Genomic DNA, 71,252 nt, shown 5'->3' with positions numbered 1-71,252 from the left:
CCGCCGGGTTGGCCCGGCCAATTTTTAGAAAAACGTCATTTTTCCCATTCAATTTGAATTTTGCCCCAAATTAGTGCGCACAATTTTCATTCATCTTTAGTAAAAATCTAGTGATAAGAAATATATTTGAAGATGGTAATCTCGTGATAGTGATGTTTTGAATGTCAATGTCAAGGTTCGAAATTCAATTTATGAAAACAAGTTAAATGGCATTAGTGAACTTTACAAATAATAAAAAATGTCTACATTGTCACTAGCACAAACTTGGCTCGGTGGTTTAGCCATCTCTTTTTACTTTTTTTTTATCCCAACCACCAGGGTCAAGCCTATGCGGGTGTATGTTTTAGTAAATATTAACTATTAAGTATATTTTTTGTATATCTATTTCGTAATAATAAATTTTATTTTAAAAAGATCGCAACATATTCGAAATAAAGTTACGCATTAAAAATAACACACTTAAGGAACATTTAGTGTTTTTTGCCATAAAAAGATCGCAACATCTTATTTCAATAATTCGTTTTTTTGCAACACTTAGTGTTTTTTTCATATTTGACCAACGATTGGTCGTGTGACAAGACTCCAAAATATTAATATTTTATATAGAACTTAATTTTTTTTCTGCGTACTATCATGTAGGCTCAATACATCAAGGATACGTAGACGTTTGGATCGTCGTTTTAGGGGTTGAAAAGGTACCCGAAGTAAGTTTTGTTTGAAAACTTTAGGTTTAAAGTGTTTTATTTTTGTAAGGTTATTTTAGTCAACTTTATATGTCGAGAAAATTAGTCAGCTTTATTTCGAAAATTGAAACCACAAAAGTAAAATTGACATTCATAGCTACATTACCTCGGGATTTTTACATTGAAATCTATTGTGTATCATCATATTATAAGTAAAGAAAATTGAAAATTTCATGCCAATTTGGTGGAAAATTGAAATTGAATGGGATAACAGGTGTTTTTTTTAAAATCGGCTCGGCCAAACCGCCTTGCGGCTATTTGTTTGCATAGACCTCGAAAAAATACCAAAAAAAAAAAATCACGTAAAACGGACATGCGAACGCAAAGTTATGACCATCTAAAGTTTGACCACTTTACAAAGAAGATTAGCATGGTCTCTGCGCAAGGATGACACGCACAAATTGAGAAATGGTCCAAATTTTTCCCTTCCTCCCAAAACCGCGATTTTCCTGGATTTTGCTTTTTCACTGGTCCTAAATTTGCTATCTCTAATCTGAGGTCAGTTTCCATTTTCTTGGGTTTTGTTTGTATGTTAAAAAGCTTCTTGCTTTATAAATACTCCTATTGATTAGATTGTAGTGAAATTTCCGTTTCCCTGAAGTGCATTACAAAGATTGTATTGAACTTATTCTTTTGTCTTGGAAGAATTAGGTCAAATGGCATTAGGTTAAACTCCTGTTTATAGTTTCCCTTGCTTACCTAAGTTTAGGCAGAACACGCACAATGGGAAACAGGAAATGAATATATTAAGCAAGCTACTTTGCATATGCTTTGGACTCCTCAATTTACATTGAACAACCTATGTAAAATGGATATGCATGTGGTTATGAATTTTGATTTGATTCTTTAAAATACAGCAGAGATCTACAAGAACTTGAATCTCCACCTCCCACCTACACGAGTATCAAGGTTATGCCACAAATAATTTTGTTTATGTGTTTATGCAAAAGCAAAAAAGTTGTAGCTAAAATGCAATTTCCAGAAGGAGACAAATGGGAAAGAAAGGTTATGCCACTTTTCACTTTTCAATTTGCAAACCAAGTAAAATAAGAAGGTCGGCCCATTATGGTTAGTACAGGCGATGGGACGAAGAAAGAAAGCCAAAAAAGGAGTCCAGGCCCGTGCCAGTGGAATAACGCAACCGCTATTTCTCCCACATCGTCTACAGAAAGAAGCATCGTCGTGTTCACATTGCGGAACAGTACCACAGATCCTCGTCCTTTCGGGGACATTCGATAAAATTGGAGCGATACATAGAAGATTAGCATGGCCCCTGCGCAAGGATGACATGCACAAATCGAGAAATGGTGCGTGAAATTTCCGTTTCCCCCGTTTCCCTGCGCAAGGATGACACACCACAAATTTTTTTTTTTTTTCACAAATTTTTTTTTCAAACAAAAACGCAATCCATGCAACAAGTTTCCTCATTTTCCTGGTTTTGCTTTTTCACTCGTCCTATTCGGTTGAAATCTCTAACCCAAGGTCAGTTTCCATTTTCTTGGGTTTTGTTTGTGTATTGTTAAAAAGCTTCTTGCTTTAGAAATATTGATTAGATTGTAGTGAAATTTCCGTTTCCCTGAAGCGTGCATTACAAAGATTGGATTGAGCTTATTTTTTGGTGTGCAAATTTTTGTCTTGGAAGATTTAGGTCAAGTGGTATCAGGTTTCTGAAATCTAATTTCCATCATTCCAGGCTTAAAGTCGTATACTTTAAATGATCAAGCAACTCTTAAATAAGTTGGTAATTCTGTTGTATAGAAGATTCTTGTGTTGCTCGAATTCACTTCACAGCAAAGAAAGAAAATGTGATATAGAAAAATTGATCAACTTATCATGAATAAAAATCTTAATTTATGCTGGAATTCGTGAAGAACATTTATTAAATTCAAGTGAGTTTTAAGAGAAAGACGCTCCTGTTCCTTGTGAAAGTGCAATGGAATTGCATCAATAGGCAATCAGATCCCATGCCTACATACTTTTAACTATAGACAAACTATTCACTTCCCAGAAAATAAAACGAAAAATGAGTTTGCAGCAGCTCCTCAGAGATAGATTAATTCTCTATAAATTTATTATGTACATACATACGTATCACTACTCAAATTCAGAGGTTCACAAAGTTACATTCTTAATCACTTGAAGATAACCCTCATACCAGAAATATTCAAGTAAAACAACACGTCCATCTCCAAGAGATTACACATCGTCCAAGATCATACAAGCTACATTTCAAACTACCACTAAAACCAACTCTTGTAATCCACGTTATCACTAGTCCTGTTCCAAATCTGTGTCTGAAATAGTCCACGATCATTCATCTGGCTAAAAACACGCAGGCGGATATGTGAGATATGCAAGCTAGAAAATACAATAAAACATATTTGTTACACGCTACGGCAAATGAAGGGAGCATGTTTTGCCCAATCAATAATATCCCAAAACCGAACTTTTTTAGGCCGTGCAGCAGATTTAGTAGTATCCACGGTTTCGTTCTTTTTCAGCATCTCCCACAAAATATGGACATCTTCATATTCGCATTTCCTCACATCACGGTGTAGCTCTACAAGCCCTAGAAAAGTTTCAAGCCTAATCAGTATTGTTGTTATTCAGTACATTTACATCACATATAGGATAATAGCATGCTGAATATATTCCCTAGAAAGAATCGATAAAAGCAACATTGGAAATAGTACTAATAGTTGGAAATTTTTTTTAAGAAAAAGTGTACTCTATAGAGTAGTTTAAACTTTTAAATGAAATGGTCGAACATATTATGATGTTAGACCACGCAAAGGTTCGATCTGGAATCAAATCTCTCTATTATGTGTTTTATTTAAAAAATTGTTTGACTCATAAAAAAGAATTAAAGAGATATATCAATAATGTTTAGAACAATAACAAAGTATGCTATGTGCCACCAGTCCACGTGCTGTTTGCTAATTCCTTCACCAATACAAAAAAAAAAATATATCCCACGAGCTTCATCATCAAATGTTAATCTGGTTGCCTAAAGATAAGCAGTTACCATTTTGTTCAAATAAAAAGTCACTGTATTGGGTATTAATTTATTAATGACGTGACACAAACATCATTGTTTACAGTGTCTTTGTCCGTATTTTTCGTCTGTTTTTGGACAATCTAAACTGTTTAATTAAGAGATTATTCAAAAACAAGAACACAAGTGGTGATGAACCGACCCCTTCCGTCAAATGTCTTAATCTGCTGCTAATTAATAACGAAAAAGATTGAGAACTATAAGACAATCTTAACCCAATAATTAATTATTATATCACATGGCCTTCCAAAATCATAATGATAAATCTTACCAAGGTTCAAAATCCGCTCCCAAACAAAAGATACCGGGTGATTTATCTCACGTGTCTAAGTTTTGATTGATAAAGTTATCTAATATTTGAATTGGCAGGCATATGATGCGTGCAAACTGATCAACACACGTTGTCATTAAAAACTCGATGTGATGGTAAAACCTTGGTGAGAACATGCAATTTAAAGGGTTCCAAAAGTGAAATATTTTCGATTGCCAAAAACAGAGCCATAATAAAATCAAGATAAGAGAATCAACAGAAAACATGAAGCGCGAAGAAATGAATTGAAATGGCATAAATTGGGCTAGACTTCGGTTATTTCATTTCGTCGCATGATGTTTAATTAATTACTCCCTCTGTCCCAATTTATATAAGGGTTGACCTATTTGAAAAGTCAAACAACTCTTTCTTTTACTATAATTTCAAACACAGATTCTTCAAAAGATTTATAATAAAAGTTATATATTTGAAAGATACGTAAAAAAAAAAAAATGCTATGAGTCTGCCTAATTAATAATTTACAATATATGAAAAGAGTTTGAGAAAATCAAATAAAGAGTTATTTGACTCCCAAAATAGGTCAAATCCTCGTATAAATTGGGAGAGAGGGTACTAATTAATTATAACTCAATCCTAAACTAGTTTATATATGCTAAATCAATCTTTTATATCCATTGTGTTCCATTAATTATGCCCAGAGATGCATGACAGAAACAATAAAGTTTGTGAATGGAGAAAAATAGGAGAGTAATTAATAAGAACTGACCAGTTTTACGAAAACGAAGACGTGTAGAAACTCTAGTCCAAGCTTTGCGCATAGGATCCACCATCTTGTCTAATAGCTCCATAAGAATGAATCAAATATTTCCTTTTCCTTTAATAAGAATTTATGTCTAAAAGAAAAAAATAGAGATCGGAAAAATCAAAATACAAACAAAATACTGTCTCTTCTCTCTAATTTCTCAAGAAGAGGAAGAGATAGAAAGGATCATTTGCTGCAGAAAATAGAAATAATCTTTGGTAGTTAAAAGGTTTTTCTTTTTTTGTTCCGCATTTGCTGGTTAAAAGTATAAATAAAGGAGAATAGTACGACATTTGACACGTGGTGGAGCTGACCAGGTTCACAACCAATGATTGTAGTCCGCTGATTGCGACATTCACCAATGCGGTAATGGCAGGTTCTAGATATTTTATTGCCACGTGGACCACAGTCTAGATGATTGTTTTTTAGTTAGGATTGACCGGCCAACGGGTTGGTATGATTAGTTGTGGCCTTGTTAAACTCATTCTGTCTCCAAGCAGGTGGTTTAAATAACGATAAATGGGAACTTCAATGAAATAGAAATAGTAACATATTCAAATTATCGAGCCAGAATTTGAAGTTTAAAGATTGTAAATTTTCATTAAATTCATAATTTGTTGTATTTACAGGTTCACAATTAGATATTTATGCATATTTAGGACCCGTTTGGCCATAAGAATTTTTCATTTTTTTTTTTTTGGGAAAACATTTTCACTTTATTTGAAAAGCAACGTTTAGCCATTGAAATTTTAAATACAACTTGAATTTGAAATACACCAAAAAATCTGTTTTCATTTTCAGTACATTCAAACAATCGAATATTCTTTGCGAAAATTATAATCAAACACAACTCCAACTTCAAAATTCAAAAAATATTTGATTTTCGTGACCAAACGCCTACTTAATAACTTTTTAATATATATATATACAAAATGCAAGAAAAAGGTGCCGAATTCATTTGAACCCGTAGTAGCTCCATCCGGCTGTTCATAGACTCAAAGAAGTTATTACACCATACAAGTTTGTATTCTTTTAACCAATTGGAGTATTTGCTTTCTGGAGTCACTTACTTATAGACTTCTAATAAAATGAAATGAACCAAAAAGAGTAGATTATATACAGAGAAAATATAACACCAAGAAGCTAAATTTTGGGATTGAGGCACAACTGGTCAAGTTGTTTTTCTCTTTGTCTAACTTCACTTAATAATTTTTTCTCTCTGAATTTCGGAACTATCACTCGTAGGTTCGATATCTACATCTATAAATTGAAATGTCTGAATGATCAACTCTTATCAGTTGTTAGAAATAATAGGTCCTCAAATTGTTCATTTGACAATATTCGATCATGATACTTCCAAAAATTGAAATTCTTGATCGATGGAGGAACATCATCACCATTTATGTTCAATAAGATGATCGATAACAATATTGTACAAGATTTATTGGCGGAGGCTTCTGTAGACAATGTTTCATTTGCCAATACACAAATTAACGAATACGAATCAATGTAATTCTAAGAATCTATTTCTTATATAACTATAGTTTTCACATAATCATCACGGAGTAAGAAAAGCTCAAACTGAGCAGTGACCTGAAATTCAATATCATGCACTACGGCTTGAACTGTGACTTGATGGTGAATACGTACAATTAGAACATTTTATGATATAATATAAATGGTAAAAATTGGTGAGGTAGCTTTAATAAAGAATCCGAGGTTGTTGATCTCTCAGCTGAGTAATGTAACTTTCTTTTGATTCTATCCTTTGAAAGATTTTGAAACATCCAGAACAGGGCGTGCAAATTAATCAGCAGCTTTCTTCAAACTTGCAACGTATGTCAAATATATAGTCCACGCGTAGGAAAACGAGCTATTAATCAACGGCTGCCAAAGAGACATCACCAAATTCTTAGTTCAGAGTGATGGAAGGAATTGAAGTGAGCATTGTACTCAATTTAAAATTAGTGAAACGGAGCAAAAATGAGCTTTTCAGAAAGGCTAATAGTCTCAGGCCCTAGAACTTCTGGACTATCTCATCATAAATATTGCACAAAGCTCTAGTGAAGCAAAGACTAGTAATTTGAATACCTGCAAATGGACAGGGATTACTTTATATGTCAAGAAATCACACATTGGCCAGTACATAAGTCCCTTAACCATTGTCGGGAGCAAGTCTCGATTCAACCTTGCAGCGATTTCCTCCCCATTCTCACCTGAACATCACAACAAAAAAGTAAACAATTAGAAGACATTGAAAGAAATGATATGGCAAGTCAAAAAGCAAAGGAAACCATCAGGATCAGTTACGTCAGTGAATGATCGTACACCAAATAATGTTGAACTCCTCTAGACAACACCTTAGATCCTCGAGGAAGAAAAAACTACTCTGATAGCATCACATCTAACTGATACAATGTCCATTATCACTGTGTAGCAAGGAAAGTAAGATTCTAATAGAAATGGAAAAAGTTTCGCCACAGTCTATTCCTTTGATTCTTGTGTACTGGACTGCCTGAACCAACTATTCAACATTATTATTAATAGTCAATACTCGATAAAGGTGGCTATTTTGTGTTAATTTCTGATGGTTTAAGGCTAAAGTTCAACTATTTATTCTCTTTTATGGTATTGAGATTTATAGTTGCCTTAACATTGCCAGAATCTTTGAAAAAGGAAATGTTTACAAGTTTGAAGAACTTTCTGCCTTTTAGGTCCCTTCATGTATTCTTCAGACGCTCAACCACGAAGATTTTATGGACTTTATCATTCAATAAGTTCATTAAATATAATCTTTTCACCGGTAAATACGACATGTAGTTTAGATTTTTGGATCGTTCTCTTTATTTCAAAAAAAACTCGTTTCCATTATTCTACACAAAGCAAAATATTTTTGCCTTCCATTTTGAAAGTTCCTGTATGTTTTAACTCGTTCTTTAGCTATCTAGGGGAGAGCCACACCTCTGTCATTAATAGCTCACAGCAACATACAAAATCAAAGCCAAAATCCAATGAAATTTTGGAATATATCCAACACATTAAAACCTCAGGGCCGATAAACTTTTGGATAGAGTAATGTATCTTTTAATGGTTCTCCAGAAAGTTAAATCTAGTGCTGGAAAATCTTGTTCAGCAATGTTGAATAGACAACAATTGAATATCACTTAACCATTTAGTATTTATAACTCACTGGGAAGTACAGTAACATTTAACCTAACATCAATGGTTCTTTAACTTTCCTTCTTGTTATCGAATTAAGTACCTTTAGCCTGTTTTTTATACCTTCTGTCTGCTTGACAATCTACTCGGTTAACTTTGAAAATCACTTTATATCTTCAATTATCTTATTTCGCCTCAATAACTTTTTCATTATGTTGTTTCGGAGTTTCTTAATTTTCTAATACTCGTAAGTCCTTATTATAAACTACATATGCCTCATGTTGCTTTCTGCTATCTGGTTAGCCACTAAGAACAACTCACTATGTTATCCACAGTATCAGTGCATCATGTTCCATGCTTAGATTCAGGGGGGAGCTAATATGTTCACTAAGGGAATTCAAAATATAAAGAAATAAACATACCATGAAGCAAGGGGAACATCTACTGTATATACATAAAAATAGTTATGATCTTGTATATACAAAACAAGGCAATTTTCCTGTGAAGGGGGTTCAGATGAAACCCCTTGAGCCCTTAACTCCAGCCATGCTTAATTTAGTAGCCATAAGTGTTCTCTTGGGAAATTTCTAAATTCTCACAGTATTTGTGCACAAGGTTCCATGATTAATGTAGTAGCCATATATATATATATACACACACTCAGGGGACATTTCCAGAGAAGTAAATTAGCTTTTGTCAAATGCATATAGTGTGTTCATGATCAATATACTAATGAAGAAATATATAACATGATTGAGAAAAAGTAAAACCACTCCACTTTCAGAAAGGTAAGAATTAAAGCAGAAACCAAAACAAAAGAGAGAAAAGAATCAAATGCATACCTTGTAGAGCTGCATTGAAAGAGAAGAAAGCAGAATTAATGAGAGGCCCATAAGCAAACTGCCCTATCAACAATTTCTTCAAGGTAGAAACTACATCTCTCTTTGGTAGTACCCTCCCCATAAAGTTAAACCATAGATGCTGTGCTGTTCCTAAGATTATCAATCCAAAGCCAGCCATTCGCAGAGTCCTTACTATATCTATAGAATCCGAAGGCGTCATCGTAATTGTCTGACCAATACAAACCCCATCAATTATACCATCAAAAAAAAGATTCAAACTTTGCTCAAATTTTCAAACATTTGACCAAATCAGAGCACCAAAATAAAAAATAACAACTACAACTATGCCACAATTCTGAACTAGTTAAGACCAGTTGCAGTGCGATGCACTGTAGTATCACAGGGTAATTAACTGAACCCAACATTTTTTACCTTGAACATTAATATATACCTGACAATTACTAAAATTTCAACAAATGTTAGGTTCTAAACCTATAATTGCAAAAGTGCAAAGGCTTCAGTTGTGATGACATCAATATTACCTATCAAATTTAGATACTATATACATCGCTAATAGGGTTATATGGATCATCTATTGGTCTATATCAATTCCGCCTATTTAGACAAGGGGCGCAGCTAGAATGTTACTTACACATTCAGCCAAAGCCAATAGCTTTAGTCCAAACCTTGTATATGTATTAAGAAATTCATTAAAAATGTACAAAAATTAAAGTACCCTCCCCATAAGAAGTTAAACCATAGATGCTGTGCTGCTAATTATCAATCCACCCAGTAAGTAACGCCTAATGTCGTTATGTAAAATTTAGACCTATTTGGACCTCTTTCATTCTAAACAAGTGCGGGTCCAGAGACTAATATGTGGGTTCACATGAATGAGTAACTTTTGCCCTATATTGTTAAAATATTCACTAAATATCTATAAATATTTAATTGTGAACTCAATTATTAGTATATTAACTTGAGTTAGCACACGTGTAAATTTAGACCTATTTGGACCTCTTTCATTCATAAATTTCAAATCCTGAATTCACCATATTTCTAAACGGAGCAGTAAAATCACAGAACTAAGGAAAAATGAAAATACCTGAGAAGTAACATCAGCAGCAGCATATATAATAGCAGATGAAATAGATTTTGTGATGATCGGACGATACTCAAGAGCTCTCAAATACCACGCCAAGAACCCCATCTGTGTTTTCGCACTTCCAGAAGACGGAGACGATGTTCGAAGAAAAAATGGAAATGAAAGAAAATGATTTTTAGGGACTTTAGTCGCTGCTGCAACAGTGTTCATAGATCGAGCAGAGTAAGCTCTGCATTGTTGATAATGCGAAACAAATTGAGACCCACAAATTGGATTTGAAATTAAACGACGTTGTGAGTGTTGAATTATGCTACGTTTTGCTAATTTTGTTATAAGATGGATAGCCATATTTTCTTGATTCAGAAGTTTATGTTTCGGCTTTTTCTTTTCCTAGTCTTATGGAAAACGTTTGTCAACTTTCGGGGAACCAAAATTGGCGGGGATTTAAAGATGCTGGAAAAAAGGAGATATCTGTCTTGGACCCTTAAGTTTGAGAATATGTTCAAGATAGTCCTTTTTTAAGTATGAACTGAACAGTTTTGGTCCTTTAAGTTTGCTAAAAATTTATACTTTAAGTCTCCGTTAAATATTTAGCAATTTATTTTTGTTAGAATTAGCAGCAGCGAATCTTTTTTTTTAATCATAAACACCAAGAATGTCTCATCAAATCCTAAATATATGTAATACAAAGTTACACTAGAAATTAAAAAGATAGATAAAAAAAAATTAAAAAATGAGAAATTACACCTCAAAAGTTACACCAGACTCTGAAAATAAATCAAAAATAGCAGAAACAACAAAAATTACACTTCTCAATGTGAGTTACCACTAATTTTTTTTTCTTGAAATTTAATGGTTCATGTCAATCTAACAAACATAGTTAGATAAATATTTGACGGAGATTAAAAGTGTTAACTTTTGATAAACTTAAAGGACCAAAAGTGTTTACTATTTAGTACACAGTAAAGGGACTATTTGAACCTATCCTCAAACATAAGGGACCACTTTTGCCATTTTCTCTTACGTTTGACCCAAAAGATTGGATTGATTACAAATTGGTCCTTTTTTAAGTTGACTTTATATTCTTTTCGTTTTGCTTAATTCTCGTGTTTCATTTTCAATTATATCCCAAAAGATCTCATCTGATTATAGGAGTAATATTGAAAGGGAACATGCTTTGGCACTCACGTATTGGTAAATTGCCAGCCATTTTTGGCTACCATCTTAGCTGTAAATCCTAGTTCCTTCCACGTCAAATGATGAATACTCCTTCTGTTTCAATTTATGTGGTACCGTTTAAATTTTGAGAGTCAAATCTTTTAATTTTAATTGTATATCCGGATAAGAAATCTTTAAATTTTTTTACATAAAATTTACATATTTAAAAACTACATAAAAAGTACTATAAATCACAATAATTGACAATTCAAAATATTTAAAAGACACGAAAAACTTGTTTGAATTTCGAAATTCAAAAGGTGTACATAAATTGAGACGAAGGGAGTGATAATTTCCACTAACATACAACACAAATTCCAAGTTCATTGGCGAATTCTTGGGGAAGTGATATATAATTATGTACCAAATTTAAGGACATGTTGAGTCATGAGTGTCGGAATTCTAGAATTTGCTACCTTTTGATTCGCTCATGAGAAAAGAGAGTCTGCAAAATTAGCACCTTTGTGTAGCGGGCGAGATTATATTTGCAACACTTTTTTAATAAGGGGTATATCTGTCTTAAATCACAAAATTAAGGGATAAATTTGCCCATATTTTCCCAAGTATATAATTACGTGACCATTTGTGAAATGTGCATATTTATCCTTTTCATTAAGAGACCCCTATTTTTAAAATTAAAAATTATTTACAGCATTTTCAAATTAAAACTTGAAGTAAAAAAGGTACTTTCTACCCCAATTGAAATTTACTTCCTCCAACGGATCTATCTTCGGCAACGGCCATTTTCGCCAACTCTTTTCCTCACAAACTGTACGTTTCTTCTCTCGTTTTCTCTATCTATTCATTCGATCAACTAATGATCAACTAATAATAAACACCTGATTGTATTGATTTTTATCGAATCTTAATGATTTTCGTTGCAAGGTATATTTCAATTGGGCTAAATGGCCGCCGCCGAAATTAGATTTGTTGGAGGAAGTACATTTCAGGGTAAAAATTATCTTTTTTACTTTTTAATTTTAAAAATGGGATCAATGATTTTTAATTTAAAAACTAGGGGTCTATTAATGAAAAGAGTAAATATGCACCCTCTGTGTAGCAACGAGGGTAAAGTTGCATCACTTTTTTAACGAAGGGTATATCTATCCTATATCGCAAAGTTGACAGGTATATTTACCCCTTTTCCCTATATACTTTTTATATCAAAGTCTTACAATTTCATTTTGTTAAATGATGACAATAGCCTTTATTTTGTTAAATGATGACAATAGCCAAAGACATAAAATTTTGATGGACTTAAATCTATGGTTTCGAGTTGTGAAGTTTTTTTGAATTACTTGCTAGATTTACTACGTAAGAAGAATCACACAAAATAGAAAAGATAGAGAGCAAATAGCCATGGAGTCTTTCAAAGTCCTTGAGATTGCATGAAATAGCAATATTGTAGTTCAAGAATGCATCAATCACTTTTATATTGTTCGTTTTCAAGAAACAACTTTTCACACAAAAATACAAAAGGAGAAAAATTGGAATGGGCGTGAAAAAGGCAAGAAACTTTTACTCACCCCGACTTTTCCAAGAATACAACAGTTCCACTTTATCAAATTGCATGATGATGGACCTTCACCTATTTCCGGCTTAGCGCCAAAATTCGAAAGAAAAAAATGAAGAGACCCATAAAGTGAATAGTCCCATCAAATCAAATCAAAAGGAAAGAGAGTATAAAGAGTACAAAGGACATACATGTGCACTTAGGCTATCCTTAGTCCATTGTCGACGAAGACACTGAATTGGTGTTTTGCCAAACATTTGTTCCTCTTTTTGCTCTATTTGTAAATTTTCAGTGATAGAAATCGAGAATGTGCGCAAAGGGAAAACAAAGAGAAAGTCTAGTAGTTTGTTTTTATTTTATGGAGTTTTTTGTTGTTTACTAATTTTAGTGTACATGCTTTGCATGTATAGCCTAGCAATTATTATTGGAGAAGATGATGGACATGAAATTACAGATTAATTAATATGCTTAAGTTTTAATATTAATTAATTATATGTACTAATTAATTGTAAAGGTGTCCAATTAAAAAAGGATATGTGTCCATAATAATAAGAAATTTAGCTTATTTTTCGCCTTTCACATGCCTCCAAGGGAGTGATTGCGCTCTCCGTGCCACCTCAGGCCCGAAACGTGTATTTATTACACTTTAAAATAGTTCACGTGGATAATAGGACCCTATAAAGGTAAAGTATGTCCTTAGAACTTCATGTATAATTCAGGGGGTACTTATGCCTTTTCCCTTGTGCCAAAAGAAAAAAGTATAGCCCTATCTAAATTTATGGAGATTCTAGGAGCACTAAGATAAATTCAGCTTCATTTGCAAGTTCCATTTTACACCAAAAGTTAAAAAATCAACTCAAGTCAATATCACTAGTTTTCTTGGGTATAAGTGCAATGTCGGTTGCATTAAGGCTCTTCTCAAGTTTTTCTTAGCAGTAAAACACTTCCTTTGCTTTCATAATGTCATGTCTCAAAATTGGCTAGCATTTATCATTTTTCTATTTAGTTTACAATTTTATCCAAAATTGGTACAAGATTTTAATCTTTCGATCTATAATTTTTTTTGAAAACAAAGAGATCTCAATGTTAAAATGGATCCTCATAACTTATGTCAATGTCAATTTTAATAATTTAGCAAAAAGAAAAATAATCAGACCCGTCAAACTAGGGTAAATTTCTTATCGAGTAGGACCTAGGCCAGAAATCATTTTTTACCCCTAACTCGACTCCTTAAAAGTGAGTCTGGCTCGACCTCGTTGACAAGTTTACTCACAATGTACAAATATTAAAGGTACAAATAACTTGTATAACTCTGAGATGAAATTTAAGGATTCAAATGAATTTAGGAACGTTAGTGCACTCAGGTTCTCCATGTTTGAAGATGCTTCTGAAATGGACACATTACGGATGTTTTGAGATGCCGGGCAACGACATGATATGATGTGTGACATCAACTCATCACGGCTTACGCAGAGGCATGGTCTTAAAGAATATGCAAATGGGAAAGACCTTATTTTTTGTGGAAAGGATGTATCAACTTTGTACTTGTGAGATAACAAGAAAAAGGAGAAAATATGATATTATTAGTGGTAAATGTGTTGGAGTTGGTATTGAGTTCAAGAAGAAGTTTACGGAAATTTACAATGTGTTTCCTTCATAGTTGTTTCAATTTTCTTAAACTTTTGTTCATTATTCATTTTCTAAATTCTACAGTCAAATAGCTTTGGGGTTCGAGATGGAGCTTTCTAGGAGCGGATCAGAACTTTGGTTTCTTAAAATCACAAGAATTAGAGATAGATAGAAAAATTCAATTTTTGAGTAATAAGTTCAACATAGAAAAATACCTACCAAAAACGAAATAGAGAGACTAGTTAGAACTATTGCAGAAAAGTCAGTAGTAAGGGTAAAATATTAAATATAGCAGTTCACGATCCGCAAATGTGGAATTCATATGGAAATTTTGTCTTATATGCTTCCCATAATCCTTTTGTTGACTCTCCTAAGAATGTCTCTAGATATTTATACATTGTTTCCGCATCTGAATCATTATAATTTTTTATGGAACATATATTACATAGTGAAGACAAACAATTCAATACGTTAATAGATCTAGTCATAAATTTTAGAGAGAAATACCAAGAAAATAATAAAAATACCATCATAATATTAGGCGTAATAGAATCTTCACAAACTAAACAGAAGAAGATATTAGAAAAATTACATTTTAATGGTCGCTCAACACCTAGGAATTTACAGGTTAATCCATCGAGTTTATTAAGAAATTAAGAGAATAACCATATACTAAGAGTAACATATTCATAATAACAAGAAAGTACTTAAACATAGATTTATATAACATAGATTTACAATAAATAATGTACATAACTGGAGAGTAATACAGAAACATAGTTATAAAAACTTACATGACTTAAAGGCGGAGAGAGGTTTCCCTTTCGGGGAACCCCAAAACTACTTCTTACACTTGGAGGATTATTGAAAAACTAGTGCTATTTTACAGTAGAAGTTTATATTACAAAGGTTTGGATTGGGAAAAGGATTTGAGGCATTTGATGAAAGGGAAGGGGAATATGGATTTCTTGGTGTTTGGTGCTCGTATGTGTTCTTCACGATGTCTCTCGTCTTCACAAATGGCCTCTATTTATAGGAGCTTCCGGACTTCAACTTCGAATTTAAAATTATTAAAGAATCTTTCTGAATTCAGCCGGGTGCTCATTGGGCCCCATTGTCACGTGAAAATTTCAAAAGAGTCTTTATATTATTGTCCTTGTTGGTCCTGTAGCTGCTTTATTAAAGCTACTTTATAAAAGTTGTCTTCATTCGTCTTTGTTGCTTTCTTCAATCAAATCTGATTTTTCTTTCGCTTGGCTGTAGTGATTATATGTCTATTAGCTTTTTCTCTCTTTTATTTTTTATTTTTTATGTGTCTAGATTGTGTAGTGCAACAGAATCAAAACTCATCCCCGAGTCGACGTCGTTTGGATCTTGTGAATCTTGAAATGCACTATTCTGAAAATCTACCATATCTCTTTCAAAATCTTTGTCTGTGTCCTTTTGGATATTGTATTGAGGAATTTTGTCTGGATTTTGTCTAAGTGCTGGAGAAATATAATAATTTGGACCCAGTATCCCTCTTGCATAGTCTAAAGCTTCAGTAAAATCATTAAATCCTTTAAACAAAGGTTTCTCGATGTCTTTAATTGAATCTATAACTTCTGGCCAAGTTTGAAAAATGCCGTTTGTTTTGTCGTGTATTACAACATAAAATTTAAACTTTTTGTCTCGATTCTTGTCTGTAAAATATTGGCAAAGAGCATTTAAAGTTGCTATAAAATGTTCCGTGTCTTTTTTTATTGTATGATATTCATAGATTGTCTACTAAATATGTCTGTGATCTATCTATTACACTTTCTGGTAATTTTCTAAATGTCATGTTTGACGGTATATATATATATATATATAGGAAAGAAGCTATATTAATTTACATAATTAAAATAAGAAATGTATTTATATTATCTAAATAATAAGAAAATAATTTAATATGTAAAATTATAGTTGATTTAAGAATTCTAAATATTAAGAAAATAATGAAATAACAATTGTTTCCAATTTTAAATTCACACACACACACACACACAAAAAAAAAAAAAAAAAAGGATTCATAAACCAAAAAGGAACACAAAAGAAGGATTCAGGCACCAAAAGGAATTGGGAGTTTGTGAAGGAAAAAGAAGCGCAAAACTCCTTCAGGAATGTAAATTGTTTGATTTCTTAGAAAAGTTTTGCGTAAAATGCAGATGCCCTGCGCCTAAAAGAGAATTTTTTTATTAAGTCAAGTTAAAAGTTTCTAAAAAAGGACAAGTCTAAAGAAAGAACTCCCATAAGATTTTTACCTTCTAACGTCGGCAACATAGCTTGTCTCATCCAATTTTTCGATAAAAAATTTTCAACTGAAAGGAAAAATACAAGAAATTATCGAAAGAGGAGAACTAGTTGCCAATTGTTGATTTTTAGCTATTCTTACACGATTAGAGCAATTGATATAAAGAAATCATCTTACATTACGTCGTAGAGTTCTGAGAGTTGCAAACTGTGACATCTACAACAAACTGCGCGCAAACATGCATGCCAACACAAGTTCTTAAAGTCTTGGTGTGGAGCAATTACAATCTACACAATCTTAAGGTGTTCTTCTTCAATTTTGAGCCTGATAACAATCAATGAAAAGTAATTTTTAATTATGTAATTCATATATAATCTTACAATAAAGAAAGGCCAAAAGGAAGATTCAAGAAAACGAAGAAGTAGCAGAAACCACATGTTACAACACATGCCATACAAAATTTATGACGAAAACCAGAAATGAAAAAAAAAGTACACAGTAATCTGAATAGAATATATACATGCATATTAGGGAAAATAAGAATGGAACATAAATAAATATGCAAGTACCTTTTAGGTTTATTAGGAGTATTTATAGGAACTAAACTATAGAGAATTACTACGTATACTGAGCATATGATATTAGGATTTGTCACCCTGGTGAAATATAATTTTTGGTGCAAAAGATCTTCTTTCATATTTAACTAATGATAGGACACGGACTATGAAAGGAAAAAAAAAGGAGGAACTTTAGGCTTTATTAACCAAAATTTAGTTGGTTTTGAATTCCTAAATATTAAGAGAATAATTAAATGTCTATTTATAAATAAATATTAGGAAAAATTACTTATTTATTTATATATATAATGAGTAATATAGTAAATGACAATTTCATCTATTGTAGAATCTTTTAATGAAGGGCAGAAAGTTAAATCAACATTTCTAAGGTCCTTCGTGCTTTTAATATAATACTATTCTCTACGCACATGCCTCACACGTTATTTTCTGTCCCATGAGAAAAAAATGTTACATTAAGTTATTTATAATTAGATTTATTAATTATTATCAGTTCATACAAATAATATTTTAATACTTCTTTAAAATGATGTTCTTGGTATATATTATTATTCTTTTACCCATGTTGAAAACTATTTCACCACAAATATTATCCACGTTAGGGATTGTCTGACCATATTTTTTTATTTTTGTCATTACAAACATAGAAATATTGAAAACTTTACTGAACAATATTAAAATGTTTTCTAACTGATAGTAACATGGAGTTCAAAGATCTAACAATTTTGTGATACGTTCAAAGATAGCCTGTTACAAATAGAGTCATTCATAAAGTAAATTGGGAACAACCCGCTTTACAATGTATACATTGTTACCCAATATGAAATTTCTTTTATTAATTCAAATAATTATTTTTTGCCGGTAGGTGATACTTTGCTTTTTCATCCAAAAAAATTGTTCAAAAATGGACAAAGCCCTTCTCTCTGACTAAATGTCCTCTACAAGCAATGATCAACTTATTTTGATTAGAATTTGTCATTAATACATCCATCTAATTAATCTTCCACATGCAAGCATGAATTTAGAAAATTAAACAAACTGTAATTATATTTTTCTTTCGCACTGTATCTAGGACGTGTAATAAGTTTCACTGCCAGAAACTTATATGTATGGATTGATTCTTAATCTGCGAAATAATAAGCTATGAAAATCCTAAGGTAAAGCAAGACAACATGGTTAATTAGTTGGCTTAGAGACCTCTAAATAAAAATAATAAAGTTGAAAATAAAGAGTATAATAATGGGAAGAAATTATACCTCTCGAGAAGTTTGCTGAAATTTGTTATTCTCTTTCTGAAGCAAAGATCAAAGCTTAAAATTAATACTCCTTGAAATCAAAAGAAATTATTTTTTCTCTTGATATGATAAAGTAGGCAAGTACAAATGATAACTTACTTTTAATATAGTAGAAAAGTAAAAATGAACAGAGATAGTATTAGAAAACATTGATAGTAAAAGATTAAGACAATATGCATGAACAGAAATTAAAATGGTTCAATCCCTCAACCCCGATTTAGGTCAACCATTTTTATAAATTTAGCACTTTTTGCTATGTAGTATACAAATATTACAGCTCGTTGGATGATACCTTGCTTTTTATTTTGTAATTTAACCAATGCAATAGAGGAAGAATATAATATATAGAACGAAAATTTAGAACACTTTTCTTTTGGAAAGATACAATTCAAATAGAAAAAGAAAAAGAGATCAATTTATTCAAATTTAAAACGTGAATTAAATTCCTAGTTGAGTTGAGTTCCTAGGAGTAGTAGGACAATGTTCCTAATTAACCTATGCTGCCTAACATTAGCAATAATATGATAGTAGTTTTAACGCATGTTGAGTAGTATGTTCAATAACAATTAGGATTATGTATAAAAGTCATTCAATATTTAAAGGATATTTTGGTCAACCAACATTTATATTCATGCTTTTATTATATACTAGTCTCTATAAACGTGCAGTTGCGCGTTATTCCCAGCCAATCTCAATTATAGTAAAAAATACTAGATAATATTAATTGTAATTATAATTACTATGCCAACACAAGTTGCTTATTTTTAAAAATTAAACAAAAATATAATTAAGAACATATGGGAACCCCCTTCACACACGCTGTTAACCATGATCCAAACAGAAAATATATGTGTTAACTCCAATATATATATATATATATATATATATATATATATATATATATATATATATATATATATATATATATATATATATATATATATATATATATCCAGGGGTGTTGGTGCAAAAGTATATATATGATATTCTTCCATATGGTATTTAATCTGCCCTTACTGCTTTTTAATCAGGAAATAGAGGAGTAATTAACATTATAGTTCAAATTGAATCAGAAAGGAAATCCAAGTTTTACTTAAACGTATCCGATTTGTTACCGCAATAAGAAAAGGAGTAAAACACAAGCCATTTTTTAGTTGCTCAAATTCCTAATGTGGCTATATATTTTATATATTACAATTATATTTGGTCACCACCATACTACCTATATGATAACAACTAACTAAATTAAAAACTAAAACGTTTGTTTAATCAAAGGTAGAGATATGTATAATACTTCACCAATTAGGATATCACATGAGACCTCTTGATTAACAATCACCCTGCTAATCGATAAAATAAACTCTTTAAAGTAAAGAAATCATACAAAACTGAGCAAAGGCACGAGACGATAGTCCTCTTCTTAGATTAGAGATGACAAATAAGAGGAGCACTAAGCTCCTGCTATGCACTGGATGTAAGAATATTAATATAACCCAACAAATTTAGAGCCACTTCAATGGAAGAATAACAATCACTTACTCACACTATTACCCTCTTAGGCACCCGTAACTCCAACTGCTCGTCCACATAGTTGGTCGCTAGCTCGTGCCGAATGGATAATTAAACCTGAAAACTATTAACTTGCCTGAAGATTACCTATGGACAATGTCCTCATGGAGAAAGGGTGCTTCTTATATGATTTGAATTTGAATATCCCTAAGCTATATATATTTGAGTTTTTTTTTTCTCCAAATTATATTTAAGTTCAATTAGATCTTATAACGTAAGAGAAAACAGGTTATATCAATATTCGGAACCAAATTTTGCACTCTGAAAAAAACCTATCACTGTAACTTAAAACTTGTGCACATAGAGGAGAAATAATATAGTCGTAAAGCAAAATAAATAATCAAATCTTTGAGAATTATTAGTTCAAATCTTACCAAATGTATTGTAAAATTAGCATGGATCACGTATGAGATTGTCATATAGTAATGATAGAGCGGCGTTTGACTTCACCGAGTAATGAACTACTAATTTGTTTTATTATAGGATTTTAGTTTTCAATTGAATTCAAAGTCCTAAATTTTAGGGAAAAAGTAATATTACAATTTTATCTAATATGAAATAATTGTTTATATTTTAAATTTGTTAAAAAGACTAGCTCTAGGGATTTATTGATTACTTGATTAATTATCAATTCGAAAATCAAAGCATTTGAAATTTTTAGGTTTGCAAACGACAGAAAGAGTCCCTTTATAGAAGCATCGCAGCACCAGACATTTTGGACTTCGAGTCAAGTTACAATAGGTAGTTTCCCGGGTGGATTCAAATCATACTCCAAACATCAAAGAGTTACAATGTCATTACAAACTCAAGTAAGCAAGAATTATGCTAGTCCTACGTAATTGAGGTTCACTTGGTTATTCCCAAACAATTTCCAACTGGAAGTCAAATAAAATTGGTATACCCCATGTCTGCTTTAAATATAAAAAGTACATGAGGCATAATATCAATTACGTGACTTAGTGGAAGTAGGAATAGAAGAAAGTTAATTAATACAGTTTTTTGTTTGACCGGATTCGTTCAAATTAAACCTATTAAACCAAGTATTTCTTATGAAACTCAAAAACAAATTATAGTAGGAGACTGAGGACGAATTGTTTCCCAGCTTCGGAGTATTATCCAACATAGAGTGCGGCTTAATTTAATTTTTAGATATTTTGGTCAACGAACATTTATATTCATGCTTTTAAAATAATATAGATATAGATAGATAGATATAAATAGATATAGATATATAGATAGATAGATATGGTAATTCAAGAGCTTACTAATTGACATTTTCATCTCCAAATAACACTACTGTACGTTAGTATCAATCATCCTCACAACTATAAATGAACATATCAACCATCCTCATAACTATAAATCAACATAGCCAATAATCCTCTACCACTAGTTTCCAATATATATATATATATATATATATATATATATATATATATATATATATATTGAACTCGAGTAAATATAAAAAGGAGATATGTTTCCAATTGCATTGTATTTTATAACACTTCAATTACACAAAAATAGAGTCCGTGGCATTTTGCACCCTTAATGTGTGCTCTCTTTTGTAACGTGCACCCTATTGTATTTTTTTATGATTTAAACTCTAATCTTTTTATTCTCTTGCAAAACAATAAAACCACCCTTTTTTATAAATTTACCATGAGGGCTAAACAGAAATACAAATGATATATTATTTTTTTCTTAAATTTATAATAATGGCAAAAATTAATTGGTTGCACACGTCAGTAAGATATAAATCCCAACTACTAATTTCTTCAAACAAATGCTGAATCAACAAAATCCATATTCAAATTTCTTATTTAAACTTCAAACCCTAACAATGACTTCTTATATTTTTTTGAGCCATATTATAACGTCAGTTCAACTTTCAAACAATCATTATTCAATAATTTTGATTTCAACAAATTTCAGGCCAGATTTAAAAGAAGAAATTTAGGTTTGGGGTGATTTTTGTGAAGGATCGAAGATGGTTTGAGTGTTGTAACCTTTGGGTAATTTTTTGTCCAGGTAATATTGTGAATAAGTAAGAAAATTAAAGGGAAAAGGGAATGGGATGGTGCCCACTGCTCATAAAAAAGCGTATATACACCGCTTCTAATGTGACTAGGCTTTGGGTCCACATCAACACATAAGGTGCAAAGAAATACAGGAAAAAAAAGTTTAGGGGTGTAGTAGGACAGTTCAGGGGTACGATGCCTTTTTCCTTTGGCACAATGTAAATACTTCCAACACATCTTGATGTTGTTTATGAATACAAATTTACCATTTAAAAAAAAAAGAAAAAAAAAAGAATAGGAAAACGATTGTTTTTCTTGAAGCTTTAAATTTCAAGTGATAACATTGTAAGTGGACACATACTTAAATAGAACTTCAAACTTTAATTGATAACATTGTAAATTGAAAAATACAAACATGATTTTTTTAATTTCATACGCTTGAAAAAGAGAAACTTCAAAATCGAAATTTTAAGGACGATCTTCTACTCTTCCTTTGTTTCTTCGTTTCGATCTAGTCCAACCTCTGTCTTTTAAAGTCTTATTTGAGGTGAATTCATTGTATTTTCTCCATCTATGACTATGTTTCAAGTGCTTACGCAATTAACCCGTACTCGTTCAATTGTTTTCGGGCCCATGCTTAAATGTGTCTTTACAAAGTGTACATCGAACACTTTTTGCTGCTATTAATAGATCCATACAAATTTGTCATGGATCGATTTTGAGGAGGGTTATGAGCGGGGGGGAGGGGGATAGAAAATTCGAGAAATTGTAAGTAAACGAGGTGGGGAAAATGAAGAAAGGTGAGAAGTATTTATAGATAAATAAAGTTGAGAAGTATTTATAGATGAAAAAGGGCTAACGTGTTACACCTCGTAGTTTCGTCCGTTGAGATTCGTTAGGCGTTAGTTGTCCTAATTGTGAAAATGGGAGTCACCTTAGGATATATGAGATTACATGTTCCCATATTATGGTTATGGGGGTTTAAGCCCACAAAATGAGCTAGGGAAGGATTTAAGAACAAGCAAATAAAGGAATGGAGTTTGTGGGAACTTTGGTAAAACTTGGCAAAATTTTCGGACAGGATTTTGGTCCAGATTGGGGGAGGCATATATCCTAGAATATGAGGAGTTTTGGTGTGTTTCTTTTATCCAATTTAAAGTTCATCGAGTCTAGTTTCCAACGCAACAAACCATTCGTCAATGTGACATCGGAGGAAAAAGTTATGGGTGTTTCAAGACAGACTGTCTGAGCAGAAAATTTCTGCGGACCATTTAATGACCGGTTCGGAATTTTAACGCCAAAGAAAATTCTACGGTCCCCCGTCACCAGCACCAATGACAAAATGGTTCTGATGAACCATATTTGACTAGGCAGTTCTACGGACCATTTTGACGGTCCGTAGGAATTTTGACGGCCCGTCAAAATGGGCGCTAGAATTGCCTGATGGGATTTTAAGTTCCACTTTATATATTTCGCTCCACTGCATTTGGACATTTTATTTTTACCAAATTAGATCCAAAAGCTCTCCAAAAACCCTCTCTTCAACTCCATAAACTAATCCAAGCCAAAATCCAAGGGAGATTAAATATCAAGAGGCAAGAATCAAGAGACCCATATATGTTACAAGTCTTGCTAGGGTTAGTAGACTCGAAGAATTCTTTGGATATTGAAGCTAGGTTTTCATACAAGTTGATATCTTGCTCCAAAGCTCATTCTTATGAGATAAAAGGTTAGTTTTCATGCTTATTACATATTATCAAGAATGTTTAATTGTTGAATAACTTGGGTGGAAGGAGAAAGTAGAAGATGAATTATAAATGTAGTTTCTATGATGTTTTTGAGTAGTAAGCTAACTTGAGTTATGATTCTTAGTATAATATGGATATAATATTGTTACGGAAGGTAGTAGTAGTGATAGGAAGCATTGTACGGAAATGTGCTTAAATGGGTGTGAAGTTGTTGGTATAAGTTGAACACAAGGATGAAATTTGAAGGCTAAATCGAATGTGAATACTTGATTATGATATTGTGGATATTATTGTGGTTGTTGGGAGTTGTTTTGTGATATGGTGGAAGTTGACGAAATAGGGAAATGCTGCCCAATTTTCATTAGGTCATGAATTATTCTAGTTTGAATTTAGGAGTATCATTAAGGCTTAACCATGTTATGAATCCTTCTAAATGTAGACTATTCAAGCTTCAACGGGGAACGTTAAATAGTTAAGGAGACAAAAGAGTATGTAAGGCTAACCCTTCTTTCATTAAGGCATGGTTCCTTTCTCTCTCTCTCTCTCTCTCTCTCTCTCTCTCTCTATATATATATATATATATATATATATATATATATATATATATATATATATATATATATATATATATATATATATATATATATATATATATATATATATATATCCTTATAAATGATTTATAAATGACTACCTCGAAGAGTTTACCAAAGCTCATGATTCTCGATACTTTCACGATATTAGTACTTCCTTTATATGATAGTTGATCTAATATGAGGATAGATGTAAAACGATGATGGCAATGACGTTGATGATACTTATGGACTTTTACGTATATGTGTCTAAGTATGTATGACTATTATGTAACACCGAGCTTATATGACCGAGTATGATACCTATCGCGCGCGCGCACACCTGCACCGAGTACGGATAACACCGAGCCTTGGTAGGGCTGGTATGTACGACACCGAGCCTTGTCGTGGCAGTATGTGAAACCACCGAACCTTCATGGTCGGGTATGCTATGGATGCGAATATGTATATGAGTACGGATACGAATATGGATACGAATATGTATATGAATACGAATACGAATATGGATACGGATATGGATATTTGTATATGTATATATGTAAGTACACGAGCACGCATTAGAAATGGAAGGTCCCTATGAAAGACAAGTAAGTAATTACGATGATGGCTACTATCTCTTGATTCTCCCATCTTATGCTATTTCTTATGCTCCTATTATAATATTGATTATGCTTTACATACTCGGTCATTATTAAATGCGACGTCCTTTTGTTGTGAATGCCGCGTCATGCTCGCAGGTGGTCGGGATGAGGAACTTGATCCATAGATATCTTATTCGGGGACTACATAGAGAGCTCCATGTCATCAGACTCACAACTTTTATTATTATTTTGTGTACATACCATGGGCATGGCGGGGGTCTGTCCCGCCTATATGATGTGGCATACTACTTTCTTCTTAGAGGCTCGTAGTACGATTAGTTGTATATAATTAGATGTCCTTAGCCTTGTCGGCATATTTTGTATATCATTTTGATAGTCTAGTCGGCTTGTGTATATGGATATGGCATTGTTATTGATGATGATATAAATGTGTTGTTGCTGCGAGATTAGCACTATTGATGCATATAAATTATGAGTAAACCATGTGGCTCACCAAGATGTGAATATGAGAGCACGATAAAGAGAATTTTTAGCCGGGTAGGTTAGCACCGGGTGCCCGCATGGCCCTCCGGTTGGGTAGTGACATAACGTGTAATTTTATTTAGTGTTTGGTACTTAGCCGATTTATAAAGTTTTAATTTAGTGCTTAAAATAAGAAAAAAATAATTGAAACATTTGGCTTAGCTTATCTAAAGCTTTTTAAACCCATCCATACAGGCCCATAATAATATATATATATACACACACACAAAGGGATGCGTGGTTCTATACTACAACATGCTCTTTATTTTATTCAATTGGTTGTGCCTTGCGATTAAGTATTATAAATCTTTAAAAGGTTCAAATTAAAATACAGCTATTCATGATTTTCAAGTTTATTTTGATACATTTTCTTATACTTTAATAAGTAAACATAATGTAAAATGAAGACAAAGTTGCAACCCAGTAAGGTTTACAAGTTATAATATAGGGATTAATAACACAAGAATTGTGATGCACAAATTAGTACTGCATAGATTGTAACACATGTTTTTTTTTTTTTTTTTTTAGGAAATCCGTAGCCGTTACTTTTTGGGTGCGCTGTAAGTAAGCTCTTCTCCTAGTGCAATAGCACACATGAGATGTGAACGCATTAGACAAGCCCAGTGCGACAAGCTCAGACTGAGAATGTTTTTGGTGAGGAAAATCGATCTCAGGTCCTCATGAAAAATCACTCGCAGAACCAACTTAGCCACCCTTACAAGTGCATGATCATTTGTTGTTGGATGTTTGATTTGAAGTTTTAAAGAACGAGAGTATTATGTTACTTTAGTTGGTTTAATTCACGTATTGTTAATACCCGTCTTTTATTTCACATTTTTATCCTGTATAAAATAATACTACTTAATTTTTTCACACAACTTATGCATATATCATTTATGAGGATAAAAGAAATAGTAACCAAACGATGTATATAACGATGTTGAATTTTATACCTTGATTAATTCCTCCTACAAGCCAACCAAACAAACGTACAAATAATATCAATAATTTAATTAAATCAAGCTTTCTCAATATGTTTAAATAAAAAGGTTTGACTAGTTAGATCTTTTTCATAAATTTTTACGAACATTGTTGGACCAAAAAAATAAAATAAAATCACGAGCATAAAGAAATTACCTCCAAATCTCATATTAACTATAATAAAAGTAAAAAGAAAAAAAGTTGAAAAAGATAAAAAAGGGAAAGGAAAAAAAAACTTCCTCTATAAATAGTAACTACTACTGATATAGAGCAAGAACCGTTTCACTTTGTGCCTCGCGTAATCGTTAGAAAAATCCACTCGAAAATTTCCACAGTGAGTAAAATCAACCATATTTTCCAAACTCAAGAAAATTTGCTATTACTATTCTCCCTTTATTATCTTTCTAAAAAAATTCAAGTCGCACATTCATGAAAGCCCATTATTACATCAATTAAAAGATCTACCCACTTTTTTTGAAATGAATCAATTGCTATAACATACAATTATTATATATATAGCCATTTTCGAATTTCAACATCAATGGATCCTTCTATCATGAAACTCCTCGAAGAAGACGAGGTACCCTACTCTTTTTTCTTTCCTGTTTTTTCAATTTAGCCCTTTTCCTCTACTAGGTCACAGATATATATGTATGTTTGGATATATGTGTGTATGTATTGTTTGTGGATTTATGTGAATTTTGATGTGAATAGGATGAAACAATGCATTCGGGTGCGGATGTGGAGGCATTTACTGCTGCCCTAAATAGGGATATTGGTGGAGATAATTCACAATCTCAGCCTTCAGATTCCGATAGCGGTAACAATTAACATAATCCCTGTTTTGTAATGAAATTTTGTCAATTTTGTTGTTATGGATTGTACACTCTAGTCTAGGGCATATACTGACTGATTCAACTAAGTTTATTGCCAATTGTTGAAATTGAATTATAGATGCCATTGGATGTTTAGTTGTTCTTAAACGTTTTTATTGAGCCGAGGGTCTATTGGAAACAACCTCACAAAGGTAGGGTAAGGTGTGCGTACACTCTACCCTCCCTTCCCAGACCCCACTTGTGGAATTACACTAGGTATGTTGTTGTTTGATTTATAGTTGTTCTTGGGTGATCTGTTCCCCCAAAGGTTGTGGTATATTGGCATAACTAGCATGACAAAAATCAGTAGTGGGGAGACAGCCGGGACGGGTAATTGCAAACGGAAGTCTAGAAGTAGGGAAAGTCGGATTTTTATCAAGAATTTGGAGGGGAGCAAGTGGGGGTACTTTATGGCAATTCTGAAAGTTTTGTGGTGGAGAGGAGCTAAAATATCACAAAATTTTTGGGTGTGCACGGGGATGGTTTGGAACCACCAAAGATTCATACTTCGGAGTGATTAAATGGTAAACCAAGTAACGATCAGGGATAACAGAAAAGCACTGTAAAACAACGAAATCAGTTGTTCTGGATCCCTATTGCTAAGGAAGCTTTGGATGAAGATCTAAGTATTAGATGTCAACTATCTAAACCAATCACTTGAGGGTCATAGCAGATGATATATCATAAAGGGCTGGTTTATCACAAGTTTGGCTGCTATGGCTGTAAAAGTAAGTTTCAAATTCTATCTTTAGGTGCTAATCTGTTGGACAGAGATTAATCATGTGATTTCTTGTGTTAAGAGCGACAAGATATAGCTTGTTAATGGCACAAGTACAACGCTCTTTTTCTATTTCACTTTAATTTTCCTCAAATGGGGTGATGCAAATTAATATATTGAAGTTGTAAGAGGCAGTACACTAATAAGCGAGATCAATATTCATGCGGCATGTCAACTGACCCTGTCCCCAAAGCAAAAAGGAAGTGATTGGTTACCTTCTTTTGATATTGCTAATTTAGTATAAGTGATATTCCAAGAGAGTCTAATGTCTTGCAGACTTGCTAGTAGTATAAGGTACTCCTGGACAGTAAACAATTCTGCCAGTTACTCAAGTGGTTTACTCTTGGGCTTTTTATGCATTATTCAGTATAAATTTATTTTCCTTTAACTGTGTTGTTTTCTTGGAGTAGGCTAAAAACTTATTTAGTTCTGGGGAACATGTGATCAGAATTCTTCATATAATTGGATCCACAGTCATAATACATAGCTGTTGATGATGGTCTCTTATAACCATTCAAATAGATAGCATTTAATTGAGAAATGTAAATTCATTATTGGTTCACAGTTAATGAGAAGAAAGTTTTCCTATTCGGAAAAAGAGAAGAAAAGTTCAAAGAAAGGCCTCAAGGGTGGTCAGGTAAAAGGGCGGGAGACTTTTGTAGTTTTAGAGAAAAACAACCAGTTAAAGGGTTTTGTGGTTGGGGGGGGGGGGGGGGAGGAGACCAGCTGAATGCAGGACTTAAGAAAAGGTTGTCCGTCTATGTGATCTTTGTGCCTGTATGTGTGGTAAAGTATCATTCAAACATCTTGTTTGAATGTATCTTGACTGTTGTCAGTATCAAAAGTGATGGATGCGCAATTGAGGTGCGCTTAAGCCGTGGAGCTAGGTGCACCACAAGCTTTGCATCCAATGGGTTTCGAAGATAAAAATCCTTTATAGATTAGCCCATAAACTGACCTAGATAAATTCATGAACTCCAATTGATTATTCCTTCTAACTAAGGTCATGAGCCATGAATTTTCCTAATAAGACAATTCAATCAATCCTTTGTTTTGGACGTGCTGCCTTCCTTATGCGACTTTTAGTGTTGGACCAAGGGGATCAGGTGTGTCTCTGCTCAGAGTTCATGGGTTCTTTCTTGAAGAGGACGCCACTAAACATTAAATAGAGCTGTCAAAATGATAGATGACTAGTAACTAGTTAGAACATTCATCTGGTGAATATATTATTGATTAGGAATTTAGGACTAGGAATAGGAAATTAGAAATTTAGACAAAAAATAGGTCACTACATTTGAATTAGGAACTTTTGCATTTCTACATCAAATAAATTTTTTAAGTAGTTTTGGAATTTAGTAGACATGGTTTTTGTTTCATTTAAATGAATTATAGTTATTTCAATTTTCTTGTCCATATGATTATTGTTGTTTTTCTATTATTACATGTACATCTTTTCCATTCTTGCATTTTCTAATGCACGCTTTGATTTCACTTGTTGCTTGAAGCCATTAGACTTTGGCGTCTTCTATGCTTTTCACCTTTGAACACTGAATTGTAGTAATAGAGTTTTCCCCTACTCGAGAAAGCAGTATTTATGATGCTACTTTTAACAGAGGTCAAAGTTCTTCTTTTTTCTTTTAATGTGTGTCAAACCCCCTCACGCAGGAGTCAAACAATGGCTTTTCCTGCTTTGCTTTCTTGGTGACTCGAACCGTTAACCTCATTGTTGGTTTTGAGTCTTTTGACTAAGGCTGTCCTTTCCTTGCCTTAACAAAGAGAAAAGTTGCTCTTCCAGTTTTGGGAATTCATCCAAGTTTCATATATCAGTAGAATAAACATTTCAGAGTTTCATGCGAATATCTGAGCTGAAAGAGTGTTGATGTGAAGACAATTTTGTGATTGTGGTCAGAATTCTGTTTTAGAAAGCTACTGACCTTTATCACTTGCTTTCTGTCTCTTCTTTCATTAGTGTTCTCCTTCTCCTTCCTTGGGAAAAATCTCATCTTTTGCATACCTTTAACAAACAGTACCATTGTCTCAAGGAAGCAGTTATACCTCAAATCAGTTTGCCCCATGGCCAACTTCTAACCATGACGAAAATGCCAGTCGTCATAGCCTTCAAGATTCAGAGACCATGCAGCAAAAGGAGGAAAATTCTCAGAATCAGCAGCAAAAAAATGACTCCTCACAGGAGATCAATTCCCTTCCATTGCAGCATATATCCCAGGATAGTTATCAAACCACAGAGGTTGAACAAGACACACTTCATTCTTCTAAAGCAGTGAATATGCAGAATCCTGCAAAGAATACTCAAAATCCAGAATCTCAACATCTAAACTTACAGGGAGCAAATAATCAACCATCCGTGCAGTCCTTGACAACAGGAACTAGTGGTCTGCCACGTGTGGCGGCAGAGGCAAGTAATCAGTCAGAATCGGCAACTGGGCCGAGTAGCCAAGCAGCAATCAATGTAGCTAAACAGGGTAAACAAGTGCCTTTTGCCATGCTTTTCCCTCACATACAACCCCAACTTGATAAGGACAGGGCAATGCAACTCCAAACTCTTTACCTTAAACTGAAGGTAGTTTGTTATGGCTGACTTGTTTTTGCATCATTTTGCCTTCTGTTTATGGTAGTTTTGCTAACAACTGGAATATGTGTTCAGAAAAATGAAATTTCCAAGGAAGGTTTTGTAAGACACATGAGAAGTATAATTGGTGACCAGATGCTCAAGATGGCTGTATATAAATTTCAATCTCAGGTAGATGAAGCAGTACTTTTTCAGTTATTACATCAAAAATGAAATTCTTAATCTCTGTGTATTAACTCTATATCAAAGTTTAATTCAGGCATCTAAAACCTCACAGACTGCCCCCGGTCAATTCCCTCAGTCTCAGGCTTCACAGCAGCAACATCCGCAGATGCCAGCCGATGGTACCTCTGTTCTCTTAATCTCTTTGGTTTGTTCTAATCAGGTCCGAGCTTATTGCTGACCTTACTTCTCTTCTGCTGCTCCGATGCGAACATGGACAGATTCTAGCAATATGGCAATTGAGAGTAATGCTCAAAAGTTGCACGAAGTGGAAAACCAATCCGATACGCGTGGAGTCCCAGGAAGCCAGATGCCTTCTTCTAGTTTGACTGCTGTAAAACAAGAGAGGGATCGCTCACCATTTCCAGTTCAGGGACTCAATAGGCAACAACAACAGCATTTGCACTTCTCACAGGCATCTTTTCCCACATTTTCGAATGCAGGGAACAATTACAGTGCATATTCTGCATCTAATGTCAACTCTTCAGCAACACAATCTCTTAAACAGCAATCTGATGATGCACAAATGAGACAACTTTCAGCTCAACAGAACAGAAATGCAACTCAGTTTGGAGTGCCAACACAGGCCATGGGAATGACGAGTGCTCCTAAGTTTGAAAAGCACAACACTTTTGGCGAAGCCAAAAGATTACCTGGTGGGAATCTTACTATTCCAAGTACTTCAAGAATCCAGCAGACTTCAGTTCAGTGGCAACAGTCTGCCAATAAAGAGCAGAAAAGTTTTCTTTCATCACCAATGACCAATCCAAAGCCTGAACCAATTGACCATTTCCATGACCAGCCACAAAGATCCCAGTTATCGCACTTCCCCTCTGTTCAAGTGGATCAAGGAAATTCCACTTCGGAAAGTTCAAAGGATGAATCTATTGAACAGACCTCCAGAATTGGTTTATCAACAACCACTAGCATGAAACCTTCAAATTCAGCTTCGTCTTCCATGTCATCTCAAATGGACACTAGCACATTGGTAATTTTCTTGGATTGCATGCTGACTTGTTTTATTGACTTTTCGAGTGAGGATATATTACAGATTTTAGAAGTATAAGAACATGCTTCTTATATATACGTACATACATATAAATACAAAGATATATATCTTGACATGCAATTTTTCTTAATTTCTCTGTCTCACTTGTGTATATTCTTTTAGTTTTTTTTTTGCTGACTTATTTTTCCTCTCTACCCTGTATTGAGTGATTTCATTACTGAACTATGACTAATGAAACTCCTCTAGAAAAGAAACTTCCAAAGCTTGTCTATGTGAGAGCTCTCTATATTTTATAGAAGAGCCACTCATGTCACGACCCAAGCCAGTGGCATGTATTGTCTGCTTTGGCCCAACAGACCTCATGAATTTGTCCGTCGGAATCTCTCTCGAGAAGGATGACCTTCTTAGAGAAGGAGAACTCCTCTCTCAGAGAAAAACTTTTTCTTCTCGAGAGGGAACTATGCCATCATCGATGCCAAAAGCGCGCGTACCATTTGTCATCTCAAATTGATGAAGGAAGGTAGCTTTGAGAGAGCAGCAATAGGTTGATGTCATTAGATTCACTTTTAGCATATTTCAGAATTTGTAATGTGTATGCTTCAAGTCAGTAAGGAGGAAAAAGCTTTTTACGCTATTAGATGTAACAAAGATAAATACATTTCATCTATTTTTATCTGTAGGAAAATGGAGAGTTTGGAACTCTATGCTAGAAACCCGACTTCTACTGTTAGTTGTTCTGCTATTGGTGAATATCTTCTCTTTTGCTGGGTTATGAAAGAAACCCAATGACATTTAAACAGAAATGTAGGAACGTTTAAAGTAGAAAGCACTGATTTTTTTCTTTTCACAAAGCCCTCACCACAGAGGGTCAAAGTGAACGCAAAAAGTTGTATCTGCCAGAGGATTGGCAACATGAGATCTGTTTCTGGCAGTTACTTTGGTAGTCATCATATATCTTATTTCTCACTTGCATATTTTTGATTGCACGTCTCTGATCTCCTTGCTAAAATAAAATACTCATGTTTTTGCCTTGCATTGTATCTTATTTGTTTGAAGTTGTGGATTAGATGCATTTCTTTATCTCCATGCTTCTCACTGTCGCTTTTCTTCTTTCACTTTTTGTTGCGTCAGTTAAGTTCTCGGCCACCTTCTGTGACATCTCCACTTGGGCCAGGAAACAATGGAAAGACTCCTGTGAAAAAGCCTTCCATTGGACAGAAGAAGCCCCTTGATGCGCTAGGTTCCTCGCCTCCTCCTTCGGGGTATACTACTCTGAGCACCTCTATTATGATGTTTTCCTGGCATAGTTTCTCAATATTCTGTCTGTTGTACTGATTTCACTTTGTATTGTTTTATCCCTGTTCATTTCACAGAAAGAAGCAAAAGGTGTCAGGAGCTTTTTTAGATCAGAGTATTGAACAACTTAATGATGTTACTGCTTATAGTGGAGTTAATATAAGGGTAATACCTCCCTCGATGCCCAACAGTGGAATATATCTTGTGCTCACCACTAGCTGTTTAAAGCATTTATTCAGAACTATTTGTAACTAGTTTGATATTATTTTGTAATGCATAAAACAGGAAGAGGAAGAACAGCTATTTTCTGGGCCCAAGGAGGATAGTCGAGTTTCTGAAGCATCTCGCCGAGTTGTGCAAGAAGAAGAGGAAAAGCTGATTTTGCAGAAAATTCCACTTCAGAAGAAATTGACCGAAATCAGTTAAATCCCTCTTTTAGTTCTTTACTTTTCTTGATGTGCAACTTGGTACTATATAGTTACATGATAGTGTAAGTCATCTTCCTTAACTGAATCCCGGTGTCTGACAGTGGCAAAATGTGGTTTAAAGAATATGAGCAGTGATGTGGAACGATGCTTGTCATTGGTGAGATATGATCTTTTTTTGTTGTCTTACTTATTTTGGGAAATTCTTGTGCCACTAAACTTTCAATTTCCAGTGTGTGGAAGAAAGAATGCGTGGACTTATAAGTAGTCTCATCAGACTGTCAAAACAGGTTAACTTTCTGCCTGGTTAATTTTTTTCCTAAAATATGCTATGTGAAAAGCTTATCGGATTCTAGTGTGAACCTGAGATGGAGGTCTGCTTTATGTAGAGAGTTGACATTGAGAAGTCAAGACACAGAACAATTGTCACCTCAGATGTTCGTGAAGAAATCATGTCAATCAATCGAAAAGCCCGGGAAGAATGGGAAAAGAAACAGGCTGATGTGGAAAAACTCCAGAAGGCAAATGAAGTGAGTAATCCTTCCTTCTTTCCACTTTGACCGTGCTTCAACGATTTTTCTACCGGTTGTAACTAAATGACTTGGATATCAGCCTGAAGGTAGTATTGGAGTTGATGGTGATAAGGAGAAGGATGACGGTCGCGGGAAATCAATAAAGGTACGTACTCTCCCTTGCTCACACTTCTGTTTTTCTGGATATATTTAAGATCCGTAAAGAAGTATCAAAAGTAAAATCTTTCATGACTTTGATCCTTCCCAACTATTTGAAATTTTCCAGGTAAACAAGGAAGAGGATGATAAGATGCGAACTACAGCTGCAAATGTTGCTGCTCGAGCTGCTGTCGGAGGGGATGACATGTTGTCAAAGTGGCAATTAATGGCTGAGCAGGCCAGACAAAAGCGTGAAGGTGGAGGTGATGTGGCTTCTGGTTCACAGCCTGGTAAAGACGTGACTCGGAAGAACTTATCAGCTCCCACAAGGAGCTCAAGGGACCATCAAGGAGCTGAGAAAAGGAGCCAGTCATCTGCAATAGCCACATCTGGTATGTATGATGACTATTGACTAGTTCCAAGATTCATATGACTAGCATCCTAAATATGAATGATGTTTCTCTTATGATGGTGTTCAGTTGCAGTTATGACTTTGGTTAACATGATTGATATGATCCTGAATCACACATTATTTGGAATCATATTTTTGCTTTTCTTTTGCATAACCCATTTTATGTTGCATCTTGTTATGGGTTGTTGTTCTCCTTGGGTTGTTTGTTAGTACTTGCCTCCCACGTATTTTAATGAATAATCATTATCTAGATTCTTAACATTCGAAATTGAATTGAAGCATCTGTCAGAAGTGCTAGATTACCGGAGGTGCTCTTGAAGTATGCTTGGTGAAATACTATGTGCTATACCTATAGCTGTCTTCCACCATTTTAATAGCATAATGGGGTTATTTAAGGGGCATCTTTTTTTGATTAAGCACCGGGTGTCCGAGTCTCTTTGAGCCCCGACTAATCCCGGGGGTGCACAGGCCCTCGGCAAGGAGTTTCCCGCAAGTGCACCACGGGTAATTCAGGGGTTTCCCCGTCCGATGGCCCTCGAAATTGTTTGCACCCAGCGGGTTTCGAACTTGAGACCTTGAAAGGGAGCACCCCAAGGCTCAAGTCAATTGCCACCAGGCCAACCCCGAGGGTTTATTTAAGGGGCATCTTTATGTTCCTCATTATTTCATCTTCACCTTAGAGGTAGATATTATGACAAAAAAACTACCCTGTTCAATAATGACCATCACCTCATGCTCTATGATAGTGAAATTGACCAAATTCTGGGAGAATGTTAAGACATGGATTAATCATCGTTTGAAAGAAATATTCAGAGATTTGAAAATATAGAAAAGTTAGAATTTGAAATATTTTTCTTTCCAAAATCTTTAAGAAAATTATGTCGTAATTACAATAGAGGGAGTATCAATTACTTCTAGATTTCCTTGATGTGCAAGAACACCAGGTATTACTGGACCTTCTTGATGATTAAGACTTTTTAATCCCAAAAAAGTTTTGAAGCAAATCGATAAAATAAGAAGGAACATTCTTTGGGAAGGTATCATCCGGTCAGTTGGAACAAAGTATTTAAGCCTAGACAGTCTGGGGGCCTAGGAGCAAGGGGTCTGGAGGTAATAAATGTTTGCTCATGAAGTGGCTCTGGAGGTATTGCTATGAAGAAGACTCTTTCTGGAGACAGATTACTAAATACAACATGGGGAGCAAGACTTCTGGCACTAAAGTTATCTAATGACTCTTGTGGTACATAAACAGACTTTGGGAAGATTTTTCCAAGCAGACCTATTTTAGAGTTGGGAATGGAAAACTAAAATTTTGGTACGATATATGGCTGGGGAATAGTACTTTACAGGAAGCGTTGCCAAGACTATACCCGTTAAATGTGCTGTCCCTAGCCACAGTTAGCCAATGCAGGGAAGAGAACTCTTGGAATTTGCATTTCAGAAGGAATTTTCAAGACTGAGGTGGATAAGCTGGGAGTTCTTCTGGAAAGATTGCAAGGGTTCTCAATAGACACTTCTAAAAAGGATAGATTAGTTTGGACAGCCAGGATGGTGCATATTTTGTTAAATCTTGTTACAAGAAGACATGCCCCAACAGCAATATTCCTGAAGTGTGGCCCTGGAAACTTTTGTGGAAAGTCAAAATTCCAACGAAGATAGTCTGTTTCTGCTGGTTAGCAGTCCGAGAAGCTTGCTTAACTCATGATAACCATGTAAAAAAGGGGAATAATACTATGCAGCAGGTGCTACATGTGTCTACAAGAACCAGAAAACATCAACCATTTATTCCTCCACTTTCAAGCTGCCCGAGACATTTGGAATATGTTCTTTAACCTTTTTGGGATGAGATGGGTGGTGCACATATGTTAGCTGGGCCCTTTGGACCATAAGCAAGACTATAAAACTGAGATGAAAAAATGGTACCAGCATGCCTTTTTTGGAGTATTTGGAAAGAAAGAAACCGTAGATATTTTGAAGGTGTCATTTCCCCTCTATACAAACTTTAAGGCTAGATGCCTAATGAGTCCTTTTTTTTTTTTTTTTCTGTAAACTTGAAAATGTAATTAGTCTAGATAGTTTGTGGATTTTGTTAGCTCCTTGAATTGCTACTAGTAACAACAGGTTCATTATACAGGAGCTACCTTTTTCTCAGCTGATATAACTTTGGCATCCTCTGGATGCATTTCAATGAAATTTTCTCATTTTACTTGATCCCCAAAAAAAAAAAAAAGAAAAAGAAAAAAAAAAGTATCCTAGAATGAACTCAGCTACTAAAACGCGGCCGGGGTTGGAAATACTAGAATGAAAATGAGATCTCTGGGTATTTAGATCAACAAAGAGTATCCTAGCATTGAACGTGATAAATTCTTTCTGAATATTCTTGGCTAGAGTTTGGCATTTTAGATGTTTCCAGAGTTTCCTACCCAGCTGGCAGTTGGAGATGTAGTCAGAAGTGGATTCAGGACTTGAATTTTATGGTTTCTCTTTCTAGGACACTGATCTCAAGTGCTAATAACTGGGTTCGAAATTTAATACTTGTACATATTTAGTGAATTTCTTAATACATATATAGGCTCTAGGTCAAAGCTACTAGATTCAGCCAAACCCAGGGCTTACACTGTGGATCCATCCCTGAATGTAGCTCAGGTGGTAGAACCCCCTCTCAGCACTGAGAGATATGAGGGGCAATACCCCACATCTCCACTATTAACCCCTATTTGCTTGGGATTGAGGCACAACAGTAGTTGTTTTTGTAAGGCTTGAAGTGTTTATGATTCAGGACATATAGTTGATATTTCTTGTTTTATGTGGTTACTCAGGTTTAGCCTGTCCACTAACCATTACCTGCTATATCCTTCGGGCATTTCTCATATTTTTTTGGACTACTCTCTTTTCTGTAGGTGCTGTGAGAAGAGCTGGGAGAAATCAAGGGATAACGCAGACTAGGATTGCTCGCAGTATTACTGTAAAGGATGTGATCGCGGTCCTAGAAAGAGAACCTCAAATGTCTAAGTCTACATTGATATACCGCTTGTATGAGAAAGCTCGGTCCAATGCTTCATTAGCTGAATCATCCTGATTCCTGGAAGAAGCATAAGTCTTGAAGTCTGTTAACTTGTCCAAAAAAAAAAAAAAAAAAAAAAGAGAGAGAGAGAGAGAGAGAGAAGCATAAGCCTTGAACTGGCCCTCCTTTTTTCATTTTCATAAGAATTGTACATCTTGTCTATGATCTGGATCACATAAAGTATTAGACCCCAGGTTCATGTTGCTAATTATTAGATAACTTATGCCCTTTCGATCTGGATGATTGCATGTAAAAGCAAACTTAGTTAGATTAGATTAAGGTGAAAACTTTGAAGATGTAAACTTTATTGTAGAGCAACTGCATTCCCTTTTTTTTTTTCCTCCAAAGATTCACTTCAAAGGCAAGTCAAATGATGTACTCTGAGCTACTCCTCAAGCGTGAGTCATCATCACCAACCATTTAGTTTATGGTTCTTCATGACTAAAACTACTTTATTAGTAAAGAAAGAGGGAACAAGAAAATAATTCATTCGTTCTTTATATTTTGTAGATCGAATAAAACAGGAGGCCATTGGTCCCACTTTAATAATGTAGTCTTGTCACAACACCAAGACAAAAAAAAAAAAAAAAAAAAAAAAGGGTTGAATTCATTTGGTGCAATTGACTTGTTTAGTACTGTACTTGTTATTGTTATGAGTACATAATGACTTAGACGTTACCTCATTTTGAATTCAAAAGAAAAAGAACCGAAGTAAAACATGTTTTCTAAACTAGAAAACTTATTCAAGCTTAGCATGTGGAACTCTAATAGGAATTAGAGCAAGAAACGATGTAATATCGTAGTCGTACTCTTCCTTTTGAGGACTATTCATTAAATAATTTCCCCTTTCACAATATTTAAGTTTAAATTGAATAGCTATTACTTAAAAAGTACCTCGCTATGCATCATGTCATTACATCTTTCTCTATTGAAGGACAAGCCCCGTTCACTAATTTCCTCCCACGGACAAATGTTCGGGAAAGGATCTTACTTTATATTTTGGTAGGAAATTATCTTGACTGTTTTAACTTATATGACACGGCAATAACTCTCACTGTCTAAAAACTCCTTCACATATTGTTTTCCTATTAATGGACAAAATAGAAATGCAGAGCTTCTGCCTAACAGTGACTACATAAGGTGAGCTATTGCTTGTTACTCCCTCCGATTCAAAAAGAGTGTTCATTTAGTCATTTGCACAGCTATAAAGAAAATACTAATTTCTAGCTAAAAGTAGGTCATTTGACTAAATTAATTCCTAATTAAATAAGTATTGAGATTTGGTTATTTAACACTTAATAAGGGCAAATCTGAAAATATAAAGTTAATTTTTTCTTGACTTGGTAAGTAGACATTTTTTGAACAAAAAATAAAGGCTAATTGCACACTGTTTTTAAACGGAGGGAGTACAATTTGATGGTGCCCAATCACTAACAAACTTCTCTTCCACTAATTTCCATTTAAGTGCATACCAAAACTTTACGGAACAGCAAGTCACGAAAGCCAAAAATCAAAATCCCCATAAGGCAATTCTCATCCAGAAAGGAAAAAAGGACGTTGGGCAGAATTTAGGTGGCATATCTCCCAATGTAATGCCAAATTGATTCCTTTTTCTTGGCACGAAAACAGAAAAACACATAGCACACTTTTTAAGGAGAATAAATACACACTTTAGTCTTTAACGTCGCACAAAAGCGAAGTCCCCATTAAGACCCCCTACCCAAAACCTAAGACAAGTTGACACATTAAATTAGTACATCCATAGTTACCGAGAAACTAGTAAACATGTAATTCTTCTACTATTTGGATCAATTTACCCGCGACTCTATTATTTTGTACAAGTTCAAATAATTTTACCCATTAAGACTTAAATGGAAAAATCACGCAACTCAATTATTCGGCACCTGTTGAGACTTAGAGCTAAAACCTTATATTTTTTGCCTATTTTATTAATGGTTAAAATACCCTTAGTGCTGATTCATGTTAATTATTGATAAGTACACTTCTCCTTTTAAGTTATTTGTTTTCTCTTATTATGAAAATAATATAAGAAGTACATTAAATTGTATGTAACAGGAGAGTCTTAAAGTAAAATAATGGTAGACAAGAGGGGCTGCTAGCACCAAATTCTAATATGTTCTTACCTGAGGGAGGGGTTTAAAAAGGTATGAGATTTAGGTCACGAATTCTTGTGCCCCAAATTATCCTTTTTTATGTAGAGAAATTAACCCTTGTACTGCCTTCAAAGTAAGTCAAGAATGAAATGACGACATAATTGGCTGTCTTAAAAGTTGCAATAAGGAATGTTGTGCAGCCACGTAACATAAGTTTATAATATCCACCGTACCCTTAATTAGACACACGTCTTCACATTTTTGGACTGTCATAATTATCAACCAATGTATTAGTCTCTATAAGTTGGGTACTGAATCAGATTCATTACCCCTCCTTTCCCTTTCCTCAAAAACACCAAAAACTGAGAAATACAATACAATAATAAATAGAGAGAAGATAAGCCCAAAACCCATAGCATTATCTTAAACACCCCCACGCCCACGCCCACGCCCACGCCCAACCCTTATATTTCGTAATTTTCACTCCATACCATAAACCCCTTCATTATCACTATAAACAGTTGACTCAAATTTACCAAAATTCCATTTTTCAATTAATTTGGTGACAAAAGATGGCGATTTCAGACACAGTTGTAGGGAATTTAACAACGTTGTACCTGTTGGTTATAGCAGCAATGAAGGCATATGGATTGATGACTGGACAGAGTTACAGTGGAGTTTTTGTGCTGATTGTATCGACAGCAGTTGTAGGAAGTGTATTGATTTTGAGTCTGACGTGGGATGTGTCACGTAAAGCTAAGTATGCTTTGACACGTCATCATCATCATCATCCGAGTCAGCATAACAACAACCAGCCACGTCATCATTCAGATGAGTTTTGTCGAGGTGGCATATGTTGGCATGGTGTTGCTGTTAGATCTCCAGCTTCTCAGGTTCGGTTTCGGCTTCCTCAGCACTACCCGAATTAGTGATTTTGTGGAACTGTTAAAAAGTGAAATTGAGAGATTTTTCACTGTAAGTATGTAAATAAGTTTTGGAATTTTATCTTTTTAAGATGGAATATTGAAAAGTGGGGGAGGATCAATGTAAAATAGTTGCCGGAATCGGATTTAAGCATGTAAATAAAAATGTCTGTGCTTATTGGCGAAGTGTTCTACGAGCAACTGAATTTTACTTACCAAAATATTTTAGTAGAGTGATTTACAATATCTTTGTCATCAGGGGCGAAGCTAGAAGGACGTAAAAGGGTTTCGAATGAATCTCTTCACCGAAAAATCACATTATATAGTTTATACAAGAGAAATTTTGTTTTTTAATATATAATAGATGTTGAACCCTTGACGAAAATCCTATTTCTCCCTGCACTATGTGTTATAGAAACTTTACTTTATCTTCTATGAACTACCTTCTTCAGGAAAATCACATTTTGTATGTGTGTGATATATATATATATATATGTATATTTATATAAACATTATTATTAGATGCATTTTTAAAATTTTATTTTATTTATTTAGACTAACATGTTAGAACCTTCTTGGTGGAAATCCTTTTTTTGCCACTTACTATAATATAAAAAGTTCTTATGACTAAAGGATTCAAAAGTTTATATATATTACAGAACAATTATTTCTATCTTATTTATTTTTACAGTTTAATTCTTCGATCTTCATTTGCTGTGGTTAAGTTGCTGGTCTCAGCTTATCATAATATTATCGTGCAGTCGATGGTCACGGATTAGGCATCCAACATGCAGTTGCATATGCAAAATTTTGTGTCAGTGATCGTTTATTGTCACAATTTGATTTGTACTCTTTGCTTAGACTGGGCCTATTTACAATATATATTTAGGAAAAGTATGCTAGTAGAAATTGAAAACAAAAATGTGGTAGAGAAACCCATGAGTTGTTGTAGTATGACACTGAGATGGATTTTCATAGAATGCACAGACAGTTGAGATTCATAGACACTTATTGAAATTTTAGGAAGGCGATTTGCACAAGTCTATGTAAATTCTGAAAGAGTTGCTTACAAAAATATGTGAGGATTTGTAGGGGACTTGGAATCAAGGGCAAATTGGATAAGTTCTTTGATCTTTTTAGATTGTTAGCAAATGAGGTACTTTAATAACTCAATTAACAAAGTTGAATTGAAAGCCGTGTTCATAATGCTATGAATCATGAACTAGAAGTTGGGGTTTAGCCCATCTTAGGTTTTCTACATAGATGTGGTTGTGTTATATTTTCCTTTGGATTTGATAGTTTGAAATTCCCGTTACCTAAATCAAAAGAAATGAAAGGGAACAATACAAATAATCCACATTCGTACGAATGAAAGTATGTCTTACTTACTAGGGACATGTTTAGTTTGCATTATCCTGGGCAGCTTGATTAGTGTTGTCATTAAGTTAGTTTCATTCATCGCCATCAATATAGCATAGTGCATCAAAATCAATTTTAACACCAGTCTACTCGTACTAAATTTGTTCTTAGGGAAAATGTCATGTCAACAAATACTAAATTTGTTCCAAAATTGTCTTTTTCATTATCGACGTTTTCTATATTCAAGCAAATTACTTAACTGCCTTACTCCTGTGTCGATTTGAACATAGCTTTTTTCGCCTGAGCATAGTAAAAAATTCAATACAAACTTTGCTCCAAATTTGAACTGGACTATCAGACCACAATGATAAACTTGCATGCTAGCTTAGCAAAATTGCTTAACATAGGCATATCAGCATTATGACACTTCAAGAACGCTTGAGGCAACTTGATCTTAATGCACGTCAAGTTGTAATCAGTAATTCGCTAATTTAAAGTAAAATCTAATGTTTTGTTATATGATACCTAAGTGGCTAAGTCTACTGAAATATAGATCTCGAAATTGTCATCTATGGTAATTCTTTTGAATGCGGAAAATTCAATGTATCTCATCGCGTCACAATATATTCGACAGCAGCAGCAGTTGAATATATTGGTTCTGAGAAGATATAAGCAAGCATGGGCCACCTATGGCGTGAGTCACATGCGGTTAGACACGTAATGTTTTTTAAGGGCATCTAGTTGACAAACCACTCGGCGCCAACCTCACTAGAGCGACCGACAAAATTAATTGTGTACAAACTTTATCTTCAAACTTTACCTTATTATGATCGTTCAAAGGGTGATCGTTGCGTCAATGAATGAAGCCCTCCATTGAGGTGCTAACCCATAGTGCGGCAGAGATGACAAGTGACATGAAATATGGCAATGGCAACAACATATAAAGCAACTATAAAAGTTATGCTTACCAATCGAGTAAGTGATTTTGAATTAGTTTTTTAGATTTTAAGCTGTTTTACTCTATTTCAATGTCGTAGAAGGAAATAGCATGTGGAGCCAACAACTTACTAACCTATCTACAAGTACAACATCAAGCGCTAGTCAAACAGGGGTGTGAATGCAAAATGCCAGCGGAAAAATGGGCCGTACAGAGGCTTATTCAAGGATGTAGTAGTCTATGAGATTTGACATCACACTAAATGTTTAGAAATTTTTTGGGGGTTTTCCAACCGGGTGTCCGATACCCGCTATGGGATCCGACTAATCCAGCGTTGGGGTAAATTAAGGCACTCCCCACCAAAGACAACTCCATTCCTAGGAATCAAACCGAGACCCCTAATTAAGGATAGAAGCTACTTATCTCCCCACCACAATCTTTGGTTGTAAATGTTTAGACCTAGCAATAGCAAATACTCCCATAAGCAATTCAGTATTGAAAAGGTAAAGCAACATTCCGACAAGTCCAACAGAAATGAATATGAGAGGCGGAGGCAGTTATTATAAACATATCTTTCACAAAGAGTTCCAAACTAAGTAGCCATCAACAGTTTGAAGCAGAACTAAGAAACAACTTTGGAACAGACTCAAACTTTATCATGGTTAACAGAATTTAGAAACATAGTTGGGAAACGCCATTAGTCCAGTCTCTGAAATGCATATCATTTCTTGAGATGAGGGAAACATGCATACACATCAGCTTTGGGATGCTTCGCCTCAGCGTGTTCTCTGCACTTAACTTCAGAAGTGGTGCAAATGAATGTCTGCATGCACACCTTGCACTGGATTTGACAATTAGCAAACGTTACAACAAACAGATAACATCTTCCTTGTTACCATCTTGTTCTTTGACAATTAGCAAGCATTAGGACAAATAAATAACAGTGTTTAGATTCTGCTGCATATTGACAACTAGCAAGCACTAGGACAATTGAATAGCGGTGTTGAGATATCATCTTCCTTGTTTACCATCTTTTTATTCCCTTAGCCCCGTGGAAAGAGAGAGAGTTTCAACAAGAATTATAGTTCTTGGATTGGACAGGATCATTCGTTTTAAGAGCAAGAAACCCCAAGTTTTAGTCCCTTGTAGAAAATCTTGAAAACTAGAAATCAAATGGCACCATACTAAATCATAAAAACATATGTCATGCTTCTGCTTCTCCAATTCATTAGTCCCATTCTATCCCTCTTAAATAGGCAAGACTTTTTGACTTCTGTTTCTTTCCAAAACTTTAGCAAAACAAACTCTTTGCAACTAATGTGTTTGGTAGAGAAAAGGCCATAAATAGTCCCTGAACTATGGGAGTAGGTCTAAAATGGTCCCCGAAGAAATACATTTACCGGTTTTAGTCCTTTAACTATTCAAAAACTTATCAAATTTGGTCTCCGTCTATTTTTTTACACAAACAGCGAACAAACTCATAAACCTTCGTGAGTTTATGAGACCGTCGGTTTTTTAAAATGAGACCGTCGATTTTTTTTTTTTTTTTTTTTTTTAAAAAACCGACCTCTCGGTTTTCCGTCAACCAACGCAGTCCGTCGGTTACGAAACGCGAGAGAGATCTTGAGGAAAAAAAGTTGAGGTTAGAGAACAAACTTGAGGAAAAGGAAGCGTGAGAGAAATATAGGTCCGAGGAATGGTTTAACGATTAAACGATGATTTATGAGTTTGTAATAAAAAAATAGACGGAGACCAAATTTGATAAGTTTTTGAATAGTTAAAGGACTAAAACCGGTAAGTGTATAGTTCAGGGACCATTTTAGACCTACTCCCATAGTTCAGGGACTATTTATGGCCTTTTCTCGTGTTTGGTATGACCGGGAAGAAAAAAAGATTGGAACTGTATGACTGGGAAGAAAATTTCCAGATAATACCTTCCAAAAAATAAGTCACTTAGTAGTCGCAAAATATTTTCCACGAAAAACTTTTTCTACCAGAAGGGGAAAAATAACTCTCTCACTTATGAACAAAAGTCATCTTCCTTCATAACTATCTTAACTTCTAACTTCACATCACTGTTTAAACAACTAGACATTATTATTAATCTTTTATCCTGCGAGTAATTACAACAACACCAACAACAACATATCCAGTGTGAGGTTTGGGGAGGGTAGAGTATATACAGACCTTACCCCTACCTCGTGGAGGTAGAGAGGCCGTTTTACGAAAGACCCTCGGCTCAAGTAGTGCATGGCAAAGCAGTTGGAAAAAGAAAATACAGAAGTAAAGAAGACATAGCAAGTAATAGGGAAAGCCTTACATAGCATTCAGAAAAAGGGGGAAAGAAAAAAAAAAGGGGGGGGGGGGGGGGTGGCCAGCAGTCACAAAAAAAAAAAAAAAAAAAAAAAAAAAAAAAAAAAGTAACTGAAGCACAAGAAACAGCACGTATTAACAGATGATCTACGAGTAATTGTTTTTATAAAAACACCATCCAATTTGCTAGAATTGTTATCAATCTTTACAGGACTACCTAGGTGAATTCTACCTCATCCGTGACACACAAAGAAGACACCGAGGTTCCCTAAATTAGCAAGGTTGCAATTGTAATAAACCAGTGATAACATCCAAGCTTAAAAGTTTGACAAGAACTAGATCAAGCAAACCTATGATTAGTGTAAACAATAGCACCATTTTTTCATCAGAAAACCACTAATCCTTATATGAATCATCAAAGATTATTGCGTCACTTGCAACTGTGTTCTATCTAACCATAATTTTAGCTATCAATTCAGCTTCTCTTAGATGCTACGAGTCAATAACATAGCGTATAAACGTAATCCAAATTCTTCGCTATGTGATCAATTAGATTAACACAATTTGCAGCACCAAAAATCCCCTTTACAGTCCTAGACACAGAGATCTGAATAAATTTTGGTCTAGACTACAAAAATCTTCCAGGACTTAGACCTATCCTTAAAATTTTCAAAACTTTAACCAGTCAAAATCAATTAAGGGAAAATTACTCCAAAATAAGATAAAAAATTCAGTGGAATTAACAAAAACCTGGATATTCATGGCCTTCTTATTGGCCTCGAGCTGGCTTCCTGCACATACACCATAATCTTGATTTAGCTAAAAATTCAATCTTTTTTCGAAAAAAATCCAAAAAGAACCAAAAAAATTATAGACCAAAGTTAAATAAGCATACCCTTTTGGGCTTTCATCTTTTCAGCATTCTTTTCACGAGCCATCTTTGCTTTTTGGCCATTGCCTCCGCCCATTGCTTTGTTTTTCTTTAATCTTTCCTTTTTTTGGTTTTTTTGAGGAGTGGCTTTTAGAAGAAACCCTTTATATATATATACAGAAGAGTATGAAGTGAGAAATTAGGGGAGTTAGGTGGTGAAATAAATGGGTATATTATATAGGGATATGGTTAGGGGCTGAGAGGAGAAAAAAAGGACAGATATTGGAAAGCCACACGAAACTGCAATTTACTGTTCTACGCGTTACTTTTGCGAATTTGCAAACGTTACATGCTTTGCCTTCTTTTTTTTAAAAAAATAATAATAATATATTACGCGCATATGTTCATATCAAACCGCACCAATTTATCATAAATTCATAATTAAGTAATTTAATAAGATAATAATTTGTATTATTTAATTATAGCTAAGTGAAAAAGTGTATATGCAAACACATTTCATGCATTTATTAGTTTGGTATAAACATTGTTACAAGTACTCCCTCTGTCTCAATTTAAGTAGTCTTAGTTTGATTAGGTACGAAATTTAAGAAATAAAGAGAGATTTTTGAATCATATGGTTTTAAATTAAAAATGTGTATAATGTACTAAAAAGTCCTTTAAATCTTGTGGTTTTAAACTTACCATGTAGGATATTTGAATCAGTTTTTTATAAGGCGGGGTGTTTTACTTAGCATGGGGCCAGACGGAAGCCCCGAGGCATGGGGCTTATGAATCTTTAATTTTTTTAATTTATAATGTAATAAAATAGTATAATAACACAAAAAAATATTTAAAAATACATTAATGATTTTAAAAAATTAAAAATGTGATTAAAGAAACTCATAGAAAAGAAACTTCTACCATGATTTTACAAGTATAAATAACATAATGATGTAAAAGCTATTATGAGAAGCAAATTAACTCTAACGTTTTAACTTTCAAACAATAAAAGAATCATAATTTCTTAAACTACATTATTATCATACTATGCAATTTACCTCCACAAAAAAAATTATCAATAAACATGTATTATAATTAAAATAATATTTTTCTTCTTCATAAATAAAAATAAAATTACTTTCATATTGAGACATAAACATGAAGACCAATGACAAGTGAAGATGTAAAACTCGGCTATCTAATTTTAAAAGAAATTGTTAATTGATATCCACCCTCACAGTATTTTCAAATAGTAAATATGCAATACTAAGGCTTGTAATTTGTGTTACTCTCAATCTTCTTATTTTGTGTAAGAACTCTAAGGCGAGCTCCGAGCGCTGGATGTTAGGTGTATTTAGAATGTAAGCCTCGCAGAACTAATAAACCCCACACGTGAGCCTCAGGGCGTTTTGCTAGTGCTCCGCCCATAACGAGCCCCGAGGTGAGTCACAAAATTGCTTTTGAAACACTTATTTGAATTGTCAACTTACTATATATACAAGGAGATACTCTTTCTGGGACAGACCAAAAGGAAAAATAAGACTCTTAAATTGGAAAGGATAGAGTAATATTTACTAAAGCATTTGATTCCCTATGCAAATGTTACTAGTCTAATAGCTAGTATTTGATAGTTCTCAAAATTTGAGTCAGCGAATGATGAAAATCTTAATAAGAAGAGTTCTTTTTATGATTTTATATATGACACGAATCTAAATTAAATATGTCAAGATATCAAAAAGAGTTTTCTTTTTAAACTTTATATCATTTATTATTTTACCAGTAAGTTCCATTTATCTTTCTTGTAAGAAGAATTTACTCCTCCAGTCAAACTGCGCGCCTCTGATATTAAATACTATGAATTTATTTGATAAATCGAATTTGTTTTAAATGTTTGACGTTTTAAAAAGACAAGTTATTTACTATTTAGGATTATTATTACTACTGTAATGAATGAAGTACGATTAATTTGCGTGAGACGCTTAGATAGAGATAAAGGGGAATTGTAGATACATTTTTGTGTGAATAAAGCTATTTGATATTTTTTCTTAATCACCGTGTAAAAAACTTTAAAAGATAGATAATATGGATCAGAAGAAGTATTTCAGATGATGATATTTGATTATGCGCATATAATTTGATATTGATTAGACATGATATTTTCTCCATTAATAGTACTTTGTTTATGACATTAGGGAAACAACTTCATTTAGTATAGTGGTATATCATAAGACAGCAATATTCTCAAGAGACATATTCTACCATTCACTTTGAAATAATTTTATGTAAAACATGCCTGTACCATTTCTTCGACGAGTAACAAGATAGCGGTGAATGTTCAGCTGAATAATAGTGGTGAGAAAGTAGTCAATTAACTGACTAATATAGAACCCCGTCGTGAAAATATATAATATTGCATTGTATGATGCATCTGAAAAACATCCAAAATTGACAATGATGTTTAATCGTATCTGCTAGCTTAGTCTCGATAGTTCATTAATTTATCACAAAATTTGCATGCTTTCGATAATGATTTAGCTGTCATCAAGCATTGACACTAGTGTCATGAATCATGCCACATTTTGTTATTTTTATTTTAAAAATAATTTTATTTTTAATTATTTAGTTTATCTTCAATAATATGATATTGTTATAGCCATTGAAGTGTCTACGACTTATTTTAGATCAGAATATTCGAAGGTGCTATTTTAGAAAATAAAAAAAAATATGTATTTAATCAAGCACCTTCACATAAGAAGGGAGGGAAATAGTAATATTTATGCATTTTAAATAAAGACTTCATTTAATGCAATTTAGTTTGTTAAAAGATATACCAGGATTATAATATGGGGTTTATAATATGAGATTATTTAATGAAATATACTTTTACCGGTAGCTGTTTGGTTTATTAGACAAAAAATGAGATACGCAAAATATAACATAGAACTTGCGTTTAGTTTTACAATAGATATACTTTCATACATTTCTATTTCGAATTTTAATCTTAGTTTTTTTAAAAGGCTTTGGAAGAAGAGTTTTGGAGAATAAGAAAAAGGTTTTATTTTAGTTTTTTATTCCGGAATTATTAATCCTGCAATATAGAAGTAATATTAAAATTATGATATAACTAGTAATTATATCAAAATAAAAAAATAATTAAATATGGAATAAAATAATTCTAGTGTTATAAAATAAAGACTATAAAGTAAATACAATTCGAGAGAATTATATAGAGAGGAACTAATTGTATATAAAACTTCTACAAATGAACTCCTATTTATAGGAGGAAATAAGTTAACAACTGGAGGGAGAAAATGAATACAACTTGAATTCACACACTAGGGTGCCTGTTCATGTGAAAATCCAACTTACAACACTCCCCCCTTGGATGTCCATTAATTAGATATGTGCGTCGTTAAAACCTTATTAGTGAAAAGCCGTGGAAAAAAAAGTCCTAATGAAGAAAAAAAGAAAGACACATATCTAAAGAATACGGAGGCATTAAAAACCTTACCAAGAAAACCCAATGGGACAAAACTTGGTTAAGGAAAAAAAAAAAAAGAGTACAACACGTATTTCACTCCCCTTACGAAGACCAAAATTCGGATGTCGAGTCTTCGCATTCCAATCTTGAATATCATCTTCTCAAGAGTCAAGTATAAAGATTTGGTGAACAAATATGCAGGATTGTCACTTGAATGGATTTGTTGCACATCAATATCACCATTCTTCTGGAGATCATGTGTGAAGAATAACTTTGGTGAAATGTGCTTCGTTCTATCTCCTTTTATGAAACTTCCTTAAAATTAAGCTATGCATGCAACATTATCTTCATATAATATTGTGGGTATTTTTGTATCACACTTCAAGCCACATCTTTCTCTCATGAAATGTATCACCGATATCAACCACACATTCTCTACTTGTGTATCTCGGCATGATTTGAATAGCAACAATGGACCGTTTGTAGATCGCCATGATATAGCAAAATTCTCCGCATGTAAATAGATAGCTGTTTTGAGATTGAGCTTTATGTGGATTAGATAAATAACAATCCGCATAACCAACATGATGTCGTACTACCTTTATTAGTATAAATAGTTCCCTTCGTATATCGCAATATATGCTTAACTCGTTCCAATGTCTTCGTGTATGAAGAGCTATATCTTGCTAGCAAATTAACAAGATATGTTAGGTCTCGTAGCGTTAGCAAGATACATAAGTGCACCAATTACACTAAGATATTACTTCAGACTAAAGCTCTTCATTTTTTTGAGGTCGGATAACGAATCTTTACTCACTTCAAGTGAGCGAACAACTTGAGTAATTAAAGGATGCGCATTGTCCATGTAAAATCGTTTTAAAACTTTTCGATAAGCAAATTGATGGATAAAGATCCCGTTCGCTAAATGTTCAACATGCAAACCAAGACAAAGTTTTGTTTTTTTTCATCTCAAATTCTTTCTTTAAATATTCAATCGCCTTTTTGAGCTCATCTGGAGTTCCAATTAGGTTTATCTCATCAATATAAAAAACAGCAAGTATAACGAACTCTAATTTTGTTTTCTTAATAAAAACACATGGACAAATGGCATCATTTATATAACCTTCATTTACCAATTACTCAGAGGCGATTGTACCACATGCGCCCTGATTGTTTTAGACCATACAACGATCTTTGTAATCTGATTGAATACATCTCCCGAGACATCGAAATAATTGCTTCAGGAATTTTCATATAGATTTCACTATCAAGTGAGCCATAAAGGTAAGCTGTAACCACATCCATTAGATGTATTTCAAGGTTTTCATGTACAACTAAACTGATGAGATATCGAAATGTTATGCCTTCTATAACGGATGAATATGTTTCTTCATAGTCGATACCGGGTCATTGAGAGAATCCTTGTGCAACAAGGCGTGCCTTGTATCTCATAATTTCATTTCTCTCATTCCTTTTCCGTACAAAGACCCATTTGTGGCCAATGGTTTTACACCATTAGGCATTTGGACTACCGGTCCAAAATATCAAGTGAATTCAATTCTCGATTGAATCGGTTTTGGCCAATCATATCTTCGTCGACATTCTTCGATAGATTGAGGTTCCTGATCCTCAATGTCTTTCATAATATTCAGTGCAACATTATATGCAAAAACATTATCCACCATAATCTTCTATCGATTCAAATCTATCCCATCACGAGAAGAACTCAATGATAGTTCTTTACTCATTCTCGGGTTCGGAATATCTTCGGGAGTATCGGATTAATCGATCTTGAATATCTTCATGATATTCTTTCATAGTGTCATTCGATCATTTTTCGTGTTTCTTTTTCTAGGATTTTTATCCTTAGAACCCAATGACCACGCTTCAAGCGTGTATGAGATTCAGAGGCTATGACACTAGTAGATTGTCCCTTTGGGACATTAATTCGGATAGGCACATTCTCTGCAGGGATATGTGACTTAGTTATTCTTTTCAAATCGAAATGCATACGGCATTTGATTTGCTATTTTTTGCAAGTGAATGATCTTCTGGATCTCTTGTTCACATATAGGGGCACGTGGATCAAAATGAGATAGTGATGAAACTCTCCACGCAATTTCTCTTTTAATTTCTTTTCTCTCACCCCCTAATTGTGGAAAATTTGTTTCATCAAATCGACAATCCGCAAATCGAGCAGTGAATAAATCTCCCATCAATGGCTCAAGATAGCGAATAATAGAGGGTGATTCAAACACAACGTATATTCCTAACCTTCTTTGGGGGCCCATCTTAGTGCGCTGTAGTGGTGCTACTGGCACATATACAGCACAACCATAGATTCGAAGATGAGCAATATTGGGTTCATGACCAAATACTAATTGTGACGGAGAGTTTATTATAATAAGTCGGTTTGAGATGAAATAAGAGATGCTGCATGTAAGATAGCATGATCCCAGACGGTAGTGGGCAATCGTGTTTTCATAAGTAAGTCTTGCTATCAATTGTAGTCGTTCAATAAATGACTCAACAAGGCCATTTGGGTATGAACATGAGCTACGGATGTTTAACTTTTATCCCAAAATCGACAAACAATAATCATCAAAAGATTGAGACGTAAATTCTCCGGCATTATCGAGGCGTATATCCTTAATGGGATAATCCGAAAACTGTGCCCTTAAGCGTATTATTTGTGCTAATAATTTCGTAAATGCCAGGTTGCGAGACGATAGGAGGCACACATGAGACCAGCTTGGAGATGCGTCTATTAGGACCATAAAATATCTGAATGACCCACAAGGTGGATGAATAGGTCCACATATATCCCCATGTATACGCTCTAGAAAGCCAGAGGATTCAATGTCAACTTTCATTAGTGATGGCTTAGCTATCAATTTACGCTGATAACAAGAGACACAGGAAAATTCACCACTTTCAAGAATCTTCAGGTTCTTAAGTGGTTGCCCATTTGAATTTTTAATAATTCGTCTTATCATTATTGATCCAGGGTGACCTATTCGGTCATGCCAAAGCACAAAAGTACTTGAATCATTAAACTTCGGTTTACGATCGAGTGTACTTCAATTGTACTAATTTCTTTAATTTTTTTGGTAATTTCTCCAAAACATATTTATGGCCTAGAGACATTCTTTGTAATGGCAAGATATTCATTATTTATTTCATTTAATGTCTCAATGTGATACCCATTACGGCGACATCTTTGAAACTTGACAAGTTTCTGATTTAGAAGAGAATAATGCATTTTCTATAATAAGTTTCCTCCCTTAGGCGTAAATATAGTAGCTCTTCCGGGAGCCTTCCTCCCCAAATGATTTTTCATTAATAATTCATTATGTTGTTCGGCCACTAGAAGATGTGAGATTAGTTCAGAATATTTCTTAAACCTCATCTCTCGGTATTGCTGCTGCAGGAGCAACTCGAGGTAGGAAAATTGGAGAAGGTTTTCTCCAGCATATCATGATCAGTGATATTTTCGCCACATAATTTTAACTGAGAAATAATTTCAAACATGGCAGAATTATACTCCCAAATAGATTTAAAATCTTGTAGCCTCAGATGGATCCAATCAAAACGTGCTTGTGGAAGCACAACCATCTTCAGGTGGTCATATCTATCTTTTAAATTATTCCACAGCATAAGAGGATCTTTAACAGTGAGATATTCCATTTTCAAGCTCTCATCAAGGTGATGGCGAAGGAATATTATTGACTTGGCACGGTCTTGATTCGATGCCTGATTTTTATCTTTGATGATGTTCGCCGTACCCATCGCATCAAGAGAATTTCGGCATCAAGAACCCAAGACGGGTAGCTTTTGCCGATATATCTAAGGCAACAAATTCACGTTTAGAAAGATTTGTCATTAATTAAGAAAAAGAAAGTCAATACCTTCGAGGCTTTCAAAGTATTTGCTCGAGATGGCAGAGTCTCGTGCTGATAACATGTTATAAAATAAAGACTATAAAGTAAATATACCAGAAGGAAGTATATAGAGAGGAACTGATTATATATAAAACTTCTACAAATGAATTCCTATCTATAGGAGGAAATAAGTTAACAACTTGGTGGGAGGAAACGAGTTAACAACTTGGTGGCCACACAAATTTGGTGGGCAAGTATTCTTGGTGCCCAAGTTCATGTGAGGGGCATCCAACTTACAACATCTAGGTCTTTGTAATGGGGTTACCGATTAGTGGGCAAAAGGAACTTAGAGGATCAAGTGTATACAGCTGGGTGTCACTAGTAGCAGTGCAAATATGGGAGAAGTAGGTGTGCATGCGTTGAAGATTTTGGCCAACATTAAAAGAGAGGGTAGTTAGATGGCAGGGGAGGAGCCAAGTGGGTGAAAGAGGTACATTCTAACTTCCTTCAGCGAAAAATTATAGTATATATAAGGTTAAAATTAATTTTTTTGTGTATATCGTACATATTGAACGTTTTTGGCTTTCGTGTGTTTACCTTTTTATATTTTAGACCCCCTTATTGAAAATTCTGATTCCGCCACTGACAGATGGTATTCGTGGACGCTCACAGCCATTAATAATGTGTAGTGGAAGAAAACGCAGCACCAACCAGCCACGACCCCATCCATTATTATTTATTAGTGGCTTTGCTTAGTAGCACTAGCAATCCATTCAAAAATTTCAAACCCTCTCGTTTGGAATCATGATTTTTTATTAAATAAATTTAATGTATAAAGACGTAAAAATATAAAAAAGTTAAAGAAATCTAACATATAAATATATAATATATAATCATTAAAAAACTTATACATAGTTACTTATACATAGTGTTATTTTTTTATGAAAGGGTGTCAATTGACTTCCCTTTGAACCAGAATAATTTGGTTGCTGCCTTCCATGTGAACCAATTGCATGTTTAGAAGCTCAAGGCAATAAGAAAATGGTCACCTTTTCTTTTCTTATTTAGCCATTTGGCGGTGAAGTAGAGAGGATTCGTTATAAGATAATCCGGTATATGTATAGTCTAAACAAATTTTTTGTCATATAAACTATTGAAATTCCTTAAAATTAGAGGTGCTTATTGGTCGGTTTAGTCCAATTTGATATATTATCGATTTGGTTTATCTATTATCTATTTGTAAACATGCTAGACTAATAACCGAACCAATAAAATATTCGTTATCAATTTTTGATTAATCGGTTAGCAATTCTTAACGGTTTGATTTTCGGTTTAACCGATAAGAGAATATTTCTCTAATTTTTTTTTTCCTTCCTCGTATTTTCATTTATTCATATACACAATATCTTGTTTAAACTATGTCTTCGACTCTTGTTTAATTGAAACAAGATTCGATGAAAAACTATACAAGAATAGAGCTCAGACAAACTCAATCCAGTGACAAAGAAGCAAAGCAACTTGCGATCTCTGATCAGTGATCATTGTGTCAGATGGACTTTCAAAACACTGTCAAACAGCATTCTTATTCCTATTTAACAGGACAAAGTTACCATCATCAAGTAAAACAGCTGATTCAACAGATGCAATAACATTTTTGCTTTGCCAAACAATTTTTCCCTTTGCTAGATCAAACAATATCATTTCCCTTGGAAAAGCTCAAATCTTTGCTAAAACTTTGACATTCCACCCAGTAGTTAAAATGGTTGTTTGCTCACTGCTAGGTATATAATTAAAGATAACAAGGTAATTTTAATAGTATGACGTTATCGGGTAAGCGGTTTAATCATTAATTAAAATCGAAAAGTGAACCAACAGTCCAATAAAAAAATTACAAAACCTTTTAAAAATCGTTCACAAGTATTTTTTCTGTTCGGTTTATCGATTAAATCGTATTTGCAAACCCCTACTTAAAAAAAAGAAAAAAGTATTAGTAAAGTGACAAAGGAAGTTCAAATATTATTGTCGATCACATGTTCATATCCCATATATAATACTATATGTTTTTTTTTTTTTAACCACTTGAATAAATTCTAGTTTCGCTACTAAGTAGGCGTTTGACCATAGAAACCAAAAACTTTTTTACTTTTTTTTTGAAATTTTAGAGTTGGAGTTGTGTTTGGCCATAGTTTTTGCAAATAGTATTTTTTTTTTTTTGTTGAAATGTACTTTTTCAACAAGGTTTTGATTGTGAAAAATAAGTTTTTCTTGTTTTTCAAATTCTAAATACAACTTGAAATTTTGAAAAAAGTGAAAAAAAATTCCTGATCAAAGTGAGTAGTTCTTATGGCCAAACGGGTCCTAACATTCGGCCACTTGTAGTAATGCATTTTGGTGGAAGGTCAATTTCAAGGCAATAAATGACACTTGATTTTTCTCAACGCTTGCTTGGGCTCTTATCAAGCCAGCCCAGCTTTTGGTCCTGGATCAGTTCCTTTTGAAAAGCCCATCTTCAGAGACATCGCAAAAATCAGTTGCTTTCATGATGCATAAAAAGGAAAGCTTTGTGGTCACAGATAAAATTTTACTGAGCCCACCAAGATATTCCCTTTTCGCGTTATGAGAACAATGATGTTTGGTAGGAGGGATAGGATGGGATGGGATTATTAGTCCCATTAGATGGGAATTATCCCATGTTTGGTTGGTGAGATAACTCCTTTGTTATCCCACCCAATGTCCCAATCCCATCTATATGGGATAAAAGGTGGGATAAGTTATCTCATCTTACCCCATCCAAATAACTTATCCCTCCTACCAAACGACCTACATGGGATAACTTATCCCTCATAGCTGTGACGAATTATTCGAGCCTGGATAAAATATACTCCCTCTTGATAAAAAAGAAGTGTCCACTTAGCCTTTTTTCTTAGGTAAAAAAAAGTATTCACTTATCAAATCAAGAAAGAATTAATCTTGTTTTTTTAGATTTGCCCCTATTAAGTGTTATATGATCAAATCTCAATGCCTATTTAATTAAAGGTTGTTTAGTCAAATTATCTATTTTTGTTTAGGAGTTAGTATTTTCTTAAGGGGGTGTGCAAATGACTAAGTGACTTTTTTTTTTTAATCCAGAAGGAGCAGATAATAAGAATTTAGTGGATATAGAGTGCTACCCTTTTTCTGATAATTGGTATAAATCTAATATAAACATGATTTTCTAAAAGTCTTTAATAATGTATATAGTTCAAGTCGAAAGCATAAATGTATCTACAACCCCAATCGAAGAGGCGAATCATCTCGTCTTATTAGACTTAACTGAACCTCAAAGAGTCAAGACATTTGCACAATTGACCCTTTTTTAGGCTACTATTTAGATTATGCTGACCCACCCTTTTAAGTTAATCTACTAAGTAAACAGGAATTAAATTTTAAAAGTGGCCTCAAGAAGATCATACGGTGCAAATAATCCTATTTAGTGCCGTTTGTGACGATTTGTACCTTGCATATTTCCTTTTTCTTAACAGGCTGGATTATAAATATTGCAGGAAAGGGAAATAGAAGTGCATAAGGGCTAAGGCCTTAGGAAAAGAAAAACTCCAAGGACTTCTATTCTAATTTTAATTCCATAACAAAATTTCTATAACATTCCAAGAATGCCTTTTGTGTCATTAATTATTGAATACTAAACTTTGTGACATACACCTCAAATTCATTTTTTACTACAAAGCTGATGAGGAACTATTTGGATCAAATCTCCCAGATAGAAATTACAATAAAAGTATTTTTCTCTGCTAAAAAAAATGTCATTTGTTTCCTTTAGTTTTTTTAATTTTTTTTTTCAACTGCGTTTCTATTCTATTTATTCAGAAGAAAATTAATCACACGACTTTCATTGCACATAAAAGGAAGAAATCAAGGCTTGAGTACTATTGTCATAATGTCATTTATGAAAAATACACGAGGATTCAATAGGATAAGCTCGTTGACTACAGATTGAGTGTTAGACTAGTAGATTATTTGCTTAAAAGTGTAATGCTCTTATATTGTGTCTCCCCATCAGCAGTTTACGTCTTGTGACTTTGTGTTCATCATGAGTTCTGGACTTCTTGTAGTAATATAATTTCATTGCTAACAATTTTACACGTTAATATTTAAATATTTATAGATGAATTTTTTTACTTAAATTAACATTTTTCCACTGGCCCTTGACCGATTAAAAGGGCTCATCATGTAACATGACTCATTGCATTGACGATGTCTCCAGCATATATAAAGCAAGGAGGACGTATAGGAGATAGCTGATCTATAATTTATTATCTTGTGAATATAATTTGATTCTGCAGACGATTCAGCAAAAATAAAAGGGTGTGACATGTTAACTCTTTGAAAGTGGCTTTCGTTGATTCAGAAGCAATATGATAGGTATTACGCGACATGAGTGTTGAAGTGTGTGACTATCTCAACTAAAAGTTTAAACACATACACTTCTATTTTCTTAATTATATTCTAAACAGCCTAAGTATCTCACACTTAGGCGTGGTCGATATCAGGATTGACATTTTTTTTCTTTTCTTAGATTTTTGCTCACTAATAATTGGGTATACCGTCCTCGAGTTAATCGATTTACATATGCTGGGGGAATATATGGACTTGCAAGTAAAAAGAATATGTTAATGTCAATGTAATAACTTAGTGAATTGTGAGAAAGTTATTGTCATTTTAAAATAAAATATGCAAATCTTTGGAGTGTGAACTCTGAGAAGTTGTTAGTTACTTAGGCATAATTATTTTTTGCTATTCTGCTAAACTAAAGGGAACATCATAGTGTTTGCTTTTTTGATTTGACAATAAATATAGAAGGAATAAAGAAAAAGGGAAAGAAAAAAGAAAAGAAAATAGAAAAGAATTAAGGTCCTACTCCTAATTAACCTAAAAGGTTTGTGTAGTTGCTTTTGAAGACCTCCTTGCCAGATGGGTTACTGTGAGGTGAATGAGAATGTCCAAATGAAATGATTGTAAGCACCAGTTACTAAGCTAAACCATCTTTTTATTTCTAAAGAAAAAGACATGTTAAAGTTAAATTAGTCATCAGTACATATCGGCATTAGAATGTGCTCCTTCTTTTTCCTTTTCATTTTTAGACATATCAAATTATTTAGGAACTCTGAAGCATTAACTTTTGTTTGGGCATATATTTTCTACACTGATCTAATTGAAATACTAGATGAATATAAACTTGCCCAATATGCAATTAGATGAAGAGACCCATGATCTATTTCTTTTTTTAAGCGGAGACAGATTTGCTTTGCTCGTTTAGGAGGAATAGAAAATTAAAGCTATTATAAATAGTGTAAGTGAGATCAATTGTTGGTTGCTTCAACAGGAATCACACAAGGGTAGATTAGAAACTTCTAATAAGATGTCCGCCCGTAACCCAACAGATAAAGTACATTACATAATTCAATCCTCGGATCATCACTTATTCCCTGAATAAATAGAATGTTGAAAAATTCAAAAAACGTTTTGCTTGTTTCAATAATATTGTCACTGTTACAGATGTACGGGGTCGAGTAGTTTCTGGGTCCTCTGCTGATACTTTTGAATTCAAAGGTACGAGAAGAAGAACACCGTTTGCTGCTCAAACAACAAAATGTAAAATTGTATATAAAGTGGTCTGATTGACTTAGAGAAATGTGACATTGTTCCAGAGTATATTTGGACAATAAATGCAAGTCACAAGCTTAATGGTTACCAAAACATACATAGACAATTCTCATGTTTTTTTAAGCAAAGTGAAGAGAGTCGAGAAAAAAGAAAAAGGACAAAGTAATGATCAACATATGTGTTGAGTCTGTTAACACCTTACTTCTTTAGCACTAATTATGTTGTCTTTGACAACTAAAGTCTGTAATGAGCTGCACCAGTTCCAATTAACTAAAGAGAATCTTGAGGGCCAAATTTTAAGAGAAAAAACAAGATCAAAGAAGATCGTACTTAGGAAGGGTTTAAGTTTTGCGCATTGATGATATACACAATAAATTTTATTCAATAGCTTGAATATACTTATAATAGGTCAAACATAATAATGATATAAAACAACATTACAGTATATATAACTTGAATACTTTTGGTAATTGGACCCCATGTCCGGGTAAAGTTCCAGAATAAGGGGAATGAACATCTGGATTTTTGACCAAGTAACCTATGCTGCCTTGATTAACTTATGTTGCTTGTTGTACAAAGTTAGCATTGCTAGTAAAAGTCAATAAGCCAAAGCAAAGAATTAAGGAAGCTGTTATAATTTAATTGTGTCATTTAGCTTTGTGTTAAAGCTTTTAAACCCTGTTCAAACTCTTCATTAAGGAATATATTGTGCTCTTTGTCGAGGGCTATTAATAAAATTGAGATATCTAAACCGGTTGTGTTAAAACTCGAATAAGATATGGACTAAGTTAAAGTTACTGAGTTAAGTTACTGAGTTAAAAGAATCTATAATTAGGTGAAAACTAGAAAATATAAAGTATGAATGAGCAAATAGTGAGTGTTTGGCGAGTTGAGTAAACTCAGTTACATATCACGATCAACTTGAACCCTTGCTTATTTATTTATATCATTTAAGAAATCAAGAACACTAATTGTCTTACTATCGAAGATATTACCAGAAATATTCCCCTTGAAAAAAATAACTAAGAGTCTTCAAACTAATACTGTAACGACTCGTCAAATTTCTAATGGGATAATAGTATTTGGACCCATAGTTATGAGTAAATTTTGATTTTGATCCTCATGATATATGATCCATCATATTTAACATTCAATTAATTATAATGTACTCCCTTAATATAAATGTTATACTGTTTTTAGGAGGAGCGTTGAAAATTGTTTCCATATACTGCAGTAATTTTATTTTTAGAATAATAAGTTGGTTATGATTAGGATGAACCCGTACTTATTTTAGCATGACTTACTACTTTTAGATTATGATCATTTTCTACGTGTCTTATAATTAGCCCTATTTATTGTAGCATGACTTAGTACTTTTAGATTATGATCATTTTATTTTATGCAATTTCATTAATTTTTTTCATTGAATATTTTAGTACAATGTCATTTCTCATCTCACGTTTTGTGTTATTTTCTTAATAAATATCTTAATTAGATAGTCGTATCTTACTAGGACTAAAGAAATATTTGAAGTACAAGTTATACGTTTTGTATGAACACTTTACAGAAAAAAACTCAAAAAACCGATAAAACCTGAGGTTGAAAAACCTAATTTTTGTTGGTTTGGTTTGGTTTATAGATTCAAAAAACCAATGCAATTGGTTTGATTTGGTCTTTAAAAAATCCGAACTAACCCGGTCACGCCTACTTGTTTCCAATTCTACAAGGAAACAAAACCAAGAAAAGAATAAAATCAAGACATAACAAATTAGGTTAAGGAAGTATAGTAACATTACGTACGAAACAATTGTTTGGCAGGAACATTGTACTTTGCTTTTCTTGTTAAAATTAACTTTATTAACAATACTTAGAATAAGATATGATGGAATAACTTGTTCGAGGACCTCTTTTATCCTCTTAATTCATTACTTGTTCTAATACCCAAAACTAATCGTACTTCAAGCATACATCCCCCTTAGCCCCTATTTGGCAGCAAGCATGTTTAAAAGGAAAGAAACACTAAAAAAAATATGTCAGAAAAAGGAAAGACAAGTTAAATAGTCAAATATGATGTATTTAGTTAGCAAATAATATCTCCTCAGATACAGTGGCGGAGATTGAATTTTCATTAAATGAATTCAAAATATTTAAAAGTAAATATATTAAAAGTACTATAAATATATATCCTCTTGCGCGCCTGGCTGCGCCCCAATATTAAGTTCAATTATTAAAAGGAAAAACTAGTGATAGAAACCAGAAAATTTAAACAAGCGTTTAAGTTATATATGCCGTCAGTGTAAATTCTAAATTTTTGCTCCGTATCACTTATTTCAGCTCACATACAAACATTATTGTTAACATAAGCTTCAACGTTCTCCTATTATTATAAGTTGCCATAACATTTAACAAAATACTTAAAATTGATTTTTTTTAAAAAAATCTCAGAGTAAATTATTTATCAGAAAGCATTTCTGATGAGCAACATTTTTTACCACAGTCCGCACATAGAGCAGCTTAAACCCCTTTTCGGAAAAAAGAAAAGAAAAGGGTACTTGGCATTGATAGCAAAACTCTCACGAAACAGAAAATTCGAAATTCGAACTTTGGTAAAGTATTATCCCATCGCAAAGAAAAACTTGTTTAACTTATAAAGGTAAAAGTTAACAAATAATATATACATATATTTTTTTATAATTGTAGTGTCCGATCCGACTTACGCACCTTTCAATTAATTTCACGAGGTATCGGTTATCTTCCAACAACATAGGTGCCTGATAACTCTATCCACCAAGACTTGTACAGATAAAAAAAATCATTTAAAAGTAGTATTCTGCCTCTATTGAAAATTGAACCTGACATATAGTCAGATTTTTGAGAAAAGTCCCAAAATCATACATTATCTTTATTTTAAGACTCAAAATAGTACATTCTTTCACACGGAGCACTAATAGTCCTACTTCTTTGATGAAGTGGCACTAACCCTAAACACCATTAGTTTTTTATCAGACCTCTTCCTCCACCCCCGACATAAAAAAAGTTAATTTTTTTTGTAATAAATATTTCTCAAAATATATTTTCCATTACCAACAAAATATGAGAAATACTTTCTTTAGCAAACTCACATAAATCTAAAAATTTGGATTTAAATATGACACGTCATAAATGGGAGAAGACGATAAGATAGACGAAAACACATGAAGAAACGTGTTATGATGGGCCATATTTACACTTTTTCCGTCTCAACATATCAATCACCTAAATAAAGATGCTCATGTTTTGGGACCCACTAAAAAACAATAGAGGAACAATTGATAAGAAACAAAAAAGTAATACTCCTAATGTAATTAATTTCAACTATAGGAACCAAAAAAAAAAAATCCGAATATACTTTACTCTAAGGAACAGATATCCCTTTCTGATTGTTAAACTTGCCCCATATTATAGCATGGAAATTGCTTAAAAATTCCACAACATTAATGCTTTCCCACATTTTTCTAACATTCTTATCCTTTTCAAATTCATTTGAAAGTTGAACTCTTCTTCATCTTATTATTATTATTAGTATTATCTCAGCAATCTTTGATCAGTTGGGAAAGTTTAAAAAAAAATGAATCTTTTTCAAGAATTCTTTGTTACTGCTATGGTAGCTCTTATATTTTCTTGCATAATTGTGAAATTTGTTTCTGCTGCAGTGTTAAAGGATGGAAAGATTGATCATAAAGAGAAATATGTTGTGGAGGAAACCAAGATTACAAAAGGGTTGGTTGTTAAGAGTAGAAAAAGTAAGAAAAGAGTCAAATTTGTTGAACAAGAAGTTGTTGGAAATGTTGATTGTATTGAAACACAGCAACCAAATAAAGTTGGAGGAGTAGTTGATCAGTCTAAAAATGCTTTAGGGGACGAGGTGTTTTTTGAGAAGAAAAGTGAGGGTATTTTAAAGAAAGATGATGACTTTAAGGGAGAAAAGATTCTTGAAAATCTTGATTTGATTGAGCATTGTGGTGGTGAAAGGGAAGTGAGTGATGGTCATGATGATGGAGACATGTCTAGCAAAATTGGGTTGCTGGAGGAAAATGATGAAGTTAAGAAGATTGAGAAAAAAATTGAGGATATTTTAGAGATAGGTGATGACTTTAAGGGAGAAAAGATTCCTAAGAATCTTGGATTGATTGAGCATTGTGGTGGTGAAAGGGAGGTGAGTGATGGTCATGGTGATGCTTTTTTGTGTGGAAAGATTGGGTTGCAGGAGGAAAAGGATGAAGTTAAAAATGAGAAAAATATTGAGGGTATTTTAAAGAAAGGTGATGACTTTAAGGGGGAAAAGGTTCCTGAAAACCTTGGAGTCATTGAGCATTGTGGTGGTGAAAGGGAGGTGAGTGATGGTCATGATGATGCCTTTTTGTGTGGAAAAATTGGGTTGCTGGAGGAAAAGGATATTGAAGTTAAGATTGAGAAAAAAATTGAGGGTATTTTAGAGAAAGGTGATGACTTTAAGGGAGTAAAGACTCCTGAAAACATCAAAGAGATCGAGCAATGTGATGGTCATGAGGATACAGCTATGTCTTGCAAAATTGGGTTGTTGGAGGAAATGGATGAAGTTAAGAAGATTGATGAGTTGCTTGTTGTTAAGGAGAAAGATATCACGAATGATTTGGTTGTTGATGAAGTTGAGTTAGGTGAAAATAAGGTGGTTGAGATAGTAGAAGGGTTGAGTAAAGAGACAGATACAAAGGTGATGGATGAAGATAGTGATGATGATTGGGAAGGAATTGAGAGAAGTGAATTGGAGGAGGAATTTGTTAAAGCTGTAAACTTTGTGGATGAGGGAAATGGGAAGGAGAATTTGGGGAGTGAATCGATGGTGCAGTTGTATGGACTCCAGAAAATTGCTATGGAAGGGCCTTGTCATGAACCTCAACCAATGGCATTGAAAGTCTATGCTCGCGCCAAATGGTATTGATCTTTTACTCCGAAAAATATGAGCTTTAGCAAATTGTTGGAACTCTAATTCAATTGCATAATTTTATCAAATGTGTGTTGATTTGCTTGAAATCAAAGATTAATAATTGTATAGAGAATGCTTGCATTGATCAAGTGAACTTGACTTTGATGATTATTGAATGAGTAGAACCTTTTGTAGGAGAAGAAAAGATCAATATGTTATCGGGTAGTTCACTCACTCCCATTGCCTACCATTTCTATATACTTTTGAAAACATAAGGAATGCTGCTGAAAATGGGGAAGATAAATCACCATCTCACTTATAGTTTTACCGACTTCGAGTCCAATCATTCACAATTGGATTCCTTGAAATCGTTGGATGCTCTGGCCTATAGTAGTTTTCCCCTTCAATTTGTTTGTCTTAGTTTGACTTGGCATGGAGTTTAAGAAAATAAAGAAGATTTTTGAATCTTGTGTATTTAAACTAAAGATAAATATAACGTACGAAAATGTCCTTCAATCTTGTGGTCCTAAACATGCCATGCGGATGTTGAAATTAAAGACTTGCCAAATTAGGAAAGAGGCATTCTTTTTTAAACAAACGAAAAAGGAAAGTAAGACAAACAAATTGAAACAACAGGAGTAGCATTTATTCTTTACTTCTTTTTTTTCATTGAATCTCCTGTGTCCTGGTTACCAGACAATAGTTTGACCAGAAACTAGAACAGATTTCTGTAGCCTGAATTTCATAGTGAAATTCAGAGGACGGAGGCAGGAAAACTGAGTATGATAATGAGTACCTCTATGTCATAAGAAATTGTGTTAGAATAAGATACCTAGAGTAACAAATACAATAAGCAGTAAAGGAGGGACCTTCAAACTACTTTCGGGTGTAGTTTGATTGCTAGTTATACAACAGGAATGAAAGCTGCTATCTGTAAGTGATGGAGGACAATAATTCCATTGTGCAAGGAATGCATGGCAAAAAATGGGAAGCATGAATCCGGAGGTGGCTATGGAGCAGTATATTAAGCTTCTTTCAGACAATGTTCCCCGATGGACGCATCATAGTAAGGTTGTAAATATTTCCCTAAACTTTTTTTTTTTGGATATATTACTCGTTGATTTTCTTGAAACGTCACTTCTAATGGTTTACCTTGCAGGATGATTGTGAAGTAGGGTCTTCAGAAACTAAAATGCCTGGAGATCCAGATTCCATCCCAGTTTCTTTTAATGATATAAGCAAAGATGAAAGGTACTTCTATTTCACTTTACTCATTATGTCCTCCTAAAGTTCTGTTCATCGTTTGACTTTTGATTATATTTGCTCATCTTGCCTTTCTCACTAGCTTTGGCATGTATCTACAGGACACAGGAAGTGAACCGTGCTGCAGAGGGAGATGATTTTCCTGGAGGTGAAAAGGTGATTCAGGATCTTTTCTAACTCATTTCAATAGTGCAGCAGAATTTGTTAAAGTGATGAACTACTGAAGCTATTTAGTTGTGTTGTTACTTGTTTAGGAATCCAAAGGAGCTTTGTTTCATGCTGTTGAAAATTGGCCTAAAACCTTCTCTAGATTGAATATTTAAACTTCAAAACTAGTGAAAAACTGAAAATATTAAATGTCATATAGGATCTTTTATTGTTATTTTCTTGTTGCCAAAAAATAAGAAAGAAAAAGAAAAAATCACTCTACATACCGAACTTTTCTTGGATAATTGCAAGTTCAATTATGCAATTGTTCACTTCTAGGATGAGAACAAACTAATCTGGGTAATATAAATATTTTCTGCTAAGTGCCAGATTCTGTGAGTTATCTTCTTGTCGTTGCTACAATATTCTTTCAGTTCTTAAAAGTTGAATTGCCTTGTTAGGTTTTGTTTTTTTATTGCAAGACATCAACATTCAGTCTTCACTCGGACATCCTTTTAGGAGAATCCTAGTCCAATATTTTGAGATTTGTCCTTTTGTTTATGAGGAACTTTTAGGAATAGTTTATTTAATGTCTGGGGCTTTAATTGCAATATCATTTCTTAACATTCTCACTACTTGAGGGCTGAGGCTTTCTTGTCTTAAACTCATCGCTATAAATCACATCAGTGTGGTTGGCTTTTGGAACACTATGCCTGATCTCACAATTCATATCACTTCGTCCAGTTATATCCAGTACTTAAGCCAATATACAGTAGACTGGCGCTACGCCTTATAGTAAATTGGGTCCTTTTAATCTATAATGGCTTCATCTGTTAAATTCTCGGTAAATGTAGGAACCAACAACAACATACCCAGTGAAATCCCACAAGTGGGGTCTGGGGAGGATAAAGTGTACGCAGATCTTACCCCTACCTCGCAGAGATAGAGGGGTTGTTTCCGAAAGATCCTCGCCTCGAGTAAAGCAGTTCAAAGCAGTTTGAATAAAAGGGAATGCGGAAATGATAGCGGTAACCACAACCAATAAATGCGAAATGGAAAGCAGTACATAGCATTCAAAGAAGGGAAATATTGTAGGAACCAATAATGTTATAATTATTCTTGTTTGCTGTCACATCACAAATCCATCCATTTATATCTGTTGAATTGCTGATAAGTGATAACATAATCATACAAGTTCCTCAGAGAAAACATGAGATCCTGTTTTTGCTTTTGTATCTTGGTTTAGGAAGTAGGATATGCTTGAGTATCTGATCTCAAAATCTCTTTCGTTTCCTCTGGAAGAATACTTTTGTTATATTCATCTTTTATACCACTTTTCAATTTTGTGCAGATTATTGACAATGATATTAGTTGTGTTAGTCATTCCAAATGTCAAACCTAACTTTAGGGCTAGTAAAGGTGCTGGGCCCTTAATATTTTTGGTGTTTCATGATTAAGTCTCCATCGAAATCAGAGTAAAGGAGGACTGGTTCTTGATTTGGAGAAGAAAAAAGAGAGACCAGGTTCTAGAAAACCAATTTACTATCCACCATGATCCTAAAGACAAGTTTATTGCAAAAACTATGTAGGTCTAAAGGATGATAACTTTGATCCAGCAAAAATTCAGTTTCCATCTGAAACGGATGTATATGCTTTGCAAGATAATGGCCATACAAGGGGTAGGGATAGAACTTGAGCCAAAAGTGGTGGGGATATAGGGCTTTCCCTGATTGGTCGAGTTATATATGAAGGTGATGAACCGGAGGATGTGGTTAATAGAAGTGATAACCGCCATGGCTAATGATTGGACATGGGTTAAGATGCTAACATTCTGAAAAATTTAAGGGTGGCTAAAAAATATGGCCGAGAAAAAGTTAGGAGTAAATGCCCTGGAGCCTCTGATGCACTTTTAACTTCTGATCTGTGACTAGAGAGTAGACTGAACTTTAGAAAAGAATCTTCTATAGTTATCTATCAATTTGCCTCCTTCTCTAGATTTGCAACAGTTCTTTTTACAACTTTAAATTAAATATACTTTTATTAGTTTCTATAGCTTCATCCCATTTCAAATTTTCTTTTTAGTAATATGGAATAGGTTTAACTTTGGTAGCCCTTTTTGTGAATCAGTACATAGACTAGTGTTACCATATTTCATCCCAACTGTAATTATACTTAACAAAAAAAAAAAAAAAAAATGTTCTGTTTGAGGAAATTGGTAGCTGCAGCAGATAAAACTTGTATTTTCATGTGTTCCTTTCAGGATAAAGAATGAGACAAACTCACCAGCAGGTGTGCTGCAATTTCTGCTTCAAGAATTTGAGGTCCTTGCGGTTCATAACACTACTTGGTTCTCCCTAATGTTTCCTTATCAGATTATGCATCTACCTTGCACATGTAAATAGTTATTTCCACTGAATAAAAACGACAATATATATTTAGATAAACAATGATCTCTTTATTTCAGTGGCTATCCATTATATGAAGTCAATAATAATCTCTTTGGTTCTTACTTATTGTAATACCCTTTTGGGTTCTGGACCTACTTTGCTGCTTACAATAGTTTAAAAGGTAAACTAACTTTAGTAGTAAACATTGTCCTTATTTTACATGAGATATCTCTAAATAGAACACTAGTATATTCCTTATTAGTTCTTCCTCCCTTCAGCCACTTGTGGAAACTTTGACTGCCCACCACCACCTCCATAACCTGGATATCCGCCACCATTTCCTCCACCAAAGCCGCCACCATTTCCTCCACCAAAGCCACCGCCATTACCAAATCCTCCACCAAAGCCACCGCCATTACCATTTCCTCCACCAAAACCACCGCCATTACCACTTCCTCCACCATATGGACCACCCTGGCCACTGCCAGATCCCCCACCCATCCCACCACAGTTACCATTTCCACCACCAAAACTGCCACCACCACCACCACCACCAGAGCCATAGCCTAAACCGCGGCCACCTCCTATCCCGCCACCTACACCACCACATCCTCCCCCGTTATTGCCACCATATCCTATACCTCCCCCACCACCTCCACCGCCTTTACCATAACCTCCTGTTGTTAGTACTACATTGGCAACGTTAGCCTGAGAAGTCAAAAACTTAGTTTCCCCGATTGCGTCAACTGTTACACATCCGTAAAGCCCAAAACACAGCAAAACCAAGAAACTGAGACTCAATACAAACACTTTGTGCTGTCCCATATCGCCTCCCTTACGTTGCTCAACAATTTTGATTATGAATAAGATCTCCTGAGAAGAAATTATCTGAAAGCAATATCAAAATAGCCTTTTGGAGAACTAGCAAAACATAGGGAAAAATGTGCAATAGTTGTTGGGATAGAAAAGAAAGTAGCTGCTGTTGGCTTTTCTTGGCGGCTGTTCTCTTCACTAAGATATAAATATGCAGAGAATATGAGAAATCTGTGCCTGTTGAGTATGATGGAAGGTGTAGGTAGTCAGGCCAATTTTCATGATTTATGATAATTGATAATTGCATGAGGCAGTTCAATACTGCAAATTTTGTGTGGAAGAAAGTTGGGGGGAAACATGAATCACTGTCAGTGGCAAATAGTTGTAGTTCAAGCTTTTACATTTAAGTTAAAAAAAGAGTTTCAAAAGGTAGATATTCATTGAAACAAAAAGTAGATATTCATTGAACATCATATCAAATATTACAAAGGAGTGGTGGGTAGTGGGCAAAGCTGAGGGGCGGAAGGGGGTTCATTCGAATTTACGCCCTTGAGAAAATTACGTTGGATATACTGAATCAGCTTATTTTACGTACATTATAGTAGATGTCTTTTAACCGAGTACAGTAGTACGTCAGACTCGTCGAACCCGCCAGGCTAGCCCATAAGTCAACGTTTTCATATGCTTTGCGGTTGAATGACATCCTTTTTTTTTTGAAATGTCCTATAGCTTTATCAGTAACACCAGCTTAGTAGAGACATCAAAGTGTTACATTTAGAAGTCAAAAACATTAAGTTCTTTTGAAACAAACTGGTGACTTTGGCTCGCCAACTGCTACTTTCCTACTAGTTCTTTTCAAACCTCTGTCGAGGTTTTGTTTGGCAGCTGTCACTGTTAAGGTTGAAATAGTGAGTGTTTACAACATGAAAATGATATGTGTAGGGAACATAACATAGGGCTAATTAATAATCCAAAGAAATAAGGCTGGGCTCAGCAGTTCACCAATTGTTATCATTCTCATTAATGCTGGCATTTAGCATGACCATTTATTACAAAGCAAGCTTATTATCAACGAGTCGGCCGTACTACATCTCTCAGATTAGAGCTTTTTCTTTCATTAGCGTTTGAAACTACCGAGAGTTAATTTAATTAATCTTCAGAGCTAAATTGAACTAGATTAATTTAATATTTTAAAATTAAAATTAAAATATACAAAAACTATAAGAAAAATACTATAAGTTGCAATGCTTCTCATATTAATATGATGAAAAAATACATCTTAAATGCCGGTCAAAATCTATGTAATTTGACTCTCGAGAAGTGAAACTAGATAAGTAAAAGTGAACGGTGGGAGTAAGTCTGGAAGCTTTGCCTTTTAAGCTGTTATGAATTAACAAATAGGTGAATCAAATAACTTAATTTACTGAGAACAAATAGTAATAAGCAACTTGCTGCGTCTAAACTTTTTGAACCCCTTCCATTTCAAGTTAATGACAGTTTTTTCGTTTCAGTTAGTGTCAAAAATAGTGTTTATTTTCCTGAGGAATCACATTTCCAAACATAAAATATTCCATAGAAAAGAATTCGAACTCGCTTCCACTCTTTTGCATAAAAGAATTTGTTTACTGCATTTAACAAAAATTAAACGATCAACATGTTGCCCTGATGCTCCTTTCTTGAGAATAGCAAAAAAAGTTGTACATTATATGGTATTAAGATATATAATATAGAAATAATGGAGTATAAACGAATTTAAGAAGTTTTGTGCACTAACATTATATAACATTTTTATACCATCAGGTTAAGTTATTAATAACAACATATAATTGTTTATACCAAACATGATCTACTAACCCGAAAAATAAAACAGATAACCTGCTAATTATATATATATATATATATATACACACACATACTAGTCTTGGAGAGCTCGTGTAGAGTCTGGGCCCAAGATCAAATTAAGAAACTTTGGCTTAAATTTATAAGTTCTTGAAACATACTTATGTTTTCATTTTTTTTTTGTTTGGGTAAAAAAGTAAATTATATAGCCATTTTGTAGTTAAAATAAGCCCAAAAAATAAGTTGGGGTAGTCTTATTTTATTTGGTTTATAAGCCAAATTTTCGGCTTATAAGCTTTTAAAAAAAAATTTAAATAACGGGCCCTAATAAAGTACTTCATAATATTTTTTTTTTCAAAAAAGAGCAGCCTCGTGCACTAAGCTCCCGCTATGCGCGGATCTGCGGAAGGGCCGAATCACAAAAATCTATTGTACGCAGCCTTACCCTGCACTTTTGGAAG

The 71,252-nt window shown here is 33.9% G+C and overlaps 6 protein-coding genes, 1 long non-coding RNA gene, 1 other non-coding gene and 1 pseudogene across 11 annotated transcripts; 5 read left to right on the top strand and 4 right to left on the bottom strand.

The window, feature by feature from the left end:
* The first annotated feature begins 1,070 nt into the window (after positions 1 to 1,070).
* Positions 1,071 to 1,166, top strand: LOC132035633 (U6 spliceosomal RNA; annotated as a pseudogene).
* Positions 1,167 to 1,959: 793 nt separating this feature from the next.
* On the top strand, positions 1,960 to 2,062 carry LOC132035625 (U6 spliceosomal RNA). Its single transcript, XR_009409354.1, has one exon. It is a non-coding gene; the product is annotated as a U6 spliceosomal RNA (small nuclear RNA).
* A 790-nt stretch (positions 2,063 to 2,852) lies between these two features.
* Positions 2,853 to 5,187, bottom strand: LOC132035339 (uncharacterized). The gene is made up of 2 exons (XR_009409218.1): positions 4,836 to 5,187; positions 2,853 to 3,312 (listed from the first exon to the last, which is right to left on the bottom strand). It is a non-coding gene; the product is annotated as an uncharacterized LOC132035339 (long non-coding RNA).
* A 1,203-nt stretch (positions 5,188 to 6,390) lies between these two features.
* Positions 6,391 to 10,353, bottom strand: LOC132035338 (uncharacterized). The gene is made up of 4 exons (XM_059425602.1): positions 9,978 to 10,353; positions 8,873 to 9,101; positions 6,963 to 7,087; positions 6,391 to 6,758 (listed from the first exon to the last, which is right to left on the bottom strand). Exons 1-4 carry the CDS (start codon positions 10,323 to 10,325, stop codon positions 6,678 to 6,680), a joined length of 783 nt encoding a protein of 260 aa, XP_059281585.1. The 5' UTR covers positions 10,326 to 10,353; the 3' UTR covers positions 6,391 to 6,677.
* A 16,431-nt stretch (positions 10,354 to 26,784) lies between these two features.
* LOC132033461 (transcription initiation factor TFIID subunit 4b) lies at positions 26,785 to 38,188 on the top strand. Of its 3 annotated transcripts, none has more exons than XM_059423440.1 (16): positions 26,785 to 27,095; positions 27,230 to 27,335; positions 30,196 to 30,416; positions 30,513 to 30,749; positions 30,834 to 30,929; positions 31,018 to 31,102; positions 31,202 to 31,968; positions 33,121 to 33,251; positions 33,363 to 33,450; positions 33,571 to 33,706; positions 33,815 to 33,870; positions 33,944 to 34,000; positions 34,100 to 34,240; positions 34,323 to 34,388; positions 34,509 to 34,773; positions 37,694 to 38,188. In XM_059423440.1, the coding sequence occupies exons 1-16, from the start codon at positions 27,057 to 27,059 to the stop codon at positions 37,870 to 37,872; spliced, it is 2,670 nt and encodes an 889-aa protein (XP_059279423.1). In that variant the 5' UTR covers positions 26,785 to 27,056; the 3' UTR covers positions 37,873 to 38,188. The 3 variants fall into 3 exon arrangements, with proteins under 3 accessions (XP_059279423.1, XP_059279422.1, XP_059279421.1); XM_059423439.1 differs by having other exon boundaries at positions 30,196 to 30,749; positions 37,694 to 37,890; positions 37,967 to 38,188; XM_059423438.1 differs by having other exon boundaries at positions 30,196 to 30,749.
* Positions 38,189 to 40,225: 2,037 nt separating this feature from the next.
* Positions 40,226 to 42,087, top strand: LOC132033459 (uncharacterized). The gene has a single exon (XM_059423436.1). It carries the CDS (start codon positions 40,544 to 40,546, stop codon positions 40,898 to 40,900), a length of 357 nt encoding a protein of 118 aa, XP_059279419.1. The 5' UTR covers positions 40,226 to 40,543; the 3' UTR covers positions 40,901 to 42,087.
* Positions 42,088 to 43,725: 1,638 nt separating this feature from the next.
* Positions 43,726 to 46,527, bottom strand: LOC132033460 (uncharacterized protein At2g23090). The gene is made up of 3 exons (XM_059423437.1): positions 46,399 to 46,527; positions 46,254 to 46,294; positions 43,726 to 44,031 (listed from the first exon to the last, which is right to left on the bottom strand). The coding sequence occupies exons 1-3, from the start codon at positions 46,469 to 46,471 to the stop codon at positions 43,912 to 43,914; spliced, it is 234 nt and encodes a 77-aa protein (XP_059279420.1). The 5' UTR covers positions 46,472 to 46,527; the 3' UTR covers positions 43,726 to 43,911.
* Positions 46,528 to 62,755: 16,228 nt separating this feature from the next.
* LOC132033456 (acyl-CoA-binding domain-containing protein 5-like) lies at positions 62,756 to 68,261 on the top strand. 2 transcript variants are annotated; one of them, XM_059423434.1, is made up of 5 exons: positions 62,760 to 64,350; positions 65,311 to 65,413; positions 65,502 to 65,593; positions 65,707 to 65,761; positions 68,013 to 68,261. In XM_059423434.1, exons 1-5 carry the CDS (start codon positions 63,005 to 63,007, stop codon positions 68,022 to 68,024), a joined length of 1,608 nt encoding a protein of 535 aa, XP_059279417.1. In that variant the 5' UTR covers positions 62,760 to 63,004; the 3' UTR covers positions 68,025 to 68,261. The 2 variants fall into 2 exon arrangements, 1 of the variants encoding a protein (XP_059279417.1); XR_009408741.1 differs by lacking the exons at positions 65,707 to 65,761; positions 68,013 to 68,261 and having other exon boundaries at positions 62,756 to 64,350; positions 65,258 to 65,413; positions 65,502 to 65,546.
* Positions 68,227 to 69,440, bottom strand: LOC132033458 (glycine-rich protein DOT1-like). Its single transcript, XM_059423435.1, has 2 exons — positions 68,541 to 69,440; positions 68,227 to 68,504 (listed from the first exon to the last, which is right to left on the bottom strand). The coding sequence occupies exons 1-2, from the start codon at positions 68,962 to 68,964 to the stop codon at positions 68,398 to 68,400; spliced, it is 531 nt and encodes a 176-aa protein (XP_059279418.1). The 5' UTR covers positions 68,965 to 69,440; the 3' UTR covers positions 68,227 to 68,397.
* Between the last annotated feature and the right edge of the window lie 1,812 nt (positions 69,441 to 71,252).

Source organism: Lycium ferocissimum, chromosome 10 (assembly GCF_029784015.1).
Source record: "Lycium ferocissimum isolate CSIRO_LF1 chromosome 10, AGI_CSIRO_Lferr_CH_V1, whole genome shotgun sequence".
Lineage (NCBI taxonomy): Eukaryota > Viridiplantae > Streptophyta > Magnoliopsida > Solanales > Solanaceae > Lycium > Lycium ferocissimum.
This window is presented reverse-complemented; position numbering and strand designations above follow the sequence as displayed.

Coding starts and splice junctions, on each gene's coding strand:
- LOC132035338 (XM_059425602.1), bottom strand. CDS start 10,325: ATGGCTATCCATCTTATAACAAAATTAGCAAAACGTAGCATAATTCAA. Junction 9,102..9,977: donor CTGCTGATGTTACTTCTCAG/GTATTTTCATTT, acceptor TGTATTGGTCAG/ACAATTACGATGACGCCTTC. Junction 6,759..6,962: donor TAATCCCTGTCCATTTGCAG/GTATTCAAATTA, acceptor TCTCTTTGGCAG/CCGTTGATTAATAGCTCGTT.
- LOC132033461 (XM_059423439.1), top strand. CDS start 27,057: ATGGATCCTTCTATCATGAAACTCCTCGAAGAAGACGAG. Junction 30,750..30,833: donor CTCTTTACCTTAAACTGAAG/GTAGTTTGTTAT, acceptor ATATGTGTTCAG/AAAAATGAAATTTCCAAGGA. Junction 31,969..33,120: donor AAATGGACACTAGCACATTG/GTAATTTTCTTG, acceptor TTGTTGCGTCAG/TTAAGTTCTCGGCCACCTTC.
- LOC132033459 (XM_059423436.1), top strand. CDS start 40,544: ATGGCGATTTCAGACACAGTTGTAGGGAATTTAACAACGTTGTACCTG.
- LOC132033460 (XM_059423437.1), bottom strand. CDS start 46,471: ATGGGCGGAGGCAATGGCCAAAAAGCAAAGATGGCTCGTGAAAAGAAT. Junction 46,295..46,398: donor AAAGATGAAAGCCCAAAAGG/GTATGCTTATTT, acceptor GTGTATGTGCAG/GAAGCCAGCTCGAGGCCAAT. Junction 44,032..46,253: donor AGAAGGCCATGAATATCCAG/GTTTTTGTTAAT, acceptor TGTCAAATCCAG/TGCAAGGTGTGCATGCAGAC.
- LOC132033456 (XM_059423434.1), top strand. CDS start 63,005: ATGAATCTTTTTCAAGAATTCTTTGTTACTGCTATGGTAGCTCTTATA. Junction 65,414..65,501: donor GATGGACGCATCATAGTAAG/GTTGTAAATATT, acceptor TTTACCTTGCAG/GATGATTGTGAAGTAGGGTC. Junction 65,594..65,706: donor GATATAAGCAAAGATGAAAG/GTACTTCTATTT, acceptor ATGTATCTACAG/GACACAGGAAGTGAACCGTG.
- LOC132033458 (XM_059423435.1), bottom strand. CDS start 68,964: ATGGGACAGCACAAAGTGTTTGTATTGAGTCTCAGTTTCTTGGTTTTG. Junction 68,505..68,540: donor TGGTAATGGCGGTGGCTTTG/GTGGAGGATTTG, acceptor GCTTTGGTGGAG/GAAATGGTGGCGGCTTTGGT.